Here is a 57778-nt window from a genome sequence, read left to right as displayed (position 1 = left end):
TCAGCTAACCAACCAATCAACCAACCAACCAACCAACCAACCAATCAATCAATCAATCAATCAATCAATCAATCAATCAATCAATCAACCAATCAATCAATCAATCAAAGAATCGATCAACGAATCTATATAGCGCCAAAATCCAATATGATAGAATGTTCGACAAGTCTAAGTGGTCTCTTCACGCTGAGAAATGGCGACAGGTTGAGTTGTTGGGTTTTTTTTAATTCCAATTCCGTCGTTTGACCGCAAAACAAACATTACATTCCTGCTGGGCCGGCAAACTCAAATACTATAAATAGTTTAAAATTCTCGACTAGTTCGAAATTTTCGGGAATTTCCCCTGGAATTTCCTCCAACTAATTCGCTGGTTGACATTTTTCATAAGCTTATCGATGATTATGTATTTTGGTCTATGGGGGTCTTCTAAAAATTTGAATAAAAATGAGGTATGTTTTTGGTCAAAATGGGTCTAAAATGGGGCCTGGGGTTGGTTGACAGCATCGGCCACACACCCCTACCAGACCTGGCCAGTGGAGACTACGACTAGTCCTGCTTGCATATGGACTAAGTCGTCCCTTACTTCTTCAGTATTAAGCGAGACGCGTGCACCGTCTGCAGGCAGGACTCTGACACCTGATCCCAGACCAAGTACTGTTTGTGATTGGTGGTAAGTCGGTGGAGACAGTGGTCAATGTAAGTGCTTACACTTGCTTATTTTTATGACATGTACATCGACAGGACACATACCTGTTTCCACTTCAGCTGTGTCGAGAGAAATGTGCATGCCTTGACCTTTATACTACTATATAGGCGATGATTTGTACAAATACGCAATTACTCGGCTGCTTTCGAAATTTCCTTCATAATTTCCCATAAACTACTCTGTCTCATTGATAAAATCTTCCTCTGACATTTCGTAGAGTTCAATATCACTGTGGATTCGACTACAACAACATGTACAAGGAGCAGACGACAAAACATCAAAACTTCGATGCGTGCTGACCTCCATTATCACGTGGTGTCAATAGACCAATCAGATCTCTCGAATTGATTTGCACCATCAATATAGAGATGTCAATATATAGTGGTATTTATATGCTACTATTGATAGTCGTTCCAGGGTTCTTTTTTCCAGTTAAAGGAATTTGACAATTTGTGAAATGTTATATGGATTTGTATTCACATGTAATGGGAATCGCGCTCGCAATTTTGTAGTCTTTAGACGCCCTGCTTGCAGACGGTGCAGTGTATAGTCCCGGGTGTATAGTACATACTATCGTAACATAGTATCAGGACGCGATACGCCGATACAGAATCGAGTTCCGAATTACTCCGTCTGCAAGCAGGACTAGGAGCTGGGTTGTTGGTTCGTACTCGCATAACAGTCAAGTGCTCACTTTAATGGCAACAACTCTGGCTTTGAGTGTTCAATGTTCATGAATAAAGTTCAATGTCCATATATATAAGGAGAACATGTTATAATATGCTATAGAATGTGTATGTGTATGTTTGTTTTCGTACTGATATCAATTTAAACCAACTGTCAATCATAACTTTCCCTGAATCCACTTTCAATGATTGCCCTGGATTATGAAATGGGAAGACTTCATCCATAACACAAAACATGGTTTTGTGGAAGTTGAAACTGACTTTGAACATGACCACTTTAGTAAATTGCCAAAATTATATCTATTCACACAAGTTTTCAGAATATATGGAACACATAATCATTGTTTCCTTGTACATATCAGTGATCAAAATACTGGTGTTTGACGTCACAATCAAGCTAGTTGGCACTCATGACAAAAGTATTGTACCAGGGCAGTATGATGCATGTGTTCAATACTACATTCCTCAACATCAAACAATGATTATATAGCTTAAATGTATCTACATGTACATTCATTGCTGGGGGGGTGGGGTGGGGTTCATGTCTTTTACAGATCTTTACACTATTTACACTATGACTCTGCAGTCCCATTTACACACACTATCATGGCATTTTAGTTAGCCAGTAACAATCAGAATGTGGTAACTCTGTAGGTATTGATATCTCACTGCCATTAGTTTTCTGAGTTGCTAATTACATCAGATGTGACAGGTATGAGGAAACCACACCAGCTTGTATGGTATCATGCACTGCATACACACAGCTGTGGAGATGAATAGCTTTTTGACTGTACAGGCAAATTAGCATAAACGTTTGTCAAAGTATCATCACATTCATATCACTGAACTCTCAAGCTGTCTCTGTGACACATGTTGGAGCTAGCTGTTTAGACTTAGACTATACAGGTCAAAGGGGTGCAAAAGTTAGAATAAAATCCTTCTCAATTAGTATATCATTGACGTTTCAAATAAAAATTCTTTATCAAAATGCACCACACATAACATACGGCAGATTGAACATGTTTGAACAAAAATACTGACTGATCATTTTATTCTGTGATGTGTACTTTCATTTGCAATGCCCCCCCCCCCCCCCCCCCCCCCTCAGTGTTATATAAGAAAGCAGTTACAATCATTGCAAGGAACTGGATCATTTAACCTCCTCTGTAAAGTGCTTAACAGCATTTAGGTGTATCAACACACGAAGACATTCTCATGTGTAATTTTATTTAGCTTTGGCGGATCACTCAATTTTAGATCTGTGATGTCATTAAACTATAGGTACATAATCCTCAGGGAACATACGATCATGGTATCAACATGACCAAATGGAATTTATGGTTACGACAATATATTTACCCAATACGTTCACACACCTAATGCCATAGGTGTGACCGCTATGTGCCAAATATACATTTGACATTTGTACAACTTGGATGAATACCATGAATGCAAAACAGTCTGTTACTATTCCAAGTACAATGTTGGTATGACAACCAACAGTCACCCATGTACCCCTTGTACATACTAAGTGTGCTAAATCCAATACATGCAATGTAATAATGATATAAAGTAAGAGTTTAAATGTCACTTCCAAAACACTGGAAATTGTCACCAATGATTTTTATTGAGCAACATTTAGTAGAAACAGATCACTATAATTATTACATTTACCATTTTCAAATGAACCTCTTGATAATATAAAATATGTATAAAGACTGACTGAAAGTCATCTGTGTCTGGCCAGGCCATGATTAACATGACTGTGATGCAGATGAAGGCAATGCTATCTAGGAAGTCATTGGTAAATCACCTTGTGGTGACAGATTCTGCTGTATCGTTTTCTGACATTGTCACTGTCTCCATGGTTACACTATTACTCGCAGGTGAGAATGATGAAGCAAAAATAACATCTAGCACACCCATTACTTCAAACAGGCTTTCTTGATATTTGAGTTCTTTGTCAATTTTGTTATGAAGACTTTCAAACTGAGTGACTAGCTCTGGTGACTGACTTACGATGGACGAATAAATCTCTGAAATAAATGATGAAATAAAAACGAAATAAGGTTAATCTCTTTAAATTTTGAGCATAAAGAACTTTGTTAACTGTACTATGAGTCTGACAACATAACTAAACTCAAAGACACTCACAAAATAACTTTTCTAAAGAATGACACTTTTTTGGTTAAAAGGAACCAATTAAAATATCTGTACTTTCCATTGATATCAGCAACCAATCATAAAATTTGTGTCATTCAGCAATATGATTATTCATCATTTGAAGATTTGCATAATCAACTTTCTGAAAATGAATCAGGACCTAACATCTCTGACATTGCTATATTCAACAAATGAAAACAGATATAACATCTGGTTTTATGCTAATTTCCACCAATCAAAAGAGGTGGAACATATTCAACGATGGTAACTCACTAATGACAGTTTTCCTCAAATCAAGCCTCAAAGATGAATTCCCAATCACAACAGATGTTACACTTTTAGTAATGTTAAGGCTCCACCAATCGCATCCTCTATTACATCACTACTCACCAATCACAAGATTTGTCACATCTAGAAGAGTGTTTGTATATTTGCCACTTGTTATATGTTTATATAGAAAGCTGAGCATGAGTTGTAACCATTTTTCATCTCGACCAGACACAGCAATTCTTAGTCCATTTCTCCTGATTAGTTCTTGAAAAACACTGACTATCACCCCTGGGGACTTGGATCGCATCATTTTCTGAAAAATAACGAGTTTAAAATAATTACTGGGTAGGAATGCCATGCTTCAAAAGTACACTGTAGTGATAACTGGTTCACAGTAAAGTGTTTGAATACTTGAACAGGAATGTGAATTTAATTTCTCAGTTGACATGTTTGTATTTGTACTGAAAATCATAATACATCACTAGATTAATCCTCTTTCTACCAGGGGTTATTTGTTTGTATACAAAAAAACCTACAAGTTGGGAAATACAGGATGAACTGCCCATTCAGAAGCAAATACATTTTCAGTACAGCTAGTCTTACATGACTACCTATCTATAAACAAGACACTTCGACACTATTATCAAGAACACTCCAAGTGTGTACAGACAATAAAACTGCTGCTAACTTTATGATATAATAACAACTTTGAGTCAATTAGATCAATTTCTTGAAATTCTTTGTTATGGCAACATAACTTTAGATTGAGTTTTTTGATCAAATAATTAGCCAAACTGCTTAGATCGTGAAATAGGTTTTTGCATATATTATATCTCTATCATATTTCAATAGAAACAGAGTTTAAGTAGCTGAAGTTGATGAGTCTTTTATGTTGAATCTAACAAACAACAGCTGTCAATGAAATCTGTTGTCAAGCATTTATCAAAGATTGGGTGGGACAACAGTGTGAATTGCATGCACTGAATACAGAGATATTTAGATCACTGTCCTGGACACCAGAAAGGTTGGATGGGACGACTCTTCCACAGACAGCTTGCATGCACTAAATACATAGAAATATCGATCACTGCACAGTGCGTTCTACAATCGAAAAAATGTACTTACATCCGACAGCACAGTATCCAATGCTTTAGAATATTCAAATTTCTTCAAATGTTTGTCATATTTGGCTAAACGTTCTCTTCTATCGTGTTTGACGACAAGGTCATCCTAGGGTCAGCGTAAATGAAAGATAAATCAAAAGATTCAGTCGCTTTATATGTAAATTAGAAAAACACCTTCTACTCAATACACTTTATTTCATGTATAAAAATGTTTTAATCACAGATATTTTCATTCAATTTCTCTGAAGAGAGGTTCTTTGAGGGAACTTTGACTTAGAAAAAAAAACCTTTACCCTTATCACTTCTAATTCATTCATAATTCCAGATAGAATTAGAAAATATTCCCACGCTGGAAATTTTTTATCAAATTTTTATCAAGAATGTCTCTTTGGGAAAAACTTTGACTTAGGAAAAAATAACCTTTACCCATATCATTTTAATTCATGCATAATTCCAGATAAAATTACAAAATATTCCCACGCTGGAATTTTTTATCAAATTTTTATCAAGAATGTTTCTTTGGGAAAAACTTTGACTTAGGAAAAAATAACCTTTACCCATATCATTTTAATTCATGCATAATTCCAGATAAAATTACAAAAAATTCCCACGCTGGAAATTTTTTATCAAATCTTTATCAAGAATGTTTCTTTGGGAAAAACTTTGACTTCGAAAAATACCCTTCACCCATAAAACTTTCACTTCATGCATAATTCTGAATGAAGTTACAAAACATTTCCTTCATGGAAATTTTCCATCAAATTGTAAAGCAATTGGTCTCAGGATGGTTTTTACAGCCTCCCAATGGATATATCTGAAATGTCATCATTATCTGACGGAGTTAATCATTTTATGTTCCAAAACTCTCAAGAGCTATTGTATAATCATTATGAATATCAATTTCCACTCATAGCATAAATACTTTTTGTGGAAAAGTACATTGGAATGAGAGTGAAACACCTAATAGAAGTACATTACATTTGTTGATTCATTAATGAATTACATGTCTGTAAATATATCCATTAATTGTTGTAATTTGTCATTATTTTCTATTCATACTAAATAAACTGGCTTATAATACAACAATATCATTATCAAACAATATTTTGAAATTGATATCATAAGTGATACAGACAGATGTTTGGGATTATGTTGTCTTGTGGTTTAGTAAAAATAGTGACAGTAATTTAAACACAATAAAACCTCAAAATTTATGATCTATATGACAATGTAGTAACAGATCCAGTCAGTTTCAGCATCCTCTTTGTATGTGATTCAACAGATGGTACACCAATGTTACTGAAATTGTCACGTGTAACCATGGTAACCTAAATGCATATTATTCAAAAGATGGAAACATGCCTATATCATACTATTGTAATGAAATTGTCAATATAACCGTAGGTTATTTTGATTGTAGTATTTTAGTAGTTTTATCAGGTCATTTATGTATGTTTATCTCATGAGTTTAACTGTTATGTACTTAATTTTATTTCATTTGCTAATGTTTTTAATTTTTAAATGTAATTGTTAAGCGCTTTTGAATATTTGTTTTAAAATAGAACGGGCGCTATAGAAAATAAATCAATGTTAAATTGAACAGATGGAAATATGCCTATTTTACTGAAATTGTCACATATAACCATGGCAATCTCAACATATGTTATTCAACAGATGGAAACATGCCTATATACTATTTTACACATATAACCATATGTGATTTAACAGATGGAAAGATGTCTATTTTAATGAAATTGTCACATGTAACCATGGCGTGAAACAAAACTTGTATTATGCCAATTTAACTGAGATGGTATTGTTTTTTTTTACATGACATCATTTTAAATTTTGAGTTTTTCCATTCTAATAGTAATTCCAAAGATTGCTCATGATGTTGTATGCCCTCACAGGCCAACATTGTCATATCATCCTCTCAAGTTATCTTATCTATGTAACCATGGATCTTGGAGGGTTGGAGGGGTCCCCTCAAAAATGATGATATAACACATGACTTACTTGCACTGGTCTGTATACAGGTTTATGTTGTAGAAAATATCGGTAATTTTTAGACTTTGTGGATGATTTTATTCCTTTTTCTTCTTGTGTAGATTCTGTTTTCCTATGTTGTATTGACAGCAGTCCATCAGCCATACCAACAGCAACGGTGTTCTCATCAGGCTGTGTACAGAACACACAAAATGATTCAAAACATGTACATGTATGCACAAATATCATTTGACTTATTTCAACAACTCTTACATTTTGACTATTTGATTATTTGAAAACTTTCATCAAGAACAATAGATTGACTAGAAAGATAACAATGTTAACACTGACTGTGAGTAATTTCACTCAGTCAAAGGATGAACTAAGAATACTATATGAGTAAGACAGAAATACAGAACAGATAAAACCAAATATGTAAACTGTGACACATGCATTGACTACTATACACACATCAATGTAAGACAACTTACTGATAGGGCCACACTGAGCACAGCTCCTGGGTAACTCAAACTATGTACTGTTTTATAGGTGGTGAGATCATAGACTTTTACATGTCTGAAATATACAATACACACCAGCACAGTGTGATTATTGAAAATACAAATAACAATACTATGACGTTCGTCTTCATTCTCATCCTTTTATTCTCTCTCTCTCTCTCTCTCTCTCTCTCTCTCTCTCTCTCTCTCTCTCTCTCTCTCTCTCTCTCTCTCTCTCTCTCTCTCTCTCTCTCTCTCTCTCTCTCTCTCTCTCTCTCTCTCTCTCTCTCTCTCTCTCTCTCTCTCTCTCTCTCTCTCTCTCTCTCTCTCTCTCTCTCTCTCACACACACACACACACACACACAAACTAAAAACATTAGCAGTAGTACAGTGCACTTCTATACAAGTAACTGATCACTGATACAGCAGCTCCAATACAAAACTGCATTGTCATATTGTTGTAAATAAGTGGATTACATAGTTGAATGTAAATGGAACAACAGCAGTCGTATCAACTCTATTTATATCAATACCCTGTACATCAATACATCTATCATAGCACACAACATGACACATCAAAAACACCACCACCACCTTATGTTACATGGGTATTTGGTATATACAAATAATGACCTTTCGCAAGCGGTGTGGTATTGTTGTAAAAATTATCGAAAAACATCAACAACTATGTACAAATAAACAAGCACCATTTGTCATTTCTATGCGGTTGTCTGACTATGTTTAGTTGTTGTTCTCTTCTCCAATTCTCTATTCCACTGCACAGCTTTGTCAAACACTCCCAGGGTAAATTTAAACAGGGGTGTACCCCCCCCCCCCCCCCCCAATATTAAACATCAATGTATTTTGAAGGATGGTTGGGGTTGCTGTTATTGCCAAATATTGATATTTTGGGCATTGGAGGGCTGTATACAGGCCATGACCTGGGAGTATGACCATGTTATTATTACATGTACACTAGACACTGCCTGGGCATCAAAGACATGTGCTTAAGGCTCAGCAGACACAAATTCTTTGACATTTTGAAGGTGATTTCACCTTTTTCTTGGATATTTGAGAAAATTCTTAAACATGGAATAGGTATCAACCCCATGATTAGGGAACTTTAAGATAAAAAGTCAACCCATGTTTAGGGATTTTTTTCGTGAAAAGGGGACCCATTTGGGTGCCACATACATCTTTGTATGGGGGTTCACCCCCCCCCCACCCACTCCCTACAAACACAATCCATACAGAATGTTATATGAACCAAATTTTGCTTGTACAGTGTTCTGATTTAAAATTTATAAACACAGATACCAACTTAACAAATGAGTGGTGCAACAAATAACTTTTTATGTCATATTCTTTTCATGACTTTTACTTGTCCAGTGTCTCTGCATTTCATAGGATCATAACTTGGGATAATGCTGATGTTTTTCCTATAATTTCCCCTCCAGCAAACTTAAAAGACAATCTTATGTTTCAGAACATTTCAGAATAAAGGAAATATTTTGATGGCATTGTGCATGTGACTACCTCTTTTCTGAGCAAGTTTTTGTTGAATACTCTTGTTACAATGTTAGTATTTACAAGTACAATATGATGCAACATGTACACAGCGCCCTCATATATACACTTTTAATTTTATTTGTTTTAAAATTCCTTTGTCTACTCACCGATCTAGTGACCCTGCCAATAATCTGTCATTTGTACTATTAAAACACAATGATGTAACAGTTTTATGGTGACTACCAAACGTAGCTAAAAGCCGTCCACCTGACAAAACATCCCACACTTTGATCACTGTTCCTCCTGAAAAAACAACAACAACAAAATCAAATTGGAAACAAGTTTACATCTGGTCAAAATTGATAAAGTTGTGTGTAAGTATGTCACATACACACATCCATTATATTATATTATCTTTGTGCCAAGTTTGAATGAAACTGACATTTTGATGTAAGAGACACATGCAAGCATGGGTGGATAGAACCTAATCCTGTGCCCCAAACTTTTACCTATTGCACTTTGACATCAGTCAGGAGAACCACACAGGTGACTACCAAGTATATAAATGTGGACTCCAGTGTTAAAACGTCCAGTGTTAATGCTGGAGGAAAATGGAGTGCCCAGGAAAGACATGTATTGTTCAGTAGAACCAAACTGAATGACATATCTCCTTACTTTACATAATATGGTAAATTTAATCAGACCCAGACTAACACTTGAACCCTGACCACCAAGGTAAGAGACCAGTGGTTTTAACTACTAAACCCCTGACAACTTGTAGAATAGAAACAGAAGGTGAAATTGGTGTATTTATACATATACAAGGCAAATAAAAAAGATTTACTATGTCAAAGTAGAAACAACAAGCAAAATAATAGTATTCACAGATGTATCCCTAAAACATTGTCTCCATAATCTTCAAGTTGAAACCTCATAAAAAATGTTCAATACTTGAAATCCATGATGCTATAAAAAATATAATATTTGTGGCAAATATATGGTTTATGAATTCCACTTTCTTAACTCACCTGCCGTCAAAAACATATTACTATTTGGAAACATAAGAACAGCATCAACAGGCTGTCCATGATCCACAGTCAGCAAACTGGCTTCAGTTCTGACATCAAAGAGTTTAGCAGTATGATCATAAGAACCTGAAAACACACAAAACAAGACAGATATACCCAATCAATCCACTGATAATGAATACCTAATCACTCTTGACTAATAATTAATCCTATTTTGTCCAACAAGGTTCCATTGGGAGAACAGTGCTAATGCACTGAAATGGTGTCTGTATATGAAAGATTAATAAATAAATAAATAAACAAGTATTTGTACTTTAGTACAAACAAACACCCCCTTGGGAGAAAGAAGAGTAAGTAATGTAGAGAGGTTAAAAAATAACATGAAAGTAAATTATAAAAAAGGAAACTGGGTAGTCTCAAAAAAACAATGTCTACAGGTTTTAAACACTCCTACTAGTTTTCACCCTAATCATTGAGCTTTATCAGATCAGCAAAGGATATCATGAACAGACTTTAAAAATAGTATTTTTGTTAATTAGGATTAAGGTAAAGTTTACCTGTCATGAGTTCCCCATGTATTTTACTGGGGTTACAAGTTATTGTACAAGGTATGAAGATCTAGGCAAATTTTACAAGATTTACAAGATTTACAAGAGTTCCAAACCGTAACAAATACACTGAAATACTCAGGAAAGTCTCATACTTTTTCAGGTACAAATTCATATGACAAACCTGTCTCAAGACAAAAAGACATTACTGTATACAAACATATGGTCAGACATTTATTGATAGATAATACCCAGTTGGAGATTTACAGATCATGTAGATTGTACCCATTAGACAGTATATTCAAAAGATACATTACATCTTTGTGACAATAATGTACTTAGCAGTACATCACTAATGTGAAATAATGACTTGATTTATTTTTTTACATGTAGCAGGTCTTCTGTAAATCATCCTTCAATTGGGGTCTTTGGGATTTGTGCTACAAGCTAGTTACACAACTGACATCAACTAAATGATGATTTGTAGTTTGAGAGATACAAATTGTAACATTGAGATGAATGGTAGCAGTGTTATTAATATTAAAGAGACACACACTGGCTAACAAAACATGTAATATGTGTCAAAAGGTGCACTGCAGGAGCTATCATTTTTACTTTATGTAATTTTATTTGTCAGCTACATACATGGTTTTCTTAGTGCTACTAATAGCACAATATAGAACTTACATGATTTCCCTTTTTTCCCCCAGAGATATAGTATAATAAATTCAAAACCTATCACTATTATGAAAATATTTTATTTGATTCTCAAAAATAAATTGTGGTGCAACACATTGGTAACTCAGAGACAGACCCTCCCTCCCCACCCACCCCCTGTTACATCAGCTTTTCACCATGGCTACAACACTCACTTATTGGCTACAGTATGTGTAACAATAAAATCCGTGAATTGATACTTGTTCCTTTGTAAGTTAAAGATCAGAGCTGGTGTGCTATCAACACTTGTAAGTGGTATCTGCTGCTGGTGCTATAACCAGTACTTACCTGTTAGGAGTAGATCTTTGCTGGTAGTACTAACGACACCAGTACGGATATAATCTTTATGCTCTCCAAAACTTGTAACTTCACTTTCACTTGCTATGTCCCAATACTTGACTGTATTATCATCACTACATGACATGATATGTAAATTGTCACTACTGAATTTGCTGACATGCACAGCACTGAAACATGAAAACAGAAAACTTCAATCAGAATGTACTCATTTATCTTTTATTCAGAAAGTCTGCTGGAATGGTTTCAGTTTAGGCCTTATTCAAAATATGGCAGAGGGAAATTGTCCCTAATATATCATGGAGATAAAACATAAAACTTTACATGAAAATTCTTAACTATTTTGGCTTTTCCTTCTGGTGCAAAGAATTGTTTCTGAAGCAGCACTCTTAGTGGTCAACTCAAACTGTCTTGTCCTCAAAAGAATGCCTTCTGAAGCAGCACTCCTAGTGGTCAACTCAAACTGTCTTGTCCTCAAAAGAATGCCTTCTGAAGCAGCACTCCTAGTGGTCAACTCAAACTGTCTTGTCCTCAAAAGAATGACTTCTGAAACAGCACTCCTAGTGGCCACCTTATACAATCTTTTGTTTTTACTGTGACAATACTGACACTATGACTCCCAGGTTAAGATGAATCAGTATAAGATGTAGTATTCCATACTGACTTAAAAATAGTCTATTTAAAACTTTTGTGATTTTTTTATGCTCTTACAGTACACAAACCTTCTTGGTAGTAAATACACACAATGATAGTTCATAGATTTTTCTTTCTTTGTATGTTGAATTTTGACAAAGTTTGAATTAAATAGTATTACATTTTACCAAAAAAAAATCCATGGATGACTGTTATAAAATGATAGGATGGTAAAATGTAACACTATTTAATTCATGTACCATACATCTCATGAAATGCTTAAGTACATGGGAATTTGGAAAATCAATAATCAATGGACATTTTTTACAACAATTCTGGGTTTTTTCTCGCATTGACACCACAACACTAGGGGATGCACAGTGGCAGTTGTGTTGAGTTTCTGTATTTGAATGGGGTTCTCGGGGTCCAGTGAGTCACAGTATGACGGAATAAACATTTTGAAATGTATCCTTTTTCCAGCCAGATGTATTCAGTGATGTAATTCCCTTTTTGACTGCAATAAACTCTCTTTAAATACAAAACAAATTTCCATATTTGAATTACTTAATAAATCATATCTTACTATACCTACTTGAGGAGAAGAACGATATGCAGTACAACCTTGACAGACTTACCCTTCATGACCTCTGAATGTACGTAGGATAGTTCTCCCTCCATAACCAACATCAAATAACCTGATCAATCCTTCTTCACCACCCGCCACAATCAGCTTCCCATCGCCACGGAAACTACCACAATAAGCAGTACCCTTGAACCGAGTGATGCCTTTCAGAATTTGGTTTGTTTGAGGACTGTATATTTGTACCTGGAGAAATGAGAAAGGTTTTTAAGCTTGTACTCATTATATAACACTACAGGAGGAATAAAATACCTCAAAATTATTGTAGACTATATAAATTGATATGACTAACGGAAGATTGCACAATGTCACACAAGCTCAATAAATGAACTTTATTCGTTAAGGGGAAAGGGGGTCTGGTGTCAATGCGATTGCTGAACTATATTTTCGCACTTCTAACCAAATTTCGAAAAAGTCACAATATTTACTACTGATAAGTTGATAAAAATTTATTTCTAGTGAGCTATACAGTGCTGGGTTTATGGTAGTATTTTGATGTGTTTGCCATCATTTCAGTAAACATTTTCATAAGGTTGAAAATTCATGTTTACCATGTTTTTATTTTACCCAATCATAGTGGTGTGACCGCTATATATTGCATCATGGTTTACATCATATATAAACGTGGGATGTCGCACTTGTGAATATTTGTCTAGGGGGAGGGAGGGGGTTTAGTCCTAAACGAACGATGTTCGCTTATTAAGTTTGTGCAACATTGCACGATTGTCCCTTAAGTCTACATAGCTATATACTGCACTTCACTTTCAGCATTGATCACTAGAAGTCATTAAAATCCAAACTAAAATTTAAAGTGGAACAAAGACAAGGCTAATATCTTCATCTAGGTGAGTTAGTCAAAGTCCAGTAAGTCACAAAAAAGAAAGTCACTTTCACCACCTCTGCATTACAAAACTTACTCAACTACATATGCTTATATCAAGACCTATTGTTTCTATTTTCCTGTTGTGTTGAGTCTTTATTTCCATATTACGATGTAGGTAGAAACAACAGACTGATAGATACATGCACTGGTGACAATACATACACATAAGCATCTCTGTTGTTTGTTCACCCATAATACCCTAATCCTCTGTATAGCAGGTCTGTTCTGGCTGATTTCAATAATTTTATTTCATCACTGGATATCAACTATCACCAACTGCTAGGACAAAATCAACTTCACTTTGTTCATGTTTTCAAATTGAAACTACACTTACCCTTGATGCACTGGTAACAGCAAAGTGATGTGGTTCTGTTGGTGAAAACTCTATATGACTAACAGCTCCAAACTCCTTTATTGTAACTGGAAACTGAAATAATTTTCACATTTTAACATTATTTCTTTTATATATAGTTCATAGATTGGAGGTCTCCAAGATCTATGTATACTATAGTTACACGTTGGGTGAGTGTCTGTGTCACAGTGTGTGTGTGTGTGTGTGTGTGTGTGTTAAACACAATTCATAAGCTGAGATGAGTCAATACCAATATCACATACATAGCATCGCATTATAGTATAAATACATGTACATCTCATTGCTAATTGACCTTTAAATATTCAATATTGGATTCTCAGTAGCCACGTGCGAAATTGAAGTCATTCCACACGATTGATGCATTCAAACTTCAAAGAAGTCTAGACTACATTCAAATTGGTGATTGTGTTCACACAAAAGATTAACTGATAATACATATCCATTATACACACGATTGCAACAATAAATCATGACCAAAGACCACACTACGGCCACGACAGCGATCAAAACATTCTCACACACAGAACACGTGTTACATGAAGTTATGAACCCGTGTTTGAAATGATGCAATTACACACGTTTTTCACATCAAATTACGATGTGGTATCAGTGATCATGCTTTTAGAATAATGTTATTTGTATTCGATGTTTCCTTACCTCTAAATTTTGCCAATAAATCGTATCTCTGGTGAACTCACCGCCAACACCACTCGGAGCTTGAAGGATCGGTGTCTTTTTGTAGGACGCCGCCATTTTCTTTTCCCTTTCTCCTTGATAGAGGGCGCGGTTAATAATTGTGGTGAAGCTTGGCGTTGCCCGGGATGCCCAGGATGCTGCATGCTGCACGACATACGAAATGCTGAGCTTGATGACGGTGGTTCAGTTTACGATTTTAAAAAAAAACGCAAGGAAAAACAGCAATGACATTATAATACATTTTCTCCACGTAGAAATAGCCACAGAAGAGTTTGTATTATTTATATATCATAAAAATGTACTGTATTTTGTTCGTTGCATAGATAATAAGATAGTATTAGTAAGGCCACAGTCACCTGTGAGCTAATATTCTATTCCAGGATGGTAATATTCTTGTCTAGGATGATCTAATCTGGAGCAATCACCGGCAACGGTATTTTTTTGAATGATTATCGTATATACGTAACAACGTCATTATTTTGTATTATGATAATCCTAGACTAGAATATTACCATCCTGGAATATAATATTTGCTCACAAGTGACTGTGAATAAGGCCTGTGGATCATGAATAGTTTAAAGGAAAGGTCAGTGTTTAGGCCAAAGATAAATCGGAAAAAGTAATTAAACATTTATACACGATACAATCAATAATATTCCGACTTCGTGAATTACTGGAGGTGTGTGTTCTGAAGTAAAATTAAATGGAACCCGCCCTCAAAGTTCATTAGTCGCAATATGGGTACAAAGCCGTGCCCACATGCCCGTGGAAGGTTTGAAGAAGGGTCGGAATATAGTCTTGCAGACTGAGTCAATAGTTTTTAACGATCAATACAGAGACCATTCTTTTTATCACAGCCAACAGCTTTTACATCAAGTTTCCATTATTGATGTATTAATAACCATAATTTCACTATGATTTTTTGTTCTTTTGTTGTCGTTTTTATTGTTTCATGTTTTTCCCTTCATTTTTTTGCTCTATGATTGATATGTTTACGGTTTTCCATTCAAATTTCTCAGTTATTTTATTTTTTTTACAAACATGCAGTTTGTTAATTATTGTCAGGGAGATGCATGTTGTTGGTGGAGTGCAGAGAGGAAATTAACCCAAATTTTATATGATGACCAATCGACAAACTTGTCTAGGGAGAATCACACAAAACATAATTAGTATAATTTGATTCACAGACTCGACTAATTAATTACTAGTAACCAACCCAAAATAGGAGGTAATTTTTTTCCGATCTGAAGATGTTCATTTTGCAACGACGGTATTTAGTCATCAGTATTTAATTAATTAGAAATGATTGTTGTTTTTAATAAAAGCGTTTTTCATTTATACTAATTATTACTTCTTCAATCTTCATGCTGACGATTTCAGTCTGTCAGTCGAGATATTGACTACAGTAACATGAATGAATGTATGAATGTATGTATGTATGTATGTATGTATGTATGTATGTAGGTATGTATGTATGTATGTATGTATGTAGGTATGACAGAGACAGAGACACAGAGACAGAGAGACAGACAGAGAGAGAGACAGACAGAGAGACAGATAGATAGACAGACAGAGAGAGAGTCAGACAGACAGACAGACAGACAGACAGACAGACAGACAGACAGCCAAATAGACAGACAGACAGACAGACAGACAGACAGACAGACAGACAGACAGACAGACAGACAGACAGACAGACAGACAGGTAGGCAGGCAGGCAGGCAGGCAGGCAGGCAGGCAGACAGACAGACAGACAGACAGACAGACAGATAGATAGATAGATAGATAGATAGATAGATAGATAGATAGATAGATAGATAGATAGATAGATAGATAGATAGATAGATAGATAGATAGATAGATAGATAGATAGATAGATAGATAGATAGATAGATAGATAGATAGATAGATAGATAGATAGATAGATAGATAGATAGATAGATAGATAGATAGATAGATAGATAGATAGATAGATAGATAGATATGGAGCACGTTCTCTGTTTTCCGTACGGCCATGCAGTGACGAGCTAAATTAAGCCAATGACGGTAAGTGGGGGGGGGGGCATAATTTCGACTGGGTGCCTATTCAATGTACGATTGAAATCAATGAAAGAAGTATTGTGCTTTATTCAGAAAATAAATAAATAAATAGACAGGTAATATTAAGATTACTTGTTATCTACTTAAAATACGGTTTATGAATTATCTATATACACTTTCTTATTTGTTAATTTATTTATATTACAGTCGAAATCTTTTTAGTCAAATTCTTATACTTAAGCTTACATACCTTTATCTCCATAAATCTTGCATATCTGTTTATGACCGCGTTGATAATATAACTATAAATAGAACTTCTGTGTTCGACTGTGTTGTCATGTTTCGATCGGTATGTGCGCTTTGCAAAATTTTGCAAAAAAAAATACGGAAGCAGTTAGAATTATAAGTTGAATAACAAGCGATTACATTTTTATGGCAAAGTGTAAAAATTAAATCCATTCTCACATGACAGGATTATTTTCGAGACAGTGATCAGTCAAGAATGTTGAACATTCTGTCACATGGTTTGAAAACTGACGACCGACTCGATACCGTTTTAGTAATCAAGTTGTCGTCTTTCGTGATAAGAATTCTATAAGTTGATGACAAATGTATGCTCTGTATCTTCAGGCAATTCGTCCAATTGTAATAGTTAAGTCAAATGACAACAACTATATATTTTTTTATTGCCTTGTGCTTTGTTTTTAATGTGCGTCTGAGGGCCTAGCGACACTAGGTATTTGACAAGACTGGTATTAGTAAACGTTGCTCTGACAAATGGTAAACTGTCCTGTAGGCTGTAGAGGTGAATAAACCTTATCGTTATGCTAAACTACCATACAATGTTGGCAGCATAATAACAGTAAAGCAATTTTACTGAAATTTTACAGATGGTTGCTTACAAGTTGTTCGAATACAAAGGGTTGACTACTAACTGAGCAGACTCAGCCATAAACCCCCAGGGCGGGACGATCGTTTTCTCCAGTCATCATCAGGTGTTTTCATTGATTTTCATTGACTCTGAAGTTCTAATGAGTTAACACGATGTCTACGTCTTTGTTACGTGCATACTTCGATATATTCAATGTAGTCACAAAATGACGGCGCTGTACTTCCTTGTGACAAATGTACGCAATTGTTACATGGGAAATAACAAATCTCCGAACGGCAAAAATCAACTTGAGGAATCAATTTATGTACACTGAGAAAGTACAGTTACTGTAATATATGAAGATATCACACCTTTTATTTTCAGTGTACCCCTACATCCCATTCCATTTTTTTCTTGCTAAATATTTACAGTCCTCCTCCTCTTCTTATCACCTGAAGCAAAATATAGATGAAGAGCGATGGATGGTGAACCGAAATCAAAATGCAATCAAAGACAACATTTCATTCAACAAACATATTCAGCGTGTCGGAATGTGAACTAACTTTCCTGAACACAATAGCTCTACGAAACACAAGTCCGATGACAGGAGAAAGTATTTAACCGGGTTTTTGTCAATAACACTTCTTGTCTGGCTTTGTCTGCTTTCTTTTGGTCGAACAAAAGACTTCCCATTAGCAGATGTACGATGGATTAACCAAATTAATAAGTAGTGCTTTTTCATCGGGTCACGTGACTGATGTGGTATTTGCAGTTTGATCTGTCATATGAATAGATAATGAATTAATGATAGTTGTCACTGTAGCCAATATCAATAGCTATTTGCTTAGTATTGTTTCACAAGCTATTGAATGAAAGGGCATCCCAAGTACATTTGCATATCAAATTACATAATAATTACACGGAGCAAAGTACATTGACGTAGGCTCCACCCACATTTTATTTATGTTTGAATAGGGCATCTTGGGAGTCAATGAAATTTTTTAATTTTACGTTGTGCATTGGTGGGGCCACAGTAGACCACAGCCGGAAGAGAAAATCAACTCTCGTAGAACATCTTGAAAGTTTTCCTAGCTGTCTTTGCTATGGACAGTCATTCGGTAAGTTCATCAGGACACGTGATATTGTATTTGGATAGTTTGAATAATAGTAAAGCACGTTGTTATGCATAGCCAGCTAAGGTTTGATTTCATAGCGCACTTTCTAGCCACTAAGTCAATTGTATGTTTATACCACTGTAGCGTTGCTTTCTGCTCGGCGTTATTCATGACACATTTCTCCAAAATCCGTAAGTATATATTAGATACCGAAATCATATCATATCCTGTGAGATTAAGAAGGTGTGTTGACATAATATATTTGGATTTCGTTTGTCCTAGGAAGTTGGTTGGTAGCGCAAGGTCCCATTCTATGTTGACATTTGCTTGTAAGTTGTCACATACTGACTGACATTTGCCACCAAACTCCGCGGGGGCCTCCATTCAAAACGGAAGCAGCTGACATGACGGAAAGCTAACCTAGATTTTGATGTTGTCATTGATACTTGTATACATCGTGTGCTAGTCGTATTGTTATCAATTCTGTACTCGAAAGTTGTCTACCGTAGGCTTGAAATGTCATTTTGGTGAGAGAAGACGGCGTTGAGGTGGCGTTTGTTTTCATTGGCCGAAGAAAGCCATTTTGAAAGCAACATTATTAAGTCCATGATTTGAGACATAGTTGAAGTCGTGTAGTGTTACATTCCACATAGTTTTAGAAAGGTTTGATTTCAATTCAGGTTACAGCAGGTTTGATTCGCTAAATGTTACCCTTAGTGTGTCGGTGTGTATCACAGACCACACGGGGAGGCATAGAAGGAAGCCCTGCTCACATTCACTTTCATGTGAGATTAGGTTTTGCCTCGTTTTATTTGTTTGATTTGCCCTTTTCCAGGACAGTGTACGTACGTTTAATTTTAATCCGAGTGCACTGAAGTTTTACGGGAGCACTGCACACCCACTAGGAAATTCCCCTACTGTATCGAGGCCTGACAGACTAGAAGCTTTCAAGCTACAAGTTGGCGAGGAAGAAGTCATGGACAGCGTCCGACAGACACAGGAAAAGGAGAGAGAAAGGGAACAAACGGCATCAGAGAAACACAACGAGGTCAGAAGAAATCAAACAGACAGAGACATTTTAATGGAAACTAATGGACGACATAGTCCAGAACCCACCAATAAACATCAAATTAGTATTAAGACTGAAACACAACTATCGCCTATGGGCATACAACGAAAATATCAACAGAGAATTGATAGAGAGGAGGAAATAGAACACGATGGGGAGGAGGAAAATGAAGACATTTCACCAGACTCCAGGGTCCTAGCATTGCAACAACAACAACAACAAGAACAACATCTTCATCAACATCATCGCCATCACCTTCATGAACACCCAGCACCAACATCAGAAAAAACGAGTCCTTCCCCGGGATCACAAGAATGGACTTTTGAAGAGCAATTCAAACAGGTTAGTTTGTGTAGTTGTATATTTGTTGATATGTATCAATTATATTGCCTATAACTTGTCATAGCAGTCTGAAATAGTATTTTTTAGTTCTGACAGAAATTATGTTAGTTGGGTTTGTCATGTTTATTTTCAAGGGTATACATGTTAAAACATCTTGAAAAGGGTAAAGGCTCTTCTAGGAAGCCAAATAGTGTCATTTTCATTGCGAAATGTGACATGATATGCATTGTGAACAAACCAATTAATTAAGGGTAGGGTGTCTAAAACACTTTAAAATGCACTATGTTTATGATTTTCTTCCCTCCAGACCCATACATCATTCTATTTATGTTACAGTTGGCTCACCTAGTTCAATGAAAAGGGAGACTACCAGCCTATTGTCAATAATATATCAAACAGTAGCATAAAAAGACAGGGTAATTCATTTACAAAGACTTAAAAAGACTTGGTTTACAAAATGAGTTTACAAAAATGATCAGAAAGGAGTTTGAAGGTTGTTTTAATCATATTGCTGATAAGCATCAGTAACTGTGATTTATAAAGGCTGGACACTCAGTCAGTATGGTGATTAATTTGATACCCGGTGGTGGCCATGACATGCATAGGTGAATTGGACAAGAATGGTCCAGAACAAATTCATTTGCATCTTTGTGAAAGTGTTTTGTAGTGGTAGTTTGATGTCCTCAAATATTTAATCATGAAATTGTCTGATTGTGCATGGTTTCCATGCAGACTGTAGTTTGGGAGACACAGGTCACATGCCGAATGAAATCTAACTACAATCTGAACTCCTAGTCAGTGGCAATAAGAAATACCGACATTAAGATAGCAATAAAAACGACATTAAATTACAGAATGCATATATCAAATACATTTGAAGGCTCTACCCAAAGTTTATATATTTGAATAGCAGAACCAGTCCATACTTAGAAGCCATCAAACTCAGACCTGCATTCCATTGTCAGGCATTTTTATCACCTGTATAGTAATCTAGCACACAAGTATAAAATTTAACTACTCAATTTCCAATTGCATTCACTCCAACCCCTGCATGCAATGTAAGTTGATATTGCTTTCTACCAGACATACCTATCGCTTAGTCAGCCATATTAAATTGTTCTATTCAATTAGTTATCCCAAAGAAAGAAAGAAAGACCGGTTTCGGTGAACTATTGGTTGCAGGCCTTTATTAGCAGCACTGACTTTTGTGTGTTATTCTGAATATCAATTAAACTGATATATTCAGTGTGTCTAGCTTTTTTGATATCAATCTCAATGACATGGTAGGAGAGTTGAACAATCAATAAGGTGAAAAAGTTGGGTAATTAATACTGCTTGTGGTGGGACATTTGTTGAATAGCCACTGGAGCCTTAATATATGCAGGCAGGTGAGGATTGGGTGATCTGATGCAAGAATGAATGCCAGTCTGAAAGAAAGTAGTGTAGAAATGAATTAAATTGACCTCAGCATTACTCAAAGTTTTGCACTTTCATTGACCACCAATAAATTATCGGTTATGGGTTTAAGTTATGGTAGATGTATTGTGGTGTCTGAGGACACAGCTTTCATTTGTCTGGCTATCTAGATCTCGTCTTTTATCATAGCTAGTCCAGACTAAATGTGCTCAATAATTAAAGTTGAACAACCACCCCAAGTAGTATGTTTGGATAAAGTCAATATGTGAAGTGTAAAAAATACATACACTGTACATAGCTGGAGTGAGATGGTGTTTGGAGACTCGCTACCTTCATGTTTGCAAGAATATAGTGAGTGACATTTCAAGAACTTGTGCCTAAAGCTATCTTGTTACTGGTATGTAGCCAGTCTGTAATATTGTTGTAGATAGTGTTTGTGTTAATTTAAAAGTGTAGATACTTATAGAGTATGAAGTTTAATGCATTTAAACCATTTTGATTACATGAGACCAGTACTGTCAATCATTTAAACTGTCAATATAGTATAAATGGGACCATTTTATACTCACTGCCATTTGCTAGCCTGTTTACTGCACTGTTGAGATATATTGTTGGCTGGTCATACCGCCTAGCACCCCCCCCCCCCCCCCAAATCAATGTCTGGGAAATACAACCACCTAACCATGTATCTCAACAGTGCAGTAAACAGGCTAGCCATTTGCGTAACATTGAAACCATCAACTTACTGCAAGCCAATATCTATAAAACACTGGTTATTGTTAGGTAAGGAAGATGTAGCCCACCTCATAATGCTCTACCCACCATCAGTGTGTAGTAGACTGAGATTCTAGTACCAACCTATAACATTGAAACCTCCACCTGGTAACCAACAGTAGGTGGGAAACTTAAACTTGTAGCCCATAATATTAATAGAACCACTGTCAATGCTAGGAAGCTTTTGATTACCAACTTCAGTGATGCCAGAAACCGGTACAGAGGATGTGAAGGGGTTCTAATACCAGCCTCTAACTTTGAAACTACCAACCAGTGGTTGCTGGGAAAAAGTGCCATACCACTGTACCAGCTGAAAATATTGAAACTACCAACTCAGTTATAGCTGGGGAAGCAATTTCCAACCAGCCAAGAATATTTAAAAAACCACAAACCCAGTTGTGGCATGACATTTAAACAAGCCAGCAATGTTGGGACCTTGATGATGACTTGTCTCCCACACACACACACATACACACACTATCCATTGACTACTTGTACTTGTGGCATACTCTATTCTTTTATTGATACCTTGAAAAAGGCACTTAGTTAATTTCACTCAGTGACTCTGTCAATGTCATTTGATGTCCACAATTAAAGAGATTAATGGAAGTAGAAATCAAAACATTATCAAGTCCAATTAACAGTGAATTTAATTAGTAGCAAGTAAAGCCCTGTTACCAATAACAACATGTAGTCATTGTTGTATCAGAATATATTAGCAGCTTATTTACCAAGTGTCATACTCTCTGTAATTTCTTAGATTTACGCAGCTGAACTTTTTTACAGTGCACCCTGAAATTTTGTAACATTGAGTGTGAGAGGTTAGAGGTGACAAGGTCAGCGAGGGTAATGCGAAGGTGATAAGCTGAGAGTATCCATTCCAACACTTTCCATATCACATCCGGTGTCATAGATAATTGTTTCACTTTGGTGAAATCCAGACCCACAAACATTATACAGTTCAGTACTGATATGTGATATGACAGTAATTTGTGAAATTATTGCACTATTTGTCTTTTCCAGGTAAATTGACATTCACTTGTGGTACCACACTACATTAATAGTTATCATCTTGTTGCTATAGAAACATGTAATCCAAGCGATTGTAGTTTGTTGTCAGTGGCTAAGCAGTTAGCTCATATGCCTGTTACCACTGTTGTCTGGGTTTTCCCCCACCTGATTAAAATTAACCAGGTCTGTATGTATTAAGAAGGGAAATGCTCAGTTTGACCCAGGATTTGCCTGGACATTCCGGTTTCCTTCTGCATCACGTAACAATGAACCTTTGGGGTCCATGTTTGTAGATGTTTGTCACTTACAAGTTACATTTATGTTTTCTTACGGACTGATGTCAGAGTTTAATAAATTTAAAACCTTTTTAATTCAGTGGCCTACCTTGTTCAGGCAGCATTACCTAAAGTTTACTACTTGAAGTGGAGATAGTGTCCTGTGTGACTTCTACATTTTTGACAAGATGCAACTCTTAACTTACCCCTGTATAAGAAGCATTTATTTGTGGAACAAGGCCAGATTTCAGTGGAGACACATATATTTATGAACCAACAAATCACTATTTTGTTCTCAAAGAGGAAAGTGCAATTCTTTTATTTATGAGAAGATTTCTCCACAAGAATATCAATACTGAGACTGTTTTGTTGCACTTTGGACATTTTTTTATTATTTTTTTATCTATATTTGTAACTGCCAAATCAACTATGATTTTGGACAAAGGTGTAATACAAAATGAACAGCTCAAGAAACCTATACCATAATAATTCTGCGTACAATGGTCATATGTGAGAAGGCAGACATATTGTATAAGTTACAAAGACTTGATTTATGTTGCTGTATTCGTTTGAAGCAATCAAGCCAATCTTTATTATAGTAGTTGAACCTTGAAAGCTGATCAGACAACATCCATACAAATACATTGAAATGAAAAAGTATCCAAAGAATACAATTGCCTCTTGAGTACACAAATCAGTAAAAGAAACTCCAAATGTGGTAGTATGTTGTAAAAAAAATCCACTCCTTCAAGTCTTACTTGATCCCTAGTATAACTGTCATGACTTTTCATTATTTGATACATGAGATATCAACAAAATTGCAGTCACTGTTAATGTGCTGTCGTTGTCTCGTTCGTTTTTTCCTGTGTCCCCATGTTGAATTATTCACTCTGTTTTTCCCATTACCACTTCCTTTACCAGCAGACTAATGACTGTTATTATAACCACTACCATATAGTCATTTCAATTGGGTCAGACAGTACAAGAACATATTTCTCATGACAGGTGATATGATAGTGGGGCACCACTTTTATGGTAGTAATAGATGGCCTGACTTATGACCCTCTCTTGGTATTTTATTCTATTCAAACAGCTGTGTTTTATAGTACTTTTAGAGTAAAGTGAAAGCATTTTGCATGCAATGTAAGTTGTCATTTCATTTTATAAAAAGAAACTCTAAAGTTTGCTGGAAATATTTATGAAGAGAGCAATTGGGTGTTTGGATTCGTCATTGCAAGGGACACTGAGGACTCTACAGTTAAGAAAATAAGTTTTTCTTTACAATGGATGTCTTAATATTTGACCGACTGACTTCAGTGAGTCAGTAAGTGACTGATTGACTGACTGACTGACTTGACTTGACATTGTACAAGAAATAACATCTGCCATTTTTTACAACGTGTCTGGTTGTTGATGTTTGGACTTAAAGATTCAAAAAAATCAACCTTGGATGTGAGAGGAGGTTTAGAATATCTCAAACCTCAGATTGGTTCTTCAAATACAAGACTAACAGACAGCTTGATAATGTGCAATGTTCAATGTCATCTGATAGATTTATAATGCACACTGTGAAATTAGAAATGACCAGACTAATTTAGGTGTCCCTGAAAGTGTTACATCTCAGATTTGGCTCTAAAGAGATGGAAACTGAATGACTTCCGTAAGGACAAAATGCAAACCTTTCGATGATAGTTTGATGTGTAATTCTAATTTACCATAGATGTCATATCCATTAATTTATGCAAATGACTTGCTATGAAAAACTATATCAACAAGCTTTTACATGATACATGCTCATTGTTGTCACTGATGTTTGAACAACATACATAACATTTGAAGCTTGTGTTCTTAAGATATTGCCTAAGTACTAAAAGTAATTATTTATGCAAATGTATCATTATTATGCATGACATGTTTATCAAGTATAATCTGTTTTATCCATTACTCAAAAGAATGTGTACCAAATTTGATTTGAATTGAGCCAGTCGTTTTGAGAAAATGATGACAGAGACAGACAGACAGACGGACAGACAGACAGACAGACAGACAGACAGACAGACAGACAGACAGACAGAACATCACCATAACATAACCTTCCCATATGGAAGGTAATGAAATAACTTTTGAATATGATAAGGTTTCATGAAATTAATATCAGACTAAAATTCTGAATGAACATGTTGTATAGTTGTAAATAAACCATATTATGTCTGATAACTTTTCACCTCATAAAACTGATGTCAGGCTAAAAAGTACTGAATGAAAGGTGTGGGTACTGACTGGTTCAGTGAAGATGGTGGTCGACTCTAGTAATGGCTTCACTTGTTATTGTCTTCATAGAAGGTTGTTATAACTTATAGTTAACGTGTCAGATACATATTGATTCTGTACAGGTGAGAGGGTATCATGTTACTGATATATGATATAGATAATGAAATATCTATGATATACCTGCCAGGCTTTGCATTTCCAATGTATCAACTGAACTACAACCTATACTCACACTATTACATGCCTTTATAATGCAAATTACTATTTTATCAGATAAGAACATCTGGGATAAGTTGCCAGGCAAGTGCATGCAGACAATGAGCATAGTTACATCTATATTTTGTTGTGTTTTTGACAGTATACCCCAATGAAAATCATACATTACGAAAAACACAATCAAGTGAACATTCACTTTACATGTAATAAAATATGGCCTCCCCAATATGGGTACTTGTGTCCTTGGATTGTGAGGTTATCCTAACATCTAGCAGATTACCATGTGTGGTCTGATTTTTACTGGCAAGTGCTGGTATTGGGGTATAGTAGCAATTATTAGGTATACACAGGACCTTGTAATAATTTCTCATTACTTTATATGTTGTATTTATACTAGATTATCATAGAATATTGCTGTGAAGTCACTTTCTCTTTTTCTATTTTATTGTAAAAACTCATATTTATTGTATTTATATTTGACAAACTGTTTCTGTTTGGACTTGAGAGATTGTGATTTTACTATTAAAGATGTTCATAACTAATGAATTGGTTGATGTTTATGATAAAGTAAAACTTTAAGATTGATTATAAATGTGCCATTAATTAAATAAAAACTGAAATATATGATAACTTAAGTTTTAGCTGTAATTGTGTAGTGATGTCATTTCTTCCAACTACATTGAAAACCTTGCAAAGACTGGCCCTTACTGGTATTAGAGCAATCCTATTCATAATTTGTCAGTGTACAGGTGTGGTCAGGTGAATGATTCTGGTTAAGTTGATCACTTTGCTGTTATGTTAAAGTCATTAACCTTGTTTTGACATTTTACAAGATCAAATAAATCCCAAGCTGACTCTGTTTTAGTTTCATGTTTTCGTGAGTGCCAGAAAATGATACGTATGATTAAGCAAATATAAACATAGCTCACAAGATTTTGTGTTGTCTTTTCTTTTCCAATTTTTCTATCCCATATTTGCAATAGGATTATGTAGAATGAATAGTCTTAGACTCTAGCTTCATGTTAAATATGAAATATTGCTATTCATAAAGTGATAACATTTTTGAGAATAATCCCAAATTATGAGGGATGTACATACAGTATGTCTATGTTGTATTCAGCTTTGTAGAATATTAGGCCATCCATTCGTTTTCATACCAATTTTTCTTATAATTAAATTACTTCTAACATTTTCACCAATGTATGTAATATTTCATTTCTCTTGACACCATTTTTGAATCAATAATTAAATAATATTTTAACAGACTCATCAATATTGATACTGAATTATGAAATTACACTTCAACTGTATAAATATTTGTAAAAGTGTTATTATAACAGACTGTATTGTAATGTCATGTCATGTAATGGAACACAGCTTAGTACTGAACTGTATTTGTCCAAATATTTTAATATATCCTGAAAAATCTTTCATAATATTAATGAGAGCTTGTATACTGAGAGTCAGCCTAAACGAGCGGTGAACAATCATGTTACATTATTATGTTTATATCACGACCTTTTAGTACTTGGGGCACAGTGATATAAAATGACCAATTTAATAAAGAACGATAGTATCAATGCAGTTGGATATTAGCATGAAAATTTGATAACAGTTCATGATAATTGATGACAGTATGCAGTGTTCAAGTTGATGATATTCTCTTATGTCAAAATCAGTATATATACATCAAGTATACACATTTGTATTTCATTTATACATTTATACTAATAAGAAGGCGAAAAAACCTGTATTTTATTTATTTTTTGCTCAAATGTCATTATGATGTGGACAGATTTATGTACTGATTTCATAACTAAATGAATTTTGGTTTAAAATTACAAACCTAAAGATTAAAATCAACCTGTGTATATTTACTGTGTGTTATTACCAAGTGTAATTTTTATATCCAATGTATTATGCTTCTAGTTCTGATGTTGTTTTGTGCAAATATAATGATGGAATAGTCCTCATTTCTAATAGACGTATCACCACAATTTTCAAGCTTAATTTTTTTTAAATGGTCTTGTGAACTCAGATAAATATGAGACATTTATCAACTGCAAGAAAAACCCAACCATACTAATGATTCAATATGTGCAGGAAATGGTTGCAGACTGACAAATCACTCTAACCTAGAGTTAATTGTGTACTTTGAATGTTAATAGACATTATGTTTTATGGGAGTGTTAGTGTGTTTGTTTGCCACATGTACATGTGTATGTTCATATCTGTATGTGTCTATATGTTTATTCTTTCATTCATTCATTCCTTCATTCTTTCATTCATTTATTCATTCTTTCATTTGTGTGTGTGTGTGTGTGTGTGTGTGTGTGTGCATCAGCATGCTTGACTTGTATGTATGAGGGTTATATGTGTGTGTGTGCTCAGAGAAGTGTGTGTATATGTATGTATGTATGCATATGTGTGTGTTCGGCTTGTGTATCTGTGTATATGTGTTAATAGACAGGCTTGTGTGTTTGTGTACATGTATGTATGTGTATGTATGTGTGTATGTATGTATGTATGTATGTATGTATGTATGTATGTATGTATGTATGTATGTATGTATGTATGTATGTATGTATGTACGTACGTATGTACGTACGTACGTATGTATGTATGTATGTATGTATGTATGTATGTATGTATGTATTTACATATGTATGTATGTATGTATGTATGTATGTATGCATGTATGTATGTATGTATGTATGTATGTATGTATGTATGTATGTATGTATGTATGTATGTATGTATGTATGTATGTACCTGTATGTATGTATGTATGTATGTATGTATGTATGTATGTATGTATGTATGTATGTATGTATGTATGTATGTATGTATGTATGTATGTATGTATGTATGTATGTATGTATGTATGTATGTATGTATGTATGTATGTATGTATGTATGTATGTATGTATGTATGTATGTATGTATGTATGTATGTATGTATGTATGTATATATCATTTGTGTATCAGTCATTCATTGTTTGTAATGTCCCCATCTCTCTGGTCAGGTGACTTTATGAAGTCAGAAATAAACTAAACCAATGAAACTCTCCACTAGAAATACAAATAAATATACAAGTAATTAAGTGTGTCATAGTTAGAGTAGAAATGAGAATCGCAAAACAAAATTGTATACTGTATATTTGTTTGATTGAGAAGTGAGATGAATGACAAGGTCAAAGGTCAACTCATTCAGTCCCATTTTACCTATATGCCATAATCTAATTATCTTATGCAATATTAATATCAGGAAACAAAGCCTCTTTGATTATTACAATAACAAATTAATAACAATAGGGATTAGTTAGACTAATAAATAAATAACTTTAGTTTAAACTAATGACTGAAAAAGAAAGAATATTGACAAAAATATAGATCTATTTTCAACTGTTTGCATATGGGAGATCATGCTACTTGTGTATTCTTGGACTCATTTTAAACAATAAAGTTTGGGTGAAATCAGTAATGCATCAAATATCAAAATAAATTCAAATAAAGTATGTGTGATATAAACATAAAGTGGTGTACATGTACGCATGGAATAGTCACAGAGATAGGCCACATGTGACACTAATCATGTGTAGTCTCCACCCACATTTAGCATTTATCATTAAGTGAATGGCTTTACTGTATACATCGGTCTATCAGTATTCCATAATTGTTATGGGGGATCACAGTCAGTTGTTGGAGACTCAAGCCACAGTCTTTTTATTTTATTTTTGTAAATCTCTTAAAATATTAAATGCCTGTAACTTGATAAATTAAACATAGCATGTTAGGTTGTCAGTTATTGTGTATACTATATGTTCTGTAGTTTTGTCTCCATAGAGTAACAGTTTTGAATCAACTCTATATACAGTAACAATGTCATATCTGCTGGCATTGAGTGTCTCTGTCTGTACATTATATTGGTTATATCTATTCCAAGTTTGGTGCCAATAGACAATAAAAATATGGAATTCAAGGCTTGAAATTACCATAAAGATGACCCTATTTTCTATGTTTCTCATTACTTTTTTATGGTAACTATAGGTTGGTTGGTCAGTCAATTTTTTTTAAAAAGAGTAAAAATACAAATTACCTTCTTCATGTTTCTCTACTTCTCCTTTTCTTCCACTCTATCTTCTTTTTATTGGATTTCTGGTAACAAGCCCTTTCCCAGCTTCTCTACACATTTGGCATATTCTCAGCTCCCCTCCCCCTACTTGAATAATTTCCAACATAAAAGAAATGCTCTGTTCTTGAACAAGTGTCGTCCACAAAATATTACGGGTAGGCGAAAATAACAACATTTTTTTATTTTGATGTCGGAGCTGAAAATTTGGGTCAGTCAGCAAGAAAGTCTGAGAAACAGAGAAAAAAACTAGGGTCACCCTGAATTAAAACTGTAGTGTTATAAAAAGATGGTGGTTTGAAGACAAGATGACAAAATATATAGTCTAGATACTAACGTGGTTTCTAACTAAACCATTGTATAAGAACTAGACTATGTGAGTGGAGGTGTAAATGGTAATGATACTGTATAGGAACTAGACTAGTGAGTGGAGGTGTAAATAGTAACAATACCATATAGGAACTAGACTCCCAAATATAGTGCAAGAACAAACCAAGATAAGTGTGAACAATTAGTTTTAATGTGTCCATCAGTGTATGAATAGAATCATTGAAATTTTAGTGTCTTGATTTAACAGCGAAGGGAAAGGAATGTTAATGTTTTTCAAATTCTTGTTGTCACCTGTTGATTCCAATAAACTTTTGTCAGCATACATAGCCTTTTCATAGAAGAAGGTGATTTCAGCAAATCTGACATATCCTACATCTTTTTGTGTATAAATTAGTCTGGATGACACTATGGTATCGATCATCTCTAACCCTGAGAGAGATCTTATGATTTGATGAAGGATAGCATTAGATGATGTAAATGTTCATTGCATAATAAACATGTGAGTTGAATCATTTGTCAGTGTAATATGTGACTGATCTATGTAAAGGCTTTATTTCAATCCCAGGTTATCTCATTAGTGTTATCTTATCAGTGAAGCCATAGTTCTGGAATGACTATTTTGTTCTTGACCAATTAACTTTTTCCTTATCTCTATCAGACAATGGTTTTTCACACCTAGATTTCAATCCTTATTCAAACTTAAAGTAAAGCTTTAGATGTGCTTCAAACAATGTCCTAGACTTGACAGATATGTCAAAACATTAATTCACACTACATGGTATTTAGTTGGGTACTAAACTTTGCTGGATGCCTTCACTTCACTGATGCTGTGATCCGATGACGTAATTATTTATACACATCAGAGGAATTTACACAACACGAATTGAATAAATAGAAATCTTACACTGAACAAACTCCAAAATTTTGAATTTGTAATGTTTCAGTCAGACAATGTTTGATCATAGCATAGACCTTGGAAGAGCAACATCTATGGTTTGATCATAGACCCCACACCAAGATGGTGAAGGGTCTATGGTTTGATGTTGTATGGGTATAATTTTATGTGATGCAAATAGAAAAGGTTTCTTTAATACCAGGTAGTACCTTTTCCTTATTTTGTTTTTCTGTCTTATTTTTATATCTTGACAGTTGTATGAACTGACCGATGACCCAAAAAGGAAAGAGTTCTTGGATGATTTATTTTCATATATGCAGAAAAGAGGTAGGTTTAAATAACAGCATTTTTATACAGTAGTCGGCAAGTATAATTGCATAAAAGGACAATCACACAGTGTCACACAAGCTCTATAAACAAACTTTGTTCATTTAGGGGAAAGGAGGTGGCAATGCAATTGCTCAACTTCATATTTTACCAAATTTTGAAAACTTTCACACCTTCAATGATAACAGATCTGTATTTACTACTAGGATGTTGATAAATTGATTCAAATTTACTTCTAATGTGATATACATTAATGGGTTTTTGGTTGGTATTTTAATGTATTTACTATCATGTTTTCACATTGTATCCATGTAGTGGTGTGACCGCTACAGATTTCACCATGGTTTACATTATATATAAATGTGTCAAATTGTTGCACCTGTGAATATTCGTTTAGGGGAGGAGGCTTTGGCCTGAATGAACAAAGTTTGTTTATTGAGCATGTGTGGCTTAATTTTGAACCATGATTTTACCCCAGTCAACCCATCGGTATAAGGGACCTGATAGGATTGAGGTTGTAATGTGAATACTTTAATCTTATGTGCTTTCAGAGTCTGTAATGGATTGTATGCTTCCAGGGAGTTGACGGAATTTAAAAGGTCTTGTGCCACTATAGGTCAATCCATGTAAAGAGTAATAGTTATAATCACTTTGAGTACAGAGTGGGAAAGTGGTACATCAAAACTAACATTTTTATTATTGAATCATGCAGCATTCAGTATTTGCCTAGTCTGGATGCCAACGTGATCTCTAACTAAACCCCGTCTAGTCAAAGTCCCTCAATCAGCACAAAAAGTTGTTCATCCAATCAGTGGACGCCAACTGTTACAGTGATGTGAACAGTGTACTATAAGTAGCATCCTGAGCTGACAAATATACCATATTTGGACATTTATGTAACTGACCCAATAAACACTAACTTTATGAGGGATTGTGTTGTTGGTTAGAATTTTGTGATTGATTAACAAAGACATGATGTTAATGACTGTGTGGGTGGCTGTGGATGAATTTTAAATTGCATCTCATGCATCTCAGGACTTCTAGAGTAACGACTTTGACTATACTGTGAGTGGAGGTGTAAATGGTAACAATACTGTATAAGAACTAGACTATCATTTGCCAGGCTTTATATCACCTATTCTGCAAATGGCAAGAACTATAAAAATGTAAGAGAATAGAATAAAATATTTGCAGCTTAGTGAATACAATTAGAAGGATAAAGGTTTGAAATGTAATCCTACAACGTAGCTCTGTGGCCTGTTACTTTGCCTCAAAGGAATGAGACATAAGAAACCAGATTTAATCCTCGTTGTATTTTCACATGGAAAAATTCCTGCTACATTTCGTACATTGTACAATTTTTTCAGCCATTTTCAGATGAAGTTATTGCTTGAATGTTCTTTGGAGTAGCTAGCACAATTCCCACTGTATCTTTAGTCCCTTGAAGGGGGACTATTACAATGGGCTCTGTCTGTCCATTTGTACAGATGTGTTACAACGCCATTGGCGCTATTTTTTTAATTAGTAGTAAGACAAGTGGTATCATGTATTAAATGTCATGATATTCCAGTAGATATTTTAATAAGGTTTTAACAAATATTAATATGGAAAGAAGATAATTAAAGGCTCCTAAACAATTTTGTATTTTTTTATAATCTATGTCAGTTTCTTAAATTTACAAGTTGACATACTCTGAATTTTACCTTGGGGAAATACTGAGTACATAAAACCCTGATTAAATGTTTCTAGAATGTTAATGTTGATACATTGATCATCTTCTGACATTAATATTAACACAGATGATGGTATAATAGACATGTCCTTGATAGCACAGTCTGTTGTATAATAGACATGTCCTTGATAGCACAGTCTGTTGTATAATAGACATGTCCTTGACTTGGCACAATCTGTGTATATGAACTTTTTACTCAAGTGAAAATACTGACATAACATCTTGATTAAACTATTCCAGTATATCATTAATGTTGATGCATGTCATCTATGACATTACAATTGTCTTCTCTCACTGTTAGAACAGTAGACTGCCTGGTATGGATTCCTCTACATTTTTTGATAGACCTGTATGAGTAATTACATCATCGGATCATTCATGTATTGTATCGTCATACCAAGTTTGAGTTCTTCCAATACGCCATTGCAGACGGCAAACGGGAAATTGAGAATACAGCGCCCTCTCTCAAATTGGGGGTATCATCACATCATAGTACCATTTCTTAAGAGCTTTTTCCCTTGGTATTCTGTAGAAGTGTAAATCAGGGATGCTTTTCGCATTACTCAGACATTGAGGAAAGCAGCAGTGCTCTATGATTAACCGAGTAACCTATACCATGTATACCCCCAAGGTACACAAAGACAGGAAGTAGAGCACCACCATGGCAAATTTTAGCAAGGGGAAGGGGATACCTAGTGAGCTTATTCACATTGTTTGATAAAAACTAAATGAAATAAAATATGTTGGTTTCAATCATTTTCCCATATCAGTAGAGTTGGCATTGATCCGAACTTAGGCAGAAGTGATATATGAGACTTGTTAAGTATCTTCAGTTTAAATGCATTACAAGAAGTAGTTGACAATACGAGTTGTAGTATAAAACATTGACTCCTGTGTAGCGTGTGGCTATACTATGAATACTTTCTACAAGAGGGATATTTGTTTGTACACAAAAAACTACAAGTTGTGAAAAAGAGGATGAAGATGAAGGCATTTTATCAGAGCAGCAGTTCTATTATAGCCTAGAATCCAGTTGAGTGACGACTTTGGCACTTTCCTTTCTCCTACCATGCCTGACATTTTGCTAGTGGCCATTAAATGAAATCTAAAAGTAGAATACAATTTCCTGCAGCGATGACTGAATATGGTAATTATGTTTACATCATATAGCTCAGCCCTCTAATAGGGAACTTGCAAAACCCGCCATGTTGAATGTTGCATCATGGGAAATGTGATAATAAATACTAATCAATTAGTATTGTAAACAATGTTGATACATTATTTGTAACCACAAATAATCAATTCATAGTTACCCTGACCATTGTGGGAGGTTTGTTTTATCAGTAGCTCCAGATTAGGTATTACGACAACCACATATAATCCCATAGTCCTTTGCATCTGAGCATGCTCAGTCTGGATTGCAAGTTCCTTATTATGTGGTGATGCTATTTATGTCATCTCACAATTTGAAACCTAATAAGAATTAGCTCCTGATTTCTGGCTGAGGTTTCATATAAGAAAAAGGCCACTAGCGAAATACCAGGTGTGATACAGGAAAGGTGATAGCCAATCCCCACAGAACTATGGGTACTCTGTTGTGATGCACCAAAGAGAGACTAATGATATTTGTTTAATGAAAATCAATTTCTTAAAAAGATAGTAATCAAATAATAATAATACACATGGATTCAAAGAAAAATATTAAAACTGTCAGTATTAATGAATAATTTGGTTATTTTAACATTTATCATTTCTAAGAATTAAAGAATTTAAAAAAAACAAAACCATAGATGTATAAATTTAAAATGTCTCTACCAGTAAACCTGTCTGTAGTCCTTCAAAATACACTCTCTGTTGAGAGAACATGATTGAGAAGATGATGAACCCATTAACCTGTTTAATTTTCTACAGAACAGTGGCTTGTCAATTGATGTCAAGCATTGTCACTGTTTCTACTCATCTGTACCAAATTAATCATGTCTTGCACAATAAGTATATTAAAATCTCATTAAATATGTAGTTTAATAATGCTGTGTCGGTAGACTTTAATACTTGAGTGCAGCATGAGAGCTTTTACTAAACGTAGTAAAAGAAGACTATTAAAGCTTCACCCAATAATTCCCATCAGTACCTTCAAAATGCTTGTAATATGTTAGATATAAGAGTGTTTTATCATGTTGAATAAACATTAAAACACTTAACAAAAGACACTCATGCTACGCAGGGCCCAGAAGACAACAACAACAACAACAACAACAACAACAACAACAACAACATCATCATAATATTTGAGCCTTGTGTCATGAAATGTACTGACTTGAGATGTTTGCTTCTTGTCAGCAAGCCATTTTTAGCATGATGAATCTGATGTTCAGTAGTGCTATTAGATGCATGGTGAAATGTGTATGTATGTATGGGTGTGTGCGTGCGTGCATGTATGCATGTGTATAAATGAATTAAGCCAAAAACTACCAGACCGATTGCCTTGGTATTTGGTTGGGGACATTACTTAGGGTATGTAGATGGGAAATTGTTCAAATGAAAATGATCATATCATATCACAGATGAATGTTTTGGGGTTAGATTTAGTGTGAATGTTTCTTTGGGTATGTAAACGAAGAATCATTTAGAACATTATGATCCCATTAGTGATATGCAAATTTGACTTTTTGGCTGTAAAGTGTGAAGTCAAAAACTGCCAAGCAGATTTGTTGGAAATTTGGTTGGGATGTTTCTGGGTATGTTTAAGTGTAGAATTACTCAAAACATGATAAATTTTGATCAAAAAGTCTCTCTCAAACACTACTGGGGAGGGCTGAAGTTTGGAGGGTATTTCTGGAGATTGTTGTACAAGACATACAACTTGTCTTTTTAACTGACAGTGACAGACATGTTGTCCTTGTAATTTATTGACTATTAATTTCCAAGTTGTTGAGATCACAAATTATGAAGCTAACCCCAATGTCTGTAACTAGCTTGTATATGACATTATTATACTTTAAGTGAGAAAGGTTACATACACAGATGGGAAACTACACTATCAACTAACATAAACATTTTGATGGTGTCTGATATAAAAGAATGGATCAAAAGCACAGAGGACATAAATATGAAATGATATGTTGAGGGTCAAACAGTTTTGAGGGTGTCAAGTTTAATTTTAATACTTCCTTACTTCCTCATGTTGGTGTAAATTTTCAATGTACAGAACAATAATGATAGTAAACATATGGTATTTGATAGCTTGAAATATGACACTCAAATTATTGTAAAACAGTTTCTAAACAAACAGTACATTTTAATCATAAAATTGAACCAAGGTGAATGAATTGTCACTCACTTAAGGGGGATTTTGGGATGCAATAAATTGTCACTCACTTAAGGAGCTTTGATATGCTATCTATCCAGTATTCATCAGTCATAATACTAGTTTCTCTGCATACTAACTGTTTTCAGATCATATACTTGCTTAGATTTTCCTTTTACTTAATACAACCTGATAACACAGTTATTTTGGTGAAAGGAAATGTTTCTAACACTAACACAGTCTGTTAGAGTGCATACTACACCTGCACCGCCTGCAGTGACACAATAAAACAAGCAGTACCATCAAAAGCAAGTCTTTGATAAATTTAGTCATGATTTATGGTATGAAAGCTTTTGATATAAATATTCCTATCAACTCACTAAAACACACGGGTACCTTGTTATACATTTTATGAAATGCTCAATTCATATTTCAAAATAATATCGCAGACTGTCAAAGAAGAGGTCAGCACTGCTCATAAAAATACTATTGAATTCTGAAAACAGTGAATATATCTTTTTAAATTGCTAACTGCTGAGAGATTTTCCTTGACTTTAAAAATATTCATTGTCATTATGGAGGGAAACTTCTTTACATAGTAATAGTATATATATTTCTATTGTAGCAGCGTCCACTTTCAGTTTAATATATTTCTCATTGTTGATTGGGTCATGACAACAAATAAATATCCCAAGACCAGAATAGAGTAAAGGACGCAGTGTGTTTAACCAAGTATTATGTAAAATTTAGAATTCAATTTTACTAGTAATGAAATTTTTACTTACATAGTCAACAAATTTCTTAGAAGCAAATCACAAATTCATCCAAAATCTTTCTCGCAAAGAATTTAATGTTGTAAACAGCAAACACTTCTATTTAAATTGTGTGATGTTTTCAGACTCGTGTATTAAGACAGGGGTTACATAGTTATACAGAAACCAAAAGTGACATGCCTGGATTTGAAGTCCTTAATATTGACCTGAACTAGCTAGACAAAATTTGTTTGTCAGCTGTGACAATATATTTCAAATATTATAGTTGGTATATGTTCACAAATTAACTGATGTTTGCATTTTGTTCACATTTTACTACATTCATGATCATAAATTACAATGTAGTCAATCTGCTATGACCAACCTACCATGACCATTTCGATACCCACACCCACCAAAAAAACCCCTAGTTTTCCACCCACACACCTGGATATCTACACCCACTAGATCCCCCTTTCCACCCTTACACCCAACTGCACCCAAGACACCCACCAAAAACCCTAGTTTTCCACCCACACACCAGGATATCTACACCCACCAGATCTCCCTTTCCACCCATACACCCAACTGCACCCAAGACACCCACCAAAACCCCTAGTTTTCCACCCACACACCTGGATATCTACACCCACCAGATCCCCCTTTCCACCCTTACACCCAACTGCACCCAAGACACCCACCAAAACCCCTAGTTTTCCACCCACACACCTGGATATCTACACCCACCAGATCCCCCTTTCCACCCATACACCCAACTGCACCCAAGACACCCACCAAAAACCCTAGTTTTCCACCCACACACCTGGATATCTACACCCACCAGATCCCCCTTTCCACCCATACACCCAACTGCACCCAAGACACCCACCAAAACCCCTAGTTTTCCACCCACACACCTGGATATCTACACCCACCAGATCCCCCTTTCCACCCTTACACCCAACTGCACCCAAGACACCCACCAAAACCCCTAGTTTTCCACCCACACACCTGGATATCTACACCCACCAGATCCCCCTTTCCACCCTTACACCCAACTGCACCCAAGACACCCACCAAAACCCCTAGTTTTCCACCCACACACCTGGATATCTACACCCACCAGATCCCCCTTTCCACCCATACACCCAACTGCACCCAAGACACCCACCAAAAACCCTAGTTTTCCACCCACACACCTGGATATCTACACCCACCAGATCCCCCTTTCCACCCATACACCCAACTGCACCCAAGACACCCACCAAAACCCCTAGTTTTCCACCCACACACCTGGATATCTACACCCACCAGATCCCCCTTTCCACCCATACACCCAACTGCACCCAAGATATGCCCCCTTCCACCCACACAGCCAGAAATCCATACTTGCCAAGAATACCCTCTCCACCCATACACTCAGATATCCATATCTATTGAGGGTCTGCTTTTCTCCTGCACTCCTAGATACCCAATAAAAACACCCTCTCCACCCAGATACCCATACTCACTTGGACGCCTTCTCGCACACACATCAAATCCATGCCTCTGTCGAACCCCCTACACACACACACACACACACACACACACACACACATACACACACACACAACACACACCCAATACTCGCTAAAATACCTACACATACCCAATGTCTTATTTCAATTTTTCACCAGTGAACAAGATAATACACAGTTGTGTACATGAAAAGCCAATGTCAATAACTAAGTAACCATTACTCCTAGTTCCTAGCCTCACCACTAAACCTCACATATCACCACCACCACAAGTAGCACTATCACCACCACATACATCAACAGTACATCTTAAACTCCTGTCACCACCAAGTGTTACACTTACCAGTCATCACACACCTGTCATCACCACCACCACCACCACCACCACCACCACCACCACTATCACCACCACACATCCACATTAGACAACCTGAGAAGCACATTGACATATTCCCGGGTGTATCAACCTCTAGTGAAAGCACACAGGACTTTCCTACAATTTCATGAACACAACAAAGCTTTCAAATTATCAATTGTCATCTTGGTACATATAATCATCATACCTGTCCTTGCTGTAATCAGAAAATTCAAACCAATTAATTTCAAATGTTGACATGGAAAATAAATAGCATTCATCTCACTATCTTCCATTGTTGAAATATTGATTAGAAAAGAATTTTACTATTTTCTTCAATTGAAGATATCTATCCATATTTATTAATTTCATTCTATTTATCATTTGAGTTCCTTGCTAACCAATTGTTGCAATGTGGCCATAAATATGTATGTATTAATATCATCCATAAAATGTAGAGGATACTAATTAATTTACTTAATTGATTTCTGATGAAGTTATTCAACGACTTTGTAATAACCTTCAGTTAAAGCAGCTTTTTCACATGATATTAATTAGTCCTCCACAGTAATTTCAATTTGAAGGCTAATTTGGTTTAATGGCCATCATCTATACAAATTGATACATTCACATTCAGATTCAAATCTCTTGAGAAAATTCTTGGATATGTAATTTATTATAATATGGTGCATTCAGAAAGTGTGTCGTCTATTAAAGTAAAGTCTATTTGATCTAACAGTGACACACTGATGTAACTTCTTGTAACTGAAGTTTGGTAATTTCATATCATTTTCTGTGAGAGGACTCACAAGAAAACCCAGTTTCCATCATTTTTTGATCCACAACAGAAAAAAAAATTGTGGTCAGGAAACTATTAAAGCCATAGTAGTTGTAACTGTTTGTTCTTTGTCAATATTTTTTTGCTTGTTGAAGAATTTACCAAACTACTGAAAACAGTTCAATTCTTCTTCTACTCTGTATAAGTCATTGATGGTGTGTGTACATTGCAGTATATACAGTCATGAGTACTACCCTATGACTTGTTTGTCAACAAATTGTAAATTATGGGATATTGGTAGGATGTACAAAAAAAATCTTTTATAATATGTGATCATGCAAGGTACAGTGCCTACAACAGCATACGTAAAAAAAAAAATCATGTGGAAAATATTGTTTCATTTACAGCTATTACAGTAAAGAGTGCTTTAATTAAATTTCTCCAAATTATAAAATTTCTTCCAGTATATCTTTTTTAATTAGGAAAAAATTGCATTTCAGAGTAACGTTATAGTCGTATGAACACTCCTATAAAGTGTTGAAGGTCAGTAAGGTGTGAGATAGGAAATGATTCATACCTACCACTGAGATTAAGAAGTATTTTAACAGTATACTTGTTGAAATAAAAGATAGAACTAGCAGGTTGTTGATTTAGTTCAATAAACCTTTTTCTCCCTGCCCATGTAATGTGACACTATAATGACAAAGCAAGGCCAAATCAAGAAATTTGTATTATTCTGATTACCCAACCCTAACTAGTTTTTCTTTGCTGACCCTAAACTAGTATCTGTATGTGTGAAAGTCAGAATTTAAAAAAGAGACACAATTAATAGATGCAATGACCTATCCCCACTGTATTTTAAAATTAAATTCTGATTCTGGCAGTTTTTTGTGACGTGAGGTAAGGAATTTGAAACACATAATTTTCATTGGGCATAATGACAAAATAATTGTACCTACAATGTTGTTCTCCTCAAAATTATATGCAATACAAAAAAGGCAGTGCATTATTTTATTTAGGAAGCCAAGTTGACATGTAGTAAATGATAAAGTCACTGCAGCTGATTGGATTTTTACACAATTTGTGCATGAAAAAAGTTAACAACTAGTGTTGAATTGTACAGTTTTACTTGTCAAGTAGGAAAAACAACAAAGAAATAGAAATGTGTCACTGGAAAGAAAACTGTAAAAGGAGCTGTAGTATCAACACTAGTCTGGATTCCAACTGTTGTCTACTCTAACCACATGGTTGGAATCCACACTATATCAACACAACACATCCTTTTTTTTCCATCCTTTGTACTTAAAATTCATATTGAAACTGTCATGTCCCCCCTCCCCTTGGGTTTGTTCCATTAGGACTACTTTGTGTGAATGGATTCAACTTTTGCCCATTGAACCAATGGAAATGTGACAACTATTAAATTAATATAGTGAATCATTCTCGTTATCCAAGTCACATAATACAGTTGATAATAATTAGAATCCCAGTGGACCAAGATATTGTCTCTTGAGTCTTCATTTAACAAGAAATGATGACATTAGGGTAATGAATTATGTGTCAATTTATTGTTCCTTAGGAAGATTGCCAATCAAGAGATTAATCACTCGGTTAACATAAAGTCCTTTTTATTATTGTACTGTGTTAAATGTCAAATGTTTTCTTCAAGTTAATTATGCATCAGATGACAAATTGTGTCCTTCAGTTAAATATCATTATTTTCTCCCTTTCTACCAGCCAGTACACACCCCAGGCAAAAAGTATACTGTAAATATCTGTACTGTATTTGTAATTATCCAAGTATACTGTAAATATCTGTACTGTGTTTGTAATTATCCAAGTATACTGTAAATATCTGTACTGTATTTGTAATTATCCAAGTATACTGTAAATATCTGTACTGTATTTGTAATTATCCAAGTATACTGTAAATATCTGTACTGTATTTGTAATTATCCAAGTATACTGTAAATATCTGTACTGTATTTGTAATTATCCAAGTATACTGTAAATATCTGTACTGTATTTGTAATTATCCAAGTATACTGTAAATATCTGTACTGTGTTTGTAATTATCCAAGTATACTGTAAATATCTGTACTGTATTGTAATTATCCAAGTATACTGTAAATATCTGTACTGTAGTTGTAATTATCCAAGTATACTGTAATTATCTATACTGTGTTTGTAATTATCCAAGTATACTGTAAATATCTGTACTGTAGTTGTAACTATCCAAGTATACTGTAAATATCTGTACTGTGTTTGTAATTATCCAAGTATACTGTAAATATCTGTACTGTATTTGTAATTATCCAAGTATACTGTAAATATCTGTACTGTAGTTGTAATTATCCAAGTATACTGTAAATATCTGTACTGTATTTGTAATTATCCAAGTATACTGTAAATATCTGTACTGTGTTTGTAATTATCCAAGTATACTGTAAATATCTGTACTGTATTCGTAATTATCCAAGTATACTGTAAATATCTGTACTGTGTTTGTAATTATCCAAGTATACTGTAAATATCTGTACTGTATCTGTAATTATCCATGTACATTAATGAGTACTAGCTTCACTAATCTGTTGGTTTATCAAGCCTTGATAAAATTGTTTTATAAATTAAAAATCCAAAATAAATATACAATCCTCATCCATTTGGCCACTTAAATACCAAGTTATACATAATGTTTAGATATTTGAAAGTGGGTTTAATAGTGATATAGTAATTAGTATAGTGGTTCTAGTGATCACATGGCTTGCCAAATTTTGTCTTGATAACTATGCAAGCATCTAAAAACCACCATTAGAAGTTATGATTTTGAGCTGAGGCATACTTTTTGAGTAGTATGGCCTTAGACCTACTTAAGATGTAGGTTGTAGCTTTCTGTGGACAGAACAGAAAGTGTACATGAGTCACAAAATGTACATTCTGTAGTTTAATGAAAAGACTTGATGGAAAGAGTCATAAAACAAGTTGAACTGGACCAACAAATCATCTCACCCACATAGATTTTAATACCCATGCACTGATCAAGTTACTTCTAATGCTTACTACAAATTTGATGTGGCTGTATCGGAAGTTGTCTAAATAGAGACACATATGTGTCTCCTAATTTTAAGGATTCAATTCTGTTCATAGAATGAATAACAAAATTAAAACTTTCTTGCTATGGGCAAACATTCATAGACGTGATTTCCATGCAGATGAGTGTATGAATGGCACTCAGTGTGCTACTCTTTGTGTAGGGAGTGTGACCCAGTAGTTAAAAAACCAAGTATTCATTGATGAAGTACATGGGGCTTCCGATTCTTGCACCCTGTGGACTTTTGTATTGAAGATGTATTCTATTGTGCAGTAAGACAAATTGAACAAGCCAGCTATGGAACTGTCATAATTGTAGAGACGTGAAAGACAATTGAGTATTGAATAGCTGGTACAAGCTGTAAGCTTCTTTTCTTTTAATCTATCTCTAGTCCTATACAATGTATAAGCCAATGACCGCTTTGAATACAAGTATTGAATTACAACAGATCAAACATCGTGCTAATTTAATTCGTAATCGGGTCTTTGTCCACCATGTATTCGACTAAATTCGCCAAGTTATAGAAAACTGAGATGCAGTGGTAAACAGATGGGCAGTGTTTCTCTAATGATGGGGTTGATGTTTTTACCTACAATGTCAAGCATATAAATGTACCACCTTACTTTTATTGAAATATGTACAGAATTGGATCAGGTATATTATACATAGATCTCTCGGTTTGATCAAGTAAACATAGCTTCTCATACTGCATGTATCACCTTACTTTCATTGACCTTGTGTGCAATTTGATCAAATATAGTGTGTGTATGTATGCTGAGTCCTTCTCCAAACAACACATACATATCAAGTCTCTCCCATTACACCAAAAGAATTGAAACGGCAGCGCAATGGTCATGTGATGTGAAATTGACCAGGTATGAATAGAATGAGTCTCAGTCCATGTAATCCACATTGTTCATTTAGGTTACAATGTGAGTTGAAATAATAGAACCTTGTCATCCTTATGTGAATGTACTTAGTAGTATCAATTTTTAATCAGGATTTGTAGTCTGATGTCCTGCCATTGTTATATTGATTACTACCTTGGGATAGAGAAGAATGTAATTCCCTATGTCTGATTCTATCTAATGTCAATAGTCCACCATACTTGACCAAAACATAACTTTTTTTTTACGCACACACAATATCATGTTGCTACTATAGAAAGTTGTAATAAAAGTTTTATGTTATGACTTTTAATTGATGTAGTTTGATATTTCCTTTCTAGAGTTACAATTTTATGTCATCAAGGATGTCCTCATTATTAATTGAAAGTTGCATGTAATAACCCTGTTTTTATGTGCCACAGGGCTTTTTTGCATCTTGTGTTGTTTTCTATAATGAGAGATGCTGATACTATCAGCCTACCATTTCACTGTCATTTAATTCACTTAGTCTGGTAAACCATCAAATACTTTTATTTGTTTGTACTTAGATAAATTCTAAATATTGATTTATATATACCACCCACCAATCCATCCACATTTCTTATTAATCAGTCTGTGTATAATACTACCACATTTCTTATTAATCAGTTTGTGCACAAGACTGCCCTGATCATATCATAATTCATAATTCTTAGTCGTATGCCCTCTAATGATAGTCAAATTTTTGTTGTTTTAGGTCAGTATGATAGAAACTGGCATTTCTTGTGAGTCACCACATAGTAAGAGATAGGGGAACACAAAATTTTGGTGTGTCACTAGAAATTGTGTGCATCAGTGGCGCGTCAAATTGGCTTAGCGGGCACAGTGAGCAATCATAATGCTTAAAAAAGACTCAAGGTTTTACCATTATTTCTTACTGTACCATATTTTTACTGCCTTTGATGAATTGGAAAGCTTAAAATTTAAGTTATTTTTGTCACTAAAATATTGTCTGGCTGAAAAAGGGTAAAAAAAGCAGTGGGCACGTCACCAAGAATAAATACATACATCCATTACCAGCAGAAGTATCAAAGTATTGTTTTGCTGTATAGCATGACTTTTCATGGCTGACTTCACTTGGTTTTCACACAAAAAATGTAAACGTTACTCTGTTTGTCTATTTATATCTAGTGTGGAGTTTTGTTGTATGTATTTATTTATTTATTTGTTGGTTGATTTTATGACCGAAGTTATAGACTTCATTTATAATAAACAAAGCTTGCAGGGCTTTGTGTTCATCAATAAAATATAAACATCGGTACAATGTACATGCTTGATGGGGTTAACAATGCTCTGAAAAAAGGTAACTTTATTAATCAATAGCTCATCCTTTTCCTCATAGAAGCTTGGCTTTTTTGATGTTTATTACTTCTGCTGGTGTGACGTTTTCTTTTTCAGTAAAAATAAAATCTAGTGACAATAAATACCTTTTACTAAACTGTCTATCCATCTCTTCTCAAACCATCAAAACAAACCAAGTAGAAAAGGTAGTGGTTTTTCAGAAACAGAATATATCCCTCTTTAGACCAACATGATATAAATCTTGTCTTATCAGTAAATCCATAACCATATTAGACAGGATTGTTCTTTTGTTGTAGATAAATATTTTCTTTATCAGACAACTAAATTTCCACACCTAAATTTTTATCCTAATCTAAACTGAGCATTTTTATAGCAATATAACATATAATAGTATTTTAAGTGAAAATTTATATCAGAAATTTCATTTAAATAATTTGATGGTGGAACTGTAAATATTATTAAATCTTTAAACTGTAGTTTTCTAGAGGTAGTAAATAGGGAAACCTATCGTCATCCATAGTAAATAGGGAAACCTATCGTCATCCATAGTAAATAGGGAAACCTATCGTCATCCGTAGTAAATAGGGAAACCCATCGTCATCCATAGTAAATAGGGAAACCTATTGTCATCCGGAGTAAATAGGGAAACCTATTGTCATCCCCTTTGTATTATTATAATATAGCAGGGTTTCCCACTAAATTAATGGTATGCAAATCTATTCAGGTTTTTCTCTTCTCTGTTACCAAGGTTACAACATTTTGTTCATGTTGCAATTTTATTTGTAAATTGTAATTATTCAGGACTATTTTGTAAATAAAGACTCAGTTGCTTACAAAAGTGAAGAAAAATATATATATATCTGTAAACATTTAGTCTTTTACTAATCAAAATCTCAGATATATGTGAATGCTTTGAATTGTCTTTGTGCAATAATTTGTAATTTACATAATTTAATTTACCAAAATGATGATTGTTTTGAGAAAATTATTCCACTTTATTTCCTTCACTTTCCAAAGAAGAACTTGTGAGGGCGCTCAACACTCCTGTTCTTTGCTTCCTGTCTGTATTTCAACTCCATCCATTGAATACAAATATTAAAAGTCATAATTTATGTAAGAACTTTGTGTTGTAAAAATAATGATTATTGTTTTTGTTTGTACATACACAGGTACTCCTGTCAACAGAATTCCCATCATGGCCAAACAGACATTAGATTTGTATGAGTTATTCAAGTTAGTTGTGTCCAAGGGAGGCCTTGTAGAAGTTATCAACAAGAAATTATGGCGTGAAATTACCAAAGGTTTGAATCTACCGTCTTCCATAACCAGTGCTGCATTCACACTCAGGACCCAGTAAGTACTACTGTGCTGTACACATCTTTTCAAGTTTGCTTTGTAACAGGCCTTTCCCTAAACAACAACAACAACAACAACAACATTAACATTAGCAGCAACAAATTAGAAAACAAAAATCATATATCTTTCTTGTTTATTCAGTTCATGTTGAACATGTTCTTTCTGTGTATGATACTACCAAACTAGAGAGACTATAGAGTTTCAATTTGGTGAAACAAAATATTTTTTACATCTCACGCAACATTTTCTGTTACAGATTTCACAAACAAATTATAGGCAATAATAGTGTGCATGCACCTGAAATGTTACATTTTATCGTAATATAAAAATAAATAAACAGTTTTGTGTTTGAATCTTCCATATTTCATGAGATACAAGATTGACCCTGACCATGCCAATAATGTTTGATTAAAGTTTCCGTCTGTATAAAGTAAGAAGGACATTGTGCATTTAGACCTTACTGAATAATGCAGGTTTTTGCTGTATACTCTGGTTTTCTCCTGCTGTAGAACACCAGGGTGCTGGAAAGTGGCAACCATGATACATTTTTACATTATTCATATTTACAAAGATAATCATTAAAAATTATAAATCTGATATATTTTATGTGAGAATGAATGTTCATTAACTCCGGGTTCCTACCTACTAATGAAATTTCTACTCACAAAGTCAAGACATTTCTTAGAAATGAATCCCAAATTTTCGTTGACATGTCAACATTGTCAGGGTGTACTACAATGGGCTATTGTCATGATTCTCAGAAGAGACACCATGAAATAAGCTGGAAAGATACAGCTGAGATCTCAATGCCAGCATCCTGGCTGGTTTAATCAGTATGTTATATTGATGATATGGGGAAAGTTGTTCCTTTAATGTACCAATCTGTGTTTCGTTTTGCCAACTTGATTCTGACATTTATTTCCATCTCTTGACACTAGATACATGAAGTACCTTTATCCATTTGAATGTGACAAACTGAAGCTAAGTTCCCCAATGGAGTTACAGGCAGCAATAGATGGCAATCGTCGTGAAGGTCGTCGTCCTAGCTACTCATCCAGTGCGTACTTACAATCCCCCGGATCACCCCCACCATCCATGGTGCCACAGCCAATGAGAATCCCAAATAACACAGGAAATAATGGATCTCTTAGTATGTCATCAGGTAGGATATTGATCAAAGACTTTTAAGGCCCGTCTTTGGGAACAAACATGGGCGGGGGGGGGGGGGGGGGGGGATTTTTTTTTATCTTAGCTGTATTTCATTATTTTAAAGCTATGGGGTGCAAGAATTTTCACCAGCCCTGCATCATGCAACTTCTTTGAAACAGAGTTACCAAAATTGTCAAATCTGGTTTACAAGAAGCCTTGTGTACATATGGGTGAGGCATTCTGGGAAATTAAGAAAGTGAGGAGCTCAGTCTCTTTAGACAATAGTTTCAGTATTGTTTTAGAAAGGGTTAATGAGATTAGGAACTCCTAACTTGGTTTGCTTCCCAGACCTCACCCAAGTGAGAGAAGTAAAAGTTTTATTCTCTGTAATTTCATTGTTATTTCATGTACAGGTGATGATGACAGTCCACCATCCACTCCAACACACCGAAGTCTACATAACAGTCAAATGTTCCCTTCAGATATTGACGGACCACCACCTCCTAAACGACAAATGCTCAGCGAAGAACAAATCCGACAAATACAACAACTACAAAGTAGAGAGATGCCACAGTCTGCACATATCAAAATGACCAGCACTAGAGGTGAGTTTACAATAGGAAAGAACTTATCTGTAGACCAAGGTGATCAGAACAGTAGAAACATGCTGCCACTGAGGGCGCTCTATATATCAGGATCATGAAAAGATGGAAAGACTCCAACCTTATTTTTATTTTCAGTGTCAGTTCGTAAATAAGACAAAATGATTTCCTGAACAATACAACTCATGAACACTATGTTATATGCAACTGACTATGTTTGATGTCGTTGTTTGACTTTACAGATAGTGGGATGCCAATGTTGGAACTACGAGGTGATAATTCTCTAATAGTTAGCATAGAATTGAATGGCGTTCTCTACCAAGGTATTCTGTATGCCCGTGGTACACCTGGACATCCATTACATCCTGGACAGCCCATGGTCAACAGACCATCTCCACTTTAAAAAACACCCATAATATGCATTGTAGTGATATCATTAACTTCCAACTGCAGTTTCTTCAGAGGCTGTCCTTTCTTTTGAATTCTTTTGTTGATGTAAAGTATACTTTTATATAAAGTGATGTATTTTGTTTCAAGCATATCTGAAAGCAGTTATACTTTCTTTGCATTCATTATGAGTTTCATCATGTGTATGCATGCTGAATTTACTTAAACTTGACTCAATGAGTCAAAAAATTGCACCTATGGTGGACACGTCACAGGGCTGAACAGTGATGTCATCATTCAAGATGGCTGCACCACGGGACTGAACAGTGATCTCATTCAAGATGGCTGTTCTACAGGACTGACAGTGGTGTCATTCAGGATTTCTACACCACAGAAATGAACAGTGATGTCATCATTCAAGATGGCTCAACTACAGGATTGACAGTGATGTCATCATTCAAGATGGCTGCACCAAAGCACTGAGAAATTCTGCCGTCATGCAAGATGGTGAAAAAGTACAGCTGGTTCAACCCAAAACTGTCCAACTATGCCTTGGGTAATAAATTGCATTATTTTGAGAGTATAATCATGTATATGCTGAAAATTACCCAAATTTTACTTCAACGCTGTCTACATAGACAATCAAAGTATTTTGTAGAATTAGGAAATTAAAAAAGTCAACTTATCTGTTATATGATTACTTAAACTATGAGATGAAAATAGATATATTAATCGCCTTTTTTTCCTGAAATGTCAAATAATGATTGCTATATGATATGGACATTCAGAATGGTTTTCACTCACCTTGATGTAACATCATTGAACAGTTTGCTTGACTCATTCTGATTTGCTGAGAAATGAAAAGATATAATAGACATTCTATTTTCAACCAATAGAATAGAATGTTTCATATGGACATACTGTGAATCTTTGGTTCACATTTCTACATGTAAATGAATCTCACCAGATATACACCATAGAATTTAGAAAGCAGTGTTTTGACTTGCTAGCTATATAAATATAGAGTGAGATTTATAGTTTTCTGAGTCATTTAAAAACTGACACAGGACAGTTTTTCTGCTGACAACATTCTCAAACCAACAGTGTTTGAACCATAGCTATTTTACAATCAAACCAACAGTTTCTAAACCATAGCTATTTTACAATCAAACCGACAGTTTCTAAACCATAGCTATTTTACAATCAAACCAACAGTTTCTAAACCATAGCTATTTTACAATCAAACCAACAATTTCTAAACCATAGCCCTTTTACATTCACACCAACAGTTTCTAAACCATAGCTATTTTACAATCAAACCAACAGTTTCTAAACCATAGCTATTTTACAATCAAACCCAACAGTTTCTCAGTGAACAACATCGTAGATGGTTTACAAAGTATTAGACAGTGGATGACGTAACAAATATAGTGATGATAGATTTTGAAATGAGTTTTAAATATAGTTCCCTGGAACACTTAAAAAACAGTTTATACCTACAAGTTTACCCAGGGTTATCAAGGCAGACCTTACCCACTTTTCATAAATTTCTGGGTGAAGTCTCTCAGTTACATTATTAAATTGAGTTTATTTTCAAGTATTACGCATGTCTACCTTGCAGGTGACAATCACTTGTAGAGAGTGAGAGTTAGTATATATTTATAGATATAACAAAAAAAACCAAACATTTGACTAATCAATTTCTGTTATTCTATAGGAGTAGCTTATTTGGTATAACATTATCAAGATATTATATTGGTATCGGTGAGATGGGCAAATTTATCTACTCTTCAGCAGTATTATTTTGATTTGACCTTTGACCCAAGAATGAACTTTGAACTAAGACTACTGACATGGGTTTTGTGTCTGGAGTGGGAACACTGTAATAATAATGTATAGCATATTCCTGTCAGACTATCAACTTTTAACTTTGACCTTTGACCTTTGGTATGTATATTTGGGAAGGATAAATAGATATTCTGGAATTTAAACAGAGAAAAGAAAGAAAAAGCATGTTTTTTTTTCTTATAAAATGAAGTATTTACCTGTATTTTCCAATGCAGCTTAATGTATTCACCACTGCCATATAGTGATATTACAGTAGAAACATATCTTTAGACAAATCAGCTACCTCTATCTTGTAGACTCAATCAACTAACGTGCCTTCATAGCAAAGATGTGTATTTTCTGTCTGTTTGTTTGTTTGTCTGTTTTTTTGAGAATTGTTCATTTTTTCACGCTGTTCTAAGGTGTGTGGCTATATTCCCTTCCACAATGTGTTCAGTGCCTTGTATAGACAGTAACAAAGCTAGTATGAATGAAGTGAATTTCTGTAGAATGAAACACCGTAAAGGTTGAATATCATAGCAAATACCATCCATACATTGGCAAACAGACTCTTTTCTTTCCTGTTGTATGTGTGTTTGTTTGTTTGTTTGTTTGTTTGTTTGTTTGTTTGTAACATTTGTCATCATTACTCTGTACAGAGACATGTTGTAAGACTTATTGCCATGGTAACCACCATTTGAATAAGTACAAATGGAATCAACATAATTCAAGGATTTCAGTCTCTAATTTCTATTTTTAGATGTTGAACATACTGTAGTATAAATAACCCTGATTGATATGTAGATATTGTAATTTCAAGCTTCGTTGTCAGATGCAGTTATTGTGTGAATTAGTTCGATGAAACTGTCAAGAGAATTACTTGTGAAGGTACGCCCAACATTTTGTTGCTATCATGGTGGATAAAACCTCCCTTAGTGTATTCATTCAGATCATGCACTCTGTTATTCCAACCAAAATTCTCAAAAAATAGACAAATTGTTGAATCCTACAATTACAATCAATCACATGATTATCATGTGACAATCATGTGATGTAATTTGTCATCAACTGACAATCATGATACATTAGAATATTAACTCCTGTCAAGTTTTAGAAAATTAACTAAGTTACCATGATGGTAATAAACGACCAGGAATGACAGGTTATAGTTAAGTGTACTATAAAGCCGCCTCTATGCCTAATACCCTCATTGTTGACTCGCTAATACAGACACAAACAAAAACTGTTATTGTGCCCTGTAGTAGATTACATACATAAATGGGGGATAGGGGTCTATTGTACAATGGCGATGTCGATATAATCGACTTGTAATCAAGATTACGTAGACATTAATAGTTACTGAAAATTAAAATTGAGAGTGGAAATGTACACATACAAGATACTGTGTGGGTCTTCGTACATACTGAAGCATTTTGCTGTCAGTGAAATCATATCAATATTCATTGATAAATTACATGTACTATCAACATGTCACAAACATGCTTTGTTTATGTCTTAGCTTGTCAAAAAAGTGATCTCACCAGAATATTGTAGTATTTCATCTGTAACTTTCAACAAAGTTACTAGTTACTATGGAAAGTTCTACATTGCCGTAACGGTAACTCAAAGATGGGTAGTTGTTGACTAAGTACATTAAATCAAGATAAAACAGTGGAATACTATGGTCAAGTGCCATTAAAGAATTTGTCCTGGTAAGGAACAACCCCGTCAATATTTGTATTCAAGCATTGAATTTCACATTCCATGATGACAAAGTATATCATGTTGTGCATAACTAAAAACTGTGAATTTTTATCTTTGGTGCTGTGAAGGAAGCACTTGACTAGGTTTTTGTGTGTCATACTTATCGTAATAGTACTGTATTGAATGTCAACAATAACAGCCTTACAGAATGTGGTATACTATACTATTGCCATTTTGTGTCTGACTTTTATCCATTCCTGTCACTCGCTAAGCATTTTGTTGTGCTTCAATTTTTGTAATTTGGTGACTACCATGAGAGAAAGCCCTCTGCAAATTCTTTGTTGTACTGCAGTGCAGAATTAGAAACTTGTCACCCGACAACATTGTATACACACACACACACACACACACACACACACACACACACACACACACACACACACACACACATACACATACATACATACATACATACATACATACATACATACAAACAAACAGACAATTGTACACACAAATGTCTTTCTCTATATGCCTTAATAATGCAAACTACTTCATGAGAGGCTGATTTTTATATGCTATATTTTTGTTTGACATGATAATCAATATTCAAGAAAACTAGAATCTTCATATTTTTTAAAAGTCATCTCTGTGAGCTTAGAAGTTACACTTTGTCATGAAGTCATGGCATGATTACAATATGCAGTTGAAGTCAGCTGATTGTCACATGACTATGATGTTGCCTGTGATGTCCCACTGTTGTAGTCAGCTGATTATCACATGATTAAATATGCAGTTGAAGTCAGCTGATAATCACATGACAAGGATAGACATTGTTGTATTTTGGAACCTTGCAATAAGAACAGTCATGATGTCATAGTTGTAGGCTCTCTATTGTAGGTTGTCAGAAAATAAATTGAATCAAATTTTTGAAAGTGGTCTCTTTCTGATAGTGGTATATTTCTTAACTTGTTGTAACTTGTTGATGATGTCACTTTTCTTATTGCTACACAAGGTTCAAGCCCTATAGTCATAAATTGCCTAAATGTTTGGATTCTGACAAAGTGTAACTTCATGGATTCAGAGGTAACTTCTATTATTGAATTGTCTGTTTTTGTATGTCAGATTATTTTTTACATGTTTTGTTTTGATATTCGAAGTTATTCAGACTTTCCTGCCCTAAGCATTACCTTTGAACCTTGAACTTTGACCTTTTACCACTGCCATGTAATATTTTCTTCATCATTATCAATTATTCAATAAGTATTTTGCAAAAGACAATCATTTTCTCTCTGATGTTTTTTTTTTGTTGTTTTGTTTTTTTTTAAAAAGATTTGCTTGTTTTGCAAATGAACTTACTTCAATTGTGGAGTCCAGAGGTGATGATAGTACTTGGCTGTGATTACCCTGTTAATAGGTTGATCGAACCAGCTTGAAATGAAATCTTTTCAACACAAATATGGTTTTTGTATGAACTTAGAAATTGTTCATTTTTGAGAATAGATGTTCAGAAATTTGTAAATGGACCAAACCATAAGATATATAGCATATAGGAATTTTTCAGTATTATTGTAAGACTGAGTGTAGAATTTGGACCAAAATGTGAATTTTCATACATGACCACTTTACTCACCTCAGGCCAGCACAGCTTTCAATTGTGTGTGCTTTCTGTTACCCCAAATCATCCAGATTATATGCAAAATGTTTCACATTGAAAAAAAAAGGATGAATTATTATTTGGCTGTGAAGTAAGATTAGATAAGATATTTTTACATGAGATGGAATCAGTCATGTATGTTAGTAATGTATTCAAATCTGTGACAACAAACCCACTTATGTTATATCCTTCTGTCTCTTTTTTTGGTGTTGTAAAAGTCAACAATTGTATGTATGTACTTCTAAAAATGTCATCTTTGGACTCCAGGTCAATTTAGCATACCAACCTGTCTATCATATATATTTTTTACAAAGTTATAATTTTATGATCATATGATATAGACAACTTTCTGCTATTTGAAAGCTTTATACAGTTTTCATGTGATATTACTTTAAAAAAATACGAATTTTAAAATTGCAGTCATTCTGTTAGTCTAGCCTAGGTCTTAAATCAATCATACACAAAGTCCTGACTGTAGGTGAAGCAGGAAGCATTCAAACTGTATTTTTGCTCATTTCAAATGAAATCTTGGTGTAACTGAAGAATAATACACCCACTAGTGTTTGTAGCAACAAACAGATTGTGTATACAAACAAGTTACAACTTTGATAATGAATATAACAGTACCTTTTATTTTGCCTGACAGACATGTAGTAGAAAACAAAGTGAATCCAAATTATCACATACACATTGAATACATTTCTTTTGAATCAAATCACATCTGATGTAAGTTAGGACTTTACCAATCACTGATTGTTGAAACAAATTAAAAACTTAAGAAACTTTGTTTTCATAGTTTATTTGAAAGAGAGTCCCAGAAAGAATTGTTGATTATCAAACTAAATCATCTTTACATATTGTTGCAAATTATAATATTGTTCAACTCTCAATGACCTGACAAGAGTACAGCTTACGAATTAAGTAGATGAAAAGTACTATTTAAAAATATCCTGTGGCAACATTATGTACTTGTCATAAATATTAGTCTTCACAGGCAATTTCATAGTCCACCAATCATAAGCTGTCCACCAATCATAGTCTACCATTATTTCAATCCACCAATCATTGCCTGTCATACATTTCAAGCCACCAATCATTGCCTGTCATTATTTTAGTCCACCAATCATTGGCTACCTTTATTTCAGTCCAATCATTGGTTGGCATTATTTCAATCCACCAATCATTGCCTGGCGTTATTTCAATCCACCAATCATTGCTTTATTTCAGTCATTTGTTGTCAATCACTAAAATGGTAACTATTACAAAGAATAAAGATATTACAGTTAAACAGGACTTACAGATCAATTGATGGCAGAATGACTGCAAGTACACATTGCATTATGTTATGTTCAATGTGATTTTTTATTTCATTTATATATGACACAAACAGCATTGCTATGATACATCCAGTGTTTAGATGAACAACAAGATTGCATTCAGCTCAGTTTGTTGTAGTCTTTGAATTGACTCTCCTTTTTGGAAGTTTTGTTTGTATATTTTGGTTAGTGTCAATATGATAAATGTACATGACTTGTTTTGTATTAGTCAAATAAAGTATAATACATTTACCTAAAATATATGTTGTTTTTAGAGAGAGAGAGAGAGAGAGAGAGAGAGCGAGAGAGAGAGAGAGAGTGAGTGAGTGAGTGAGTGAGCGAACGAGCGTGCGTGCGTGCGTGCGTGCGTGAGTGACTAGTAGTGAGGGGAGGGAGAGAGAGAGAGAGAGAGAGAGAGAGAGAGAGAGAGAGAGAGAGAGAGAGAGAGAGAGAGAGAGAGAGAGAGCAAACTGATAGATTGATAGTATGGCACAACTTGGAACTTTTATGATTAAGATAAATGTAGAAATGTACTTAATAATGAACATTGGATATTAAATTGCAACAAAACAAAATTCAAAGGGCTTTTTCTTGTCTTTAAAATAATTAACATTATTATGGTTAGCAAACAATAACCCAATTACTTGATTTTAAACAAAGTTTTGAAAGACAGTAAACCTTCACAGCTAGCTGCATGTGACACCGCTGGTTTTGAGGTTGGACCATGCATGGAAGTGGTATTTCCATGGACCATGCATAGAATTCAGTCATGTATGTGGGGTTGCTTGCTCTTCCATTATGAGAAAGAGCGCCACAGTGGCGACATCTTTTGTACTTGCTTCTTTTGTTTATTCTTCTATGACTCTCAGAACTGCCCGACGAAACGATGGCATGGCAAGTTCTTACGTCGATGTACAAGATCGCCAAAGAATGTGATTTCTACACGCACTTAGTTTTGCACACAGAGAATCCCTGGCCAGCTGGCTTGTGCCCAAACCTTGGGTATTCAACGTGTTGGTGCCGAGATGTACATTTTATATACCACAGCTCCTTTTGTGATGGTAAACTTGATGATACAAGTGAATCCCCATCTCTTTACACTTGCCTTCACACTCAAACAAGATCACATTGATCGGTTGCCAGGGACAACGTAGTATTATTGTAGTACTAGTCTACCAATACACTAAAATTACTGAAGTTTCCGCTTAACTTTCAAGATTTACGTGACCTAACAATAACGGTCACATTGTATTACATGTAAATTTAAGGATGATTTCATACAAACTATTTCAATTTAATTTTGTATTTATGACCATTAATCTATTTTAAAAACAGATTTGTTTCTACAATCAAACCACTAGTCCACTGTTTTGTTTTAATACATTTCGACATCACTAGTAATACTTGGGTGGAGGGGTGGGTCATCATCTATTAGAAGCATTCCATCACAAGTGAAATTTTGAATTACCTTTAAAAAATGACTGACAAAAGATAGTGTCCCCGATGTCCTCGGTTTGAGTGGCAATGTTTTAAATTTTATATTTTCATTTTGTGTTACACCCACATGAATGATAATAATAATAATATTAAATAATAATAATAAATATATATATATATAAAAGTATGAATGCTTAGTGATCTCAGATTCTAACTATTTGTGGTGTTCTTTGCTGTTGTTTTGAGCCATGCCATGTCGTATTTCACTTTGGCTATAGACGTATGGAATCTGAAATGAAGGAAAAAAAATTCCAAATTATAAATAGAAGTTAGAACTGCAATGCTGGGGATTCCCCTTCGTCAGTCAAGTCGATCGCCATATAAGGAATTAGTCATGAATATTAAGTAGTACGTTCTACTCTTCATTTTAACCAATCAGCGTCACAGAAAGTTTGGGTCATAGGTTATGCAAATAGGCGCGCTTACTTTTGTTTTTCTTATCGTCTGCTGAACCAGAGCAAAACCACAACAAAGTTTTAATCACGATGCCGAAAGTCATCATCAGAAACGTAATTGCTGTGGGAATGCACCATTATTCGGGGGAACTAACGCCAGGGAGAGGATACAACATCATCCATGAATTGAATAACGTGCATGATCCGAATGCTTGCGGTATCGTCGAGAATGGAATGGAACAACATCCAAAAGTACTCGGCCATTTGAAGAGAGACGCTGCTCAG

At 34.7% G+C, this 57778-nt stretch overlaps 2 protein-coding genes across 2 annotated transcripts; one reads left to right on the top strand and one right to left on the bottom strand.

Annotated features, from left to right (window-relative positions):
• Positions 1–3076: 3076 nt before the first annotated feature.
• On the bottom strand, positions 3077–14816 carry LOC144443725 (U3 small nucleolar RNA-associated protein 15 homolog). Its single transcript, XM_078133268.1, has 11 exons — positions 14721–14816; positions 14025–14117; positions 12803–12993; positions 11526–11704; positions 9973–10098; positions 9112–9247; positions 7427–7511; positions 6966–7127; positions 4951–5055; positions 3946–4138; positions 3077–3428 (listed from the first exon to the last, which is right to left on the bottom strand). Exons 1-11 carry the CDS (start codon positions 14814–14816, stop codon positions 3202–3204), a joined length of 1593 nt encoding a protein of 530 aa, XP_077989394.1. The 3' UTR covers positions 3077–3201.
• A 3887-nt stretch (positions 14817–18703) lies between these two features.
• Positions 18704–49137, top strand: LOC144443855 (protein dead ringer homolog). Its single transcript, XM_078133427.1, has 7 exons — positions 18704–18788; positions 19621–20196; positions 31771–31843; positions 46773–46956; positions 47898–48121; positions 48522–48713; positions 48953–49137. Exons 1-7 carry the CDS (start codon positions 18774–18776, stop codon positions 49111–49113), a joined length of 1425 nt encoding a protein of 474 aa, XP_077989553.1. The 5' UTR covers positions 18704–18773; the 3' UTR covers positions 49114–49137.
• Positions 49138–57778: the final 8641 nt, after the last annotated feature.

This window comes from Glandiceps talaboti, chromosome 12 (assembly GCF_964340395.1).
Source record: "Glandiceps talaboti chromosome 12, keGlaTala1.1, whole genome shotgun sequence".
NCBI classification, from domain to species: Eukaryota; Metazoa; Hemichordata; class Enteropneusta; family Spengelidae; genus Glandiceps; species Glandiceps talaboti.
Note: the sequence above shows the minus strand (reverse complement) of the source record. Positions and strands in the feature narration are given on the sequence as shown.

Excerpts from the sequence above, each read along its gene's own strand:
- LOC144443725 (XM_078133268.1), bottom strand. The coding sequence starts at position 14,816 with ATGGCGGCGTCCTACAAAAAGACACCGATCCTTCAAGCTCCGAGTGGT. Across the intron at positions 14,118-14,720 it reads TTTATTGGCAAAATTTAGAG|TTTCCAGTTACAATAAAGGA; the intron begins GTAAGGAAACAT and ends AAATTATTTCAG. Across the intron at positions 11,705-12,802 it reads ACATTCAGAGGTCATGAAGG|TGCTGTGCATGTCAGCAAAT; the intron begins GTAAGTCTGTCA and ends TTCATGTTTCAG.
- LOC144443855 (XM_078133427.1), top strand. Across the intron at positions 31,844-46,772 it reads TTCATATATGCAGAAAAGAG|GTACTCCTGTCAACAGAATT; the intron begins GTAGGTTTAAAT and ends GTACATACACAG. Across the intron at positions 46,957-47,897 it reads GCATTCACACTCAGGACCCA|ATACATGAAGTACCTTTATC; the intron begins GTAAGTACTACT and ends TCTTGACACTAG.